Below are 69,770 nucleotides of genomic sequence, written 5' to 3'. Positions count from 1 at the left end.
GAGTCCCTCATCATTTTGGAGGCTCTGCTCTGAAATCTGGACAGAGAAATGACTTCGACTGCTGGTAGCTGAGTGCCGAAGACGTTCTGAGCCGTCCCGATGACCCGTTGCAGAGCCTTCTCGTCTTCTCTTGTGTAGTTGGTGTACCATGCTGTAATGCAGTACATCGGTATAGTCTCGACTGTACATCGGTATAAATTCACAAAAAACCCTGGGGCTATCTTGGTGTCCTCAGTCTTCTTAAGAAATAGAGGCATTGTTGTGCCTTTCCAATTTAAGATAAGTACATTGCTCAAGGGTACTACAGCTGGAGGTGGGGAGTTGAACCTACGACCTTTGGATTCCAAGGCAGTAGCGTTGATCACTACACTATCAGCTGTCCCAATGTAACACACTCATGCATCTATACGGACACACATTAAGAGCAATTTAATCACCAGTTTAATTAAAACACATCTTTTGAGTGTGAGAGGAAACCAGAGCACCTGGAGGAACCCTCGTGAACACTGGGAGAAGATTCGAATTCTGCACAAACCTACATCCAGTCAGAAGGCGCAGGAGCTGTCAGGCACCAGTGCTACACACAGTGCCAGGTGACGTTAGACATGCGATATGACACTGTTTGTCAATTCCAGGGCTGTAATAAGACTAATAAGAGTCGAATGATTCCTGAAAGTAACTTTAACATGTCATGTTTGTGTTCTGATTTTTGACAAATAATCCGTTAGAAATTAATACACTTTTTGTCAAAGTCCATACAGGTCAATAGTTTATTGACAGTCTTACACACATTGTCTGAACCGCTTGTCCTATATGGAGTTGTGGGGAGCCGGAGCCTAACCCGGCAACACGGCATAAGGCCGGAGGGGGAGGGGACACACCCAGGACGGGACGCCAGTCCGTCGCAAGGCACCCCAAGCGGGACTCGAACCCCAGACCCACCGGAGAGCAGGACCGTGATTCAACCCACTGTGCCCCCCTGTTTATTGACAGTATATTTGTTTATTAGACTCTTGTCAAAATGAGGCCTGGTGACAGAAAAATTAGAATAATTAATCTTGGGGAAAAAAAACAACTAATTATTATACCTTCAACAAAATTAACCTTACAGCAGTAGAGTTCAAGGTAAAAAAAATTGCCAATAACATCTCATAATTATCCAAATGAAAAATGTTATTTAATGCTGGAAAACACAGTATGTTTTCCATAGAATAAAAGCTTGACACTGACAGAATGTCGATGATAACTTTAAACTCATATTTGCACAAAGCTGTTGTGATAACTTTTCAGTGGCACACCGGCAAGGTAAAATAACTGTTCAAAATATAACGTATCCTTATGTATAATAATGATGACACCGGTATATTTTATATTTGTAGCAAAAAAATAACTTTTTTCTGGCTTGTCTTTTGTTATATTTTCATTCATTCATTATCAGCAACCACTTGTGTACATTTTTGTGTTTTGAACATTATTTAAATACCAGCTGATGAAGCAACTCTAAAACTTCTACATGCGCTAAACCTCCTACGAAGTGTCTTTTAAAATCTTTTATCATCTTGTTACCTTTTTATTTATATCTTATTGCATTTTAAAGATAAGATACTTTATTGTCACTATACGCAATACAGTGAAATTCTGGAAGCTTTTTAATTTTAATAAAAATGTTGTGTTAACCTGTCCTGGACAGCTTGTTTTAAACTTTGAAGTTCTCCTTTTCAGGAAGTGCTTCACCATTGAGTGTTGTTTATTATAATAGTAATAATAATAATAATAATTTTTTATTATTATTATTATGGCTCCTTTTTCTGCACCATGTGTAAAGCACAATGTGTTTCATCTGATTTTCAAATGCTCTCTTTCACTCATTTTAAGCAGTTTTTGAACTCAGGGACATTATTACAATAACCGTCTGAGGTGAGTGTGGCATTTGTGAACTGAAGAGTTGGGAAAACACACTCATGAGAGGAAAGGTGCAGAAACGCTGAATGAAAGTTCAAGCACAGAGTGGCTTGTTTTCTCTAAAAGCCAGTGGTTTGAAATAGTGCATTGTGGACAACTGGCCTTCTTTTATTAGAAAATGAATCGTATCGTCTGCACTTGTATGACGTTTCTGTCGTCGAACCGCTACGTACCCATTGGAAGCCACACGCCAACTATGTTGCGCCGGAATGGAATTGTTCCTTTACAAAACTGAAATAACAGTTACACAAGAGCAAAGGGACTTTTGCTCTTACATCAAACTCTTTTGCCACAATTTATGGAAGTAAAATGACCGTGTAATAAGCAACTATGATGTTGCACTAAATGACAAGCACATTATATGAAAACAGGGTACATATTTTCATTGTAACTGTTTTTGTTGTACAGCATCCTGTTATGTGAGGGCTGCGTGTTCCAGGAGGTCAGGCCTTGTCTCAGCCTTACAGTGGTTTACCCACTTATACAACTGGTAATTTTTGCTTGATCAATTGAAGATAGGTACCTTGTTCAAAGTTACTACAGCGGGAAAGCTATTCAAACCAGAAATCTTTAGGTTACATGGTGACAGCTCTAACCATTATGGGACCTACTGTCCAAAAAAGTCGATTTACCCAGTGGGCGAGACAGTGAGTGAATGGAAAGGATTAAAAGCCATGTGTAAAGCAGGTTAAATCCTCTTAGGTCAGTTGGTTTAAGAGGTGCATCGAAATTCAGCTGTTGATCTGACTCCCTTTTATGCCCTTGACAGTGGCTGCCAACCAAAGTTTCCCCTGCTGCGAAAACACTGGATGCTTTTTGTCTAAAGTAATTCCAGACGTTTACAGTTGGAGGTGCATTACATATTTGTGTTATTTAAATGTCCCAGTGGGGGGTGCAGTGGCACAGCGGGTTTGGCCTGTACCTGCTCTCCGGTGGGTCTGGGGTTCGAGTCCCGCTTGGGATGCCTTGTGACGGACTGGCGTCCCGTCCTGGGTGCGTCCCTTCCCCCTCCAGCCTTGCGCCCTGTGTTGCCGGGTTAGGCTCCGGTTTGCTGCGACCCCACTTGGGACGAGAGGTTTCAGACTGTGTGTGTGTGTGTGTGTGTGTGTGTGTGTGTGTGTGAGAGAGTTTATGTTTTATTTACCAAAGGGAACAGCAGCAGCGCCCGACCAAGCACTGAAACTGAAGGGAGCGTTGAGTAGTGAGGACAGGCCCTAAACAGGCGGTTGTAGAGAAGATGAACTTCCATCACAGGTTTTAGTAAAAAAAAAAAAAAAAAATAGAGAAAACTTTATTGTTGGGGGCTATATATCTTGTAAATTAAAAGAGGAGGAAAAATCCCAACAAAAGTCAAACTGAAATAATGACGAAGGTGGCTGACGAAATCGAAACACAAATGAAAAGCGCTGTACTTGTACCATATTTCCTTTACGTCCACACTATACTGTGGGTATTGAAATGGAGATGAGAAACTTGACTGAATATGTACAGATCATTATGTAGTTCCCCAGCGTTTCGAGTGGGTGTGTTGTCGCCTTCCTTTGCTGCCGCAGTCACCTTTACAGGTACAGTTGTGATAGTGCTTTTTACCAGGGAATCTCTTGTGAGTATCAGCCAGGTGTTTGGCAAAGGCTACAAATGACCAGAGTGTTTCACTGACCCCCCCCTGCCAATAACCACCCACCCACACTGGCTGAAACCGCTTGTCCCGAGCACGGTAGTGGCGAACTGGAGCCTAGCCCGGCAACACAGGGCGCAGGGCCGGAGGGGGAAGGGACACACCCCGGATGGGACGCCAGTCCATCGCAAGGCACCCCCAGCGGGACTTGAACCCCAGACCCGCCACAGAGCAGGCCCCCGTCAAACCCGCTGCGCCCACCCCCCATAACCAACCAGATAGAGGGAAAACCCTGTGCATGACTTCCTGCCAGATTGTTTTCAGATGACCTCAATAGTAATAAAAGGTAAAGGTTCTGCTCTGTTATTGACGCTCGCATCCACGGATATCCCGTGCGCTCCGGACAAAGCGTGCAGATGGTGAGGTCAACGCGTGCCTCCTCTGTTTGCTTTGCAGAAACGGAATGGCCTCGCTGTTGACGGTGAAGACGGAAAAGCGGCCTGCCCCGGACGACGTCGAGTCCAACTGCAAAAAGCCCAGGTAGCACCGCCTCCACGTCGTCTGGAGGTTTTACCTCACCGATGGAGACTTTAGACCATTTGGAGGACCAAAAACTGAGTATTACTGACAGCACTATTCAATATAAAAGGTGATTTATGTCCAAGAAGTACAACGTCTAGATTTCCAAGTAAGATGTGAATTATCAAATGTCTTTGACATTATGATCCTTATCGCATCCGTTTTATTTATTCACCCAAACTTATTGAGCCAATCCAGACAAAATTCTCAAGAAACCTAATAAATCAAGATGGACTTGTATCAGATGCTCAAAATGACCTTTGGATGTAAGAGAAAATAATGTGGAACAAACCTGTAAGAGAGGAATGTATCATCAGTTATAGGTATCTTGTACATATTGAACACGTATGTATCGATGATGTGCGAGAGCACCCCGTCCGCTCTTGTGCCCCACAGGAAGCTACTGCCCAGCCTGAAGAACAAGCGGGCTTCAGAGCTGGTTCTGGTCATTGGCACCGGGGTGAGCTCAGCTGTGGCGCCCCAGGTGCCGGCGCTGCGCTCCTGGAAGGGGCTCATCCAGGCGCTGCTGGACGCCGCCAACGACTTCGACCTGCTGGAGGAAGAGGAGAGCTTCCGCTTCCAGCGCAGCCTGCGGGAGGACAAGAACTTGGTGCACGTGGCCCATGACCTCATCCAGAAGCTCTCCCCTGTAAGTCATCTGGGGGAAGGGCCACAGCACTGTTCAAAACTCTGGAGTCACTTCTACCAATAAATCCCTATCGATTAGAGTTATTAATGCAGATGAGCCTCGATTTCTAAATTGAACGTAGCTACTGTATAATAAATGCATGTATTATATAGTAACAATGACCTGTTAATAAGGTATATTTAAACTTTTTACTAACTTCAAGCTGTAAAAGTAATGCTAATTTAAAATGACCAAAAGTGTTATCTGCACAAACTCGTATCACCTCCAGTGATTGACTGATTCAACCCATAAACATGTGACATTTCTCCTCCTGACCTGAGACATAAACACCGTGGAAGTGAGTTGAATTAAGGTGGTCCCACTGCCCAATTCTGTCTGGCTGCTTTTTACTGACGCTTATCGGTTTGTGGGGTAAATACAGGTAGTGTGAGCTTTGAAACGAACATATTTCAGAGAACAGGTTAGTGGGGAAAATGCAGTTAATTGCAATTAAAAATAAGTGCGTAACCCTGAAAACATCTGAATGTTTGTAACACCCCGCAGCCCTTAAGGATGGAAGGTGCTCAGTCTGGGTCTCCGCACCTTTGTTCTCCCATCCTATGGTGACGTGTGCCAACGCACACGCAGCGCGCCACCAGCCGTTTGAACGAGCCCCGACAAGCACAAAGAGAACGTGTCGGCACCTTCTTGCCTTGTGCGCGTTCCTCGGGCACTTGCCCCGTGTAACCCAACGCGCAGAATGCCGTCTGAATGGGATGCTTTGTTAGCAAGAGGCGGAATTGATTCCTGCGATAGCACGTGTGCTCTGCGGTGGAGGAAGGTGCGAGCTTGTTGTCTTTGCCGTGTCCCCGAATGACCTTTACCGTCTGAATGTGGCACACAGAAATGCCAGTGACTGGTAGTTTGTCAGCTCAATCAATAAATCAGTCAACGAACGAACTAACCGACTGTTGTATATATACAGAATTAGTTTAGTTCTTTAGTGTCTTGGGGATGAAACAGCATGTGTCGAAGTCCTTATAATGTGTTTATAATCTGACACCAGAAATGAGCTGTAAACACCGGGTTGAACTGGAACCGAGTTGAATTAAGATGGTCCCACATTCCTATTCTGTGTGGGCGCTGTTTGTCGCCATCTGTCATTTCAAAGAGTACACGCAGATCAGGTTTCATCCTCAACAAAAAGATGTTTTGGAGTACTGTAGATAAATGAAGAAAATTCAAAAAAAAAAAGAGGTGTTTTTTTTTTTTTTCTCAGAAACTTGTAGCTCAATTCTTTGTACCACAAGTAGCCTGTGTAGTTGTGAAATATACTGCCTGTAGATGTATGCTGAAATTAGACACCCAGGGTCTAAAGTTTATTCTCTCTTGAAGGGTCCTATGTTGTCATCCTGCCAATAAATTTCAACAGGAAATATCAGAAAGGAAATCACAAATCCGAGCCACTCGCATTCTTGCCCAATGTCGTCTTGGCCTTTTGTATCATAAAACGTTTGAAACATTTTTAACCTTGAGTACATGGAAAAGATTCTACTTGTATAAAAGTAATAAAGAAGTTAAAGAGCTGAGAGGGAAGGACCAGTTGGTTATTCATCTGCGAGTGGAAGAAATTTCTCCAACTCGGCTAAAGACAAGTAATTTGACAAGCTTGGCACAGGTTCTGTCAGTTTCCAATCTGTTAGCCAGGGGAGCCTGTTTTTTTTTTTTTTATTTTAATTTTAAAAAATGAGGTTAATCTCTATTAATTATCCCCATCACACAACTCAGCATGCTTGAATTGCTCCTGAGAGAGTTGGCACGAGAAAAACAATGTGCATGACCTTAATCTCATTGAGCAGCTGATTAGAAACACAGCAAGAATTCCCCACACCAGACATAAAGGTCCCGGGGGAGAAAAATGGAAAGGTTGAGGATCACTAAATTTTAAGATCTCTCTGTCTGATATCTAATATATAAATTGTAATCTGCCTCTTGCTTTCTTCCCCCCAAGATGCATGGATCATACATCCATATTGTTTTCGCTCCAGCGTTTCTCCTGGCATTGACCCCTTGATTAGGAGGGTACATCCAGCATTGTCCTTGTTATATTGGTTATAATTTTTTGCACGTAAAAATATGAAAGGAATAACAAACTGAATTCCTCCTGGCCCCTTCCCACCCAACTGGCTATTTGGGATTTTTTTCAGGGAAATACTTCTCTCCTTTGGTCCTATCAAACCGTGTCACTCTTAATGCCAAAGACGGCAGGCAACTGTCCTTCGGCAACCTTCATGACAAATAATCCGAAGCTTGCTGGACGCATCCTCAGAGGTTCACAGGAACATCTCCATATCCTATTAACTTGTAGAGAAGATCTGATTATGGGCCTTTTTTTAATCTATCCAAAATTTGGAATGGACCCACAATACTTCCTCCTTATTAAAAGCGGAGGGATTGGGGGGGGGGTGCTGTAAAGGAAAGATTTGGACAGGAAGTTACTCCCTTCCTTCCATGAACTGGTTAGATCTAATCTTCAGGGATCTACAGTGCCTGTGGTGCTCAGGCCTGCGAGAGAATATCCTGAGCTATTTGGAGATACTGAATATCTGTTTCCAGTTCAACAGCTTGTTACGATATTCTCTAGCAGCCAAATGTAATTATGACAGCGATGCAAAACTTTCAGTAAGCAGCTCTGAATAGGACCCCTTTTAACATAGGAGGGCAACAGTCACACCTGCAGATAGGAAAAACTACATTTGCTGTGTTCTTTGGGTGTAAACTCATCCTCAGATTAATGGTTTTCCATGTATCCAGTGCACTGTCATACAATATCACTTACCATGAATTGGTCCAGATTTTCATTCATCTGGTCTGCATTGCCAAGCCCAGGCTGGTGACATTTGGGCCAGGGTGTTAAACCGAGACTGCGTTTGAAAGTTGCACAAAGCAGCTGTGTGAGAGACTGTGGGGCGGTGCATTATGGGAATGGGGCACCCACGCTGTCAGCCGCAGTTTACAGCGTGGCTTACGTTCACCTGTTCCTGTCTCCGTCCTCTTTTGTACCACTGTGGGTTCATTGTCCAATTATTCATTGATTGTAGTGCTTTATTTCTGAAAAAATGGCTATTACAGAAATAAAAAGTTCAAGAAAGTGTGGCCTTCCAAAGGTGGGGAAGAAGACGAAGTGCATTTGTCCCAAGCAGTTGCATTGTAGTGAATATGCAATATCAGAAAAATCCAGAAACACCGTTTCTCCTGCATCTCCTTTCACTCAACCAGTTTTTCCAGAATGCCTTGCTCGATTTTGCCCCTCTGTCCCCATCCACAGCGGACAGACAACGTACGTTCGACCTTCTTCAAGGACTGCCTCTACGAGGTGTTCGACAGCCTCGAGAGCAAGATGGAGAATGCCGGGAAGCACCTGCTGCGCTCCGTGCTGCAGCTCATGGAAAGCGGTGCCCTGGTGCTCACCACTAACTTTGACAGCCTGCTGGAGATCTACGCAGCCCACCAAGGCACCAAGCTAGAGTCGCTGGACCTCACTGATGAGAAGAAGGTTGAACTCCTTGGAACTTCAGTTCATTGCTTTCTAAGAGAAAAGCCTCCATTATATTGAACTGTTATGGATTATGGATTAGGACTGACGTCAGAGTTTTCATCCTTGCTTAGCAAACTAAAGGATAGTTTAGTAGAAGTTTCCAGAAGATCTAATTCGTTCCATGCATGTTTGATTGAACCCATTATATCAAGATGACAGCTGGTCTTCCCTGTATGTTTTCCCATGTTTCCATGTCCAGGTGTTGGAGTGGGCTCAGGAAAAGAGGTCTCTCAGTGTGCTCCACATCCACGGAGTCTACACAAACCCAAGCGGCATTGTGCTACACCCTGCCGGTTACCAGAATGTTCTGAGGAACACCGAGGTCATGGTAAGGCTTGTGGGCACAAACCGTCCAGGCTGCAGTGTTTCACTTATTACTCCTGCTGGAAAAATGACAGGCATTTGGCTTTTGTCTTCTTTGCTGAATTGCACATTAGATGGAATGAGCTTGAGGGAAAGGAAATATTGTTTTGTCAGCAAGTCTGCTTTTTGCAGTTGAGTGCTGTTGACTGAGCCAGTGGAGTGAGGATGTCCAATCAAACCAGACCAGCTGAAACCAGTGTTTAGTGGGAAAGTAATCTGTTACTGCTGTCATGTGTGTTGCTGAACTCTGCTGTCCTGCATGTCTGTCGGTGTTGCAGCGGGAGATCCAGAAGCTCTATGAAACCAAGTCTTTCCTGTTTCTGGGCTGTGGGCGCACAGTGGATGACACTACCTTCCAGGCTCTCTTCTTGGAGGCGGTCAAGCACAAGTCGGACCTGGAGCACTTCATGCTGGTACGCCGTGAGCATGTGGAGGAGTTCAAAAAGCTGCGTGACAACATGCTGGACAAGGGCATCAAAGTGATCTCCTACGGCAGCAACTACACCGACTTGCCTGAATACTTTGAGCGGCTGGCCAATGAGATCTGCTCCCGCGGCAGGGCCAAGAATGGCTACGCTGAGGGTAAGGGCATATCCAATCTCTCTCACAGACACACACACACACACACACACACACAGATTACATTTATTCATTCATCAGATGCTTTTCTCCAAAGTAGCATACAACTCAAGAATAAACAAAAGTGCATTAACAACAGATGAAGAGCTTTTGACAGACACAGGATTATCAAAGTCCAGCTTGTTTGTCTGATACCACCATGTTGCTGGTTCACATCACTCAAGTAGTTGCTTATAGAAGTGACATTCAAATAGCAGAGACATAGATAATCATAGCAGATGGTGTTGAATTCATTTATGTAGCTCTCAGCAGATCAGAAGATAAATAGCACTGAAAGAGATGTGTTTGAGACCCTTCTTGAATGCGGGAAGGGATTCAGCAGCTCTGAGAGAGAGAGGGACCTCAATAATGTTCAAAGCTGAATGGTGAAGCAATTTTTGATATCTTGGTTTTCCAGGGTTCCCAGAACAAGAAGTAGCAGAAAACCAAAATGGGTTTAATTGCCAGAAGAGCCTCCTTCAAGGTTAGGATCGCTTGCTTCTCATTAGTGATACTTAACTTGGCAAAGCAAGTTCAGAAAAACACGGTCTTCTGCACATCTATGAACGCATGTAAATTCTGTGAGTTCAGAGTATGGGAACTTTCAGTGAAACTCAGTATATTGTCCTTCCCTTTTTCCCTGCATCATTTTGTGGAAGTTGAAGCACAATACAGGTGCCATTGTCCTTTGCACTTCTCCACCCAGTTCTTCCTCCTGGTTCTGTCCGGCCTGCTATTCTTTGTAAAGCAGGGTATCTGTTCTTATGCCCGCAGTTGACTCATGTGTGGGACTGCAGCAGAACTCAGACCCTTACTTGGGCACAGTTACATGGCAGGACTCGAAGCGTGAGGCCAGCTGCTGACTGCCGGGAACACCCAGCCGGTATATGGTGCTCAGTCCTTTGACCTTATCAATAAGAGGAGAACAGGTTGAACAGACTAAAACCAAAGGTTACTGGAACGTTGTGAAAAGAAATCACGGGACTGGCTCTTCCAGAAACTCAGAAGTCCATTTCCGACTTGGCGGCAGACGCAAACAACTTCTGGATACAAAGTGATAAGGATCACAATTCCAGCGGGCGAGACGTTCGGTAATAATCACAGTGCTGCATAATGGAACCACCAGCAGCCAAGCAAAACTGTAATTACCTACATCTGCCTTCTTTTTTTCACCATATTTAAGTAATTTTACAGGTTTTTGTCCTCACAATGTCTCACAAGGAGAAATCAGGCACATAAAGCCAGTCAGAGCTTGAGATGCACGGTGAAACGAAGCTCTAAGATGTGGGGGACTTGCGCCATGTAAGATTATTGGCAGACATTGGACAGCAGCACAAAAGGCAATCAATGCAAAGTCAAGAAGGCAACCTATGAATATGTAATCAATACCATCTATGTCTGGGAACTTTATCAGCATGACCCAGCTGTTTATTTCATGAGGGGCTTCTGTTCTGGAACTCAAGTTTCAGTTAATGAAGTTGTCACTGGTATTTTGGGTTAAACAAAGCCTGTATTTATTGATGTCATACAGCAGTGGCCAGCATGTATATTTTTAAATGTAATTTAGCTTACTTGCTTGTTCAGGGTAAGTTAAATAACAGCTATGAGGAAAACAGTGTGTTAATATTGCTCTGAAGGTTGGAAAATGTCAATAAAAGAGTAACGTATTACATTTCGCCCTGTGATACAAGTCTGTAGATGGGAATTTTGGTTTGACGTGTCACTCTCTTTAGCTGTTACTATAACCAGCATTTTCCTCAATCGTACTACTGCGAGGTTTCTCCCAAGAAGTGTAACTTTTCTCCATGTGCTCCAAATACATCAAATTGTATTTGTGGAAGTTAACGGAAACACATTCCATTGCTGGGTGTACTAAAGCCAGGACTACTTTTAGTGGAAATCCAAACATTCATATTATAAAGAAATTTCGATTGCCCAAAGGAACCTGTAGCATCCTGAATGGTCTCAGTAAGGTGACTCATGTAAATATGTTAATACTGTACTGTCAGCAGAGGCCATTTTTGTCTGTTGGTTGCCACCTGCAGGTTTCACTTCAACCTGCGCCATCTAGTGCTTTGCCAGTGATGCTACATCTGTATGAATGTTTGATTTTGAATGTCTCGATCTGCATATGTGGTTTTCCTGTAGATACTGGTTCAGAGGCACAAAATAAACATTTCCTAAAAACAGCATGACTAAGAGCGCATTCATACAAACATAACAAAAACAAAACATGCAAATACAGATTTGTATGTCTTTCCATTATAAAGTACTACCAGGAGGGCTGTAGGTGGTGTAGCGGTTAAAGCAGTCAGGTTTGAATCTCCACTCCATTAACACACTTACCCAGAACTCATACAGGAAAAATTCTATCCATCCATTATAAAGGTGTAAGAAGATTGTTAGAGGAAAAGCTTGCATTTTTAGAGGCATCAACTAAATGAATAAATCGAAATGAGAGATAATGAAAAGAAGAACACAAAATAAGGTTTTCTGTAATACTTAAAAGTGGCACATTTTAAATGCGAACTCTGAAATATGTCCTTTCAGGCTTAATCCCACTGATACAATGACAATATGGTGAGTATAACCAGGTAACGTTAATTTAATATGCAGTATATCAATGTCAGTTGAAAATAAAGATGACTTTTTAACTAGATACACAGGTTTAATAGTATAATAAACTACTGAGAGGTTTGTTACTAAACCTAGATCATTACTTAACATTAATTACAATATTATTTGATCCGAACACAAGTTCATGTCTTTTACTGCACTGTCTCTGGCCAGTTTACAAGCTGAATCTTTAAAATCAACACACTGGAATCGCCTAACGGAAAGAATTTATGTAAATTGTATTATACAGCTATTAACTTTTACCAAGAAAAAACGCGGAAATCCGTTTCATCCTCTCTTGTCTGTGAGACACAGAGAGAGAGAGACTACAATCCTGGGGGAATTTTGGACCCCGGGTGTTTCTCGCATTCCGGGACGAAACTGCTTCACGGTTTTTTTTTTCTTTGCTTTTCTTTCTTTCTTTCTTCTTTTTTTTTTTTTTTTTGGTTCTCACGACGCACACTGTCAGTATTTTGAGTTTTTCCAAGATAGCGTATTTCTTCAAACTCTACTACACAAATATATCCGTGTCGTGTGGTTTCATCCACCCAGGCCCTGGGCCTGGCCTGGCAGGGTTTGTTTTCCATGATTGTGAGAAATATTCGAAAATGGTGGACTCTCGACATCAACAGTTGCATGAATGAGTTATGAAAACCCCCAAGAAAGCGATGAATGGGTGAAATATGCCATATATGGACAGTAGTGAGTAAATATGTGTACAGGTTATCCCGGCGTCAGACAGACTGTTTGCGTCTGTGTCTGTATTTCTCTCTGTTGTTCTCCGGTATAATAACACTGCTTTCCCAACGTTAAAGTCCGTTCATTGTCTTTCTCAACTCTTACAATCTACATTTCGTGACATTTGGCGAAACTGTCGTTCTTCCCAGGAAAATACGCATTTCATTTGTCGTCATATAAGTTCACTGTCTGTTACTTAACTGTCTTCACTTTTCGTCACTGCCGCGCGCCGCAGTCACTTTCGTGCCGTTCTTTGCCATTTTGTTCTCGTCACAGTTCGTGTAAAACTATTATTTTTCGTGTCCTTCTGAAATGCTATTTCAAATACGTGTTTGAAATATAAAGGTGTGTGTTGCTTTTTTCTACATTAATGACGGCGACCCGGACCTCAGGTGTCGCCACGTCTTTTCGTCGTGTCATGTCGAACGGCTGTCGCGTGCTACATAAAACTTCTAATATATGTGTTTTGTGAGAAAAAAATGCAGCAAATCCCTGAAATCGAACTGCTTCATTGTGTGGCTGCGCACCGACCGACGTCATAAAAGTTTTACGACCACGGGGACCTGCAGCTAGTAGCTGTCCCCGAGAATTGAGTTCCTGGCGAAAACTGACTGAAAATGTCTGGAACCGATATGTTCGAACTCATGTCAGATTTTTTTTATGCTTTCTTTACGACATGCTCTGTCGTTCCAAGATCTATTCTTGATTTTTTCTGCCTTCTGTGGATAGGTGTAAAATAAAACATGTAGTGCATGCATGTGCCTTCACCTGGTTTGCTCAAAACACTCTGAAAACATCACTCTACAAGACATATGAATTTGAAAACAGCGCGCGCACAGAAATATGTTTATAATTCTATTTTTATGAACTTCTATACAGTATGTCTAGTTATCCTGCACATTCACATTGTTAGATGTTTGTATTTCTATATAATTTTACATGTTTATAGTTCCATCAAGACATAATCATGGTTTTCTGTAAATGTTTACTTTTAAGATAAGAACCTTTATTGATTCCGGGAAGGAAATTCAGTTGCTTATAGCAACCGATACACATACACACTACAGAAATACATGGAACAAAGACTACGCAAATAGTTGCAATATAAGGATATATGTATGTATTATGTATATAACAAGGGATCATGTTTTATCCACATTTAAAGGGTGAAATTGAAATTGAAAGCATTTCTTTTACAACCCTCATTCTCATTGGCTACATTAAACTACATTCTGCTCTAATTGGCCACTTCACATGCACGTCAAAATACCAATGGCCCTGATTGGCTTTTTCAAAGACCGGCCCAGGGTTGATACGGGGTGTGAGGTTGGTCAGGGTTGCCAGATGAGTAACATCATACAAATCCCAGTTTGATGACAATCGGGTTGAAGTTACAAAAGAAATAGTGTGGAAAAACTATTCTCTAGGATAGATGAAGAATAATAAAAACGATTTAATGAACAAATTAGTAAAGCAATTTTTCATAATTTAATCAAGTGTGCATTCATATGTGGATAACGGTACTGAGGAAAATATTTCAAACAGCAAGAACAATCACTCCATGCAATACAGATGATGTAACAAGCGCAGTTACATAAAATGTATAGATATTCCGATTAAATGTGGAATTTTGGTTATTTATTTCAACTACAATTTTAGCTATAGTCAAAATGTCTGTTCTTTTGTATTTAAATCTATCCGACTAGCTTCATACTGTAATTATACTTTATTCTCTCCTCTACTCATTTTACAGAACCTCGAACTGATTTTACATTACAGATCGTAGCTTTCGAACGAGCGAACGGGTTGGATTTGTTGCCGTCACAGGGGAAGTTCAGGAGCAACATGGCAACCCACTGCGAGCTCGTTCTAAGGACGTCTTTAAGGCACTGATCCGGCGCTCTTTTCACTCTCACCGAAACATTAACCAAGATGTGTCTTTAACGGTCCCACCGGCCACAGCCATCAGATTCCCTACAGTTTCGTGACGCTGTGTGGACTCCGACTCACATCTCTCCCTCCCTGGCCTTCTGGTTTTGAGAACACGCGCGGCTATGTGGAGGGCGTGGAAGGGGCTGACCGGGACGATCCCGTCTTTGATCACTGGACTGAACCCCTCGCGCCTGTCGCTGCAGCCCCGTGTCGTGCGCGTGGTTCATAAAACGCGGGCTTACAGCTCCTTCTTCCGAGGTAAGCGTTGCATTTGGAAAAGATCATCATGCTCACGTGTGATAAACACGTGATCTGTAGCACGCGCGTATTTCCCTCCCCCAGAACTAGAGGCGCAGCTGGCGGCCATGCGGAAGCATGCCGTACGCGCCATGCCGGGTAGCGATTGGCAGCCGCTGGAGATCACGCCTGGTCTGCCTCCGGAGCGCGCGGACGTCGTCATCGTGGGCGGGGGCGTGGTCGGCTGGTCGGTCGCCTATTGGCTGAAGAGGAAGGAGCGGATAAGGGACGGAGTGCGAGTGCTTGTCGTGGAGAAGGACCCCACAGTGAGTGGAAAAAAACTTGGATGATTCCCCTTGTTCTAAGATGATAAACTCAGAGTAGTTCATTGCTTGAAATCATTAATGTGGGACAGCTGGCAAAATAGTGGTTAGAGTGGCTGCCTTTTGGACCAGAAGGTCACAGGTTTGAATCCCACAAGCTGTAGTATACTTGAGGAAGATACTTACCCTATTGCTTCAGTAAAATTCCTCAGATGTATAACTGGGTAAGCAATTGTAAAGTAGCTTAACGGTGTAGGTTGCATTGGAGAAAAGTGTCAACTAAATGAATTACTGACATTTTTTCAGATGTAGCTTCTATCCAAGGGGGCTTACAGCCTTACCTGTGCAACTTTACAACTTATCTACTAATGTATACAAGTGGGTATTTTTTACTGTATAAATTCAGGAGTACCTTGATCAAGGGTACTACAGCAGCAGGAGGAGGGATTTGAACCTGGGACTTTGTGAATTGAAGGCCACAGTTCTAAACACTATACCACCTGCTGGTCCCTGCTTCAGACTGCATCCTGCATTTGCCGTGGCAGTGATGACTGTGGTGTCCTGCTCTTCCTCAGTATTCCCAGGCCTCCACGGTCCTGTCTGTAGGGGGGATACGACAGCAGTTTTCTCTGCCGGAGAACATCCACTTGTCCCTGGCCTCAGCTGAATTCTTGAGGAGCATCAATGTAAGGAGATGTTCGTCCTCAGCTGCTTGGCCTGGCTGCACGAGAGAGGCGCTTTTGTGGTCTTAATGGTTCTACGGGTTTAATGGACACTCGGATGAACGTAAACGTCTGGTCGCTGTACAGTGGTCAGAACTTGTACAGGTGGTCCTCAGTTCATGACGGGTTCTGATCCGCAATGACTCCATCATATGTCAGCGATGTCGTTAGTCAAAATCAGCTTGTAACTCTATTATATGAAGCATAAAGATATATAAATGGTTAATATGCATGAATTCTAAGTCATGTGGGATATATATTTATACGTTAAAATAATGCTAATGTATAATAACAGTAATATAAATACAGTATTATATTTTCATGCTGCACTATTATCTGCACCAGTGTTTTCACTTTAATTTCTAAATCTATTGGCTTTCACTTTTTCTATTCCGCACCAGCAGAACGCTCACTTTTTCACTTGCTAGCCATTTTAAATAAAAGTAACTTGAAGGCAATCGCAACGAATCAAAGAGAATAGTTGTGCATATAAAACACTATTGCCGCTACACTCTGAAACACTGACTAAGACCCAGACAATAACAAATATGTGGGTACAATGTTATCGTTCCACTGACGGAGCAGTCATTGTTAGATATTCCAACAAAATCTTGGTACTCGAAAATAATATAGAAAGTTAATGGGAGCGCTGTCGTAAATCCGAGTGATTTTAATTTGCATATTTTGTAACTTGAGGACCACTTGTACTTGTTTCAGTTCCCAACTGTAAATATGACCTGTGGAATAAGTTGTTTAATTATATGCATGTAAGTAGGAGGAATCTCTCCTTCCACTGGCTGGGAGACATATTTTTCCCCCTTTTGACTTTTGTTCATGTGTCAATCCACCATCGCAGGAGCACCTGGGCGTGCTGAATGAGGACCCCGTGGACCTTCAGTTCAACCACTCGGGGTACCTCTTCATTGCCAGTGAGAAGGGAGCTGGCATCATGGAAGAGAACTATAGAACGCAGCGGTAAGTTGGTCGCTTTCTGGGGAGTGACCAGAACGGGACCATTGATTGTCTTGATGGACCCGAGGCGGACATCATGGGGTTGACACTTTTGCATTGCCTTTTTATTTTACTTTTTTACATCTTAGGTATGCGGGTGCAAAAGTTACACTTTTGTCCCCAGCACAAGTGAAGGAGAAGTTTCCCTGGCTGAACACTGAGGGGGTGGCGCTCGCTTCTTACGGTATTGAACTGTCCTATTTAACGATATTGTCTTATTGCTTTAAAATGGAAAAACCTTTCAAATGACTCAAGTTAAAAAAAAAAAAAAAAAAAAAAAAAAAAAAAATAGTAGGCTCTACTAGTTCCACCATTTATTTATAGGTTTTGTATAAATCTCAGCTGTAGTTATAAATAAATAATTGATAAGTACTTTGTAAGACTTATTTTAATACTTTTATTGGCTTAATTTTTTTTTGAATTAACATGACTGAAATTAAAATTACATCACTCACACAAATTCCTATTCAGTGCTGATTTTTTACTGATTCATCCCGTAAATATGTGTAACATTCCCCATCATGTTTTTAACCGCAAATAAACTGGAAAATGTGTTCTTCCAAGAAAATTCCCATCCCCACATTTTGTAACACAAGGAGCCAGTGAATTAGTAATTTCAAAGCAAACACAATATTATGAACCTTGTTTTAAAAAATCGAGCGATAGGTTGCTGCCTCAAATGTAGTAGTGGCAGTGTTATTGTTACGCCACCTGTTTTGGATTAGTGTGCAGAATTATGAATTTTTTTGCAAATGCTTGTTTTTCAGGACTGGAGAACGAAGGGTGGTTTGATCCCTGGTCCCTGCTGAACGCTTTACGTCGCAAGGCCATATCCATGGGAGTTTATCAATGTTTCGGCGAGGTCACAGGTCGGGTAACTTCAGATTGCCTACTTGATGCTTTTGAAGCCCTCAGATATCCTCCAAGAAATGCCTGATGAAAATAAGTTGTCTGCTCAGTAATGTAGTTTGACTGAATGCAGTTTCACATGACATAAAGGCAAGCATATTTATTTAACTGTTCATTTAAGTGGTCATTCACTCATTGTAGAAATGTGATACATTTTCAGAGTGCTAATTTGCTAGTGTGCTGAAGTTTAATTTGTATATCTTTCCTGATACTAAACATTTTAAAATCAGTTGCATGCAGTAATATATTTACAGTACATTATTTGAAAATAACTAAATATGTGTAAATTGACACAACAAGACTTCTAATTAAAAACATTGGCAGGATGGTGCCATAAAAGAGTAAGTATGTAGACAAAGTGGTGAAAAGACATATTAAAATGACAATGAGTTCTTCCACTTTACGTTTCCTCAGGTTTTAGATATTCCACACATTCCATGCCAACTGATGACAGCCACCAGATGAGCTTTAAGAGAATTCGATATGTCAATGTGAGTATAACAAGTGGGAAATTCATGCAGTTGATTAATTGGCTTTTCTTGGAGTATAAGACTTCTCAGAAGGAGTTGGGTAGTAACTGGTTAAAATTTTACACCTTTCATTGGGTACAAACACATTCATCAGTTGCCTAATAATATAGATTTCATTATACATTAATTTTCCGCTGTCTGGCTCTGTAAGTTAATCCTTGACATGAGTAGAAATCTTGAAATGACAGTGTTTGTAAAAAATGCTGAGATAACATCAAGCAGTAAAATCTTAGTACTGTATCTCGTTTATCAGTTTATTATTTTTCAGTATTTTTCAGGTTGTACATTTGTTGTGATGAGTCTGAAGCACTTGATGGCAGCTTGACAGCATCTGTTTCCCTCACCTCTTCATAGGTGAGGATGCCTAACAGCCTGGAGTACCAGCCAGTGGAGTGTGCCATTGTGGTGAATGCAGCTGGGGCTCATTCCGGTAAGGTGGCTGATCTGGCAGGTATTGGTTCGGGCCCCAAGGACACCCTGGCTGCCGTTCCTGTCCCTGTGGAGCCCAGGAAGAGGTACACACCTTGCTGCTTTCCATGTCCAAGTTATTTTATGCACTATTTGTATGACATCACTTCAGCTCATGTGTCATGGTCAACTTGTGGGAGGACAAAGGGTTGCGCTGTTGTTTTACACCTGGGGTACAGTAAACACATGTTGACTGCTTCAGATGAACTGCATATGCTAATCTTCCCCACTCTTCAAGTCAAATATTGTGATAAGTAAAATTTGGTCTTTTCCATTTCTATGCTGTTCCATTTGGTCTCCACAAAGGTACGTATATGTCCTCCACTGCCCGGATGGACCGGGTTTGGACACACCCTTCTTGATTGACTACTCGGGGGTTTACTGCAGACGCGAAGGACTTGGAGGAAACTACATTGCAGGTCTATCACCTGAAGAGGTGGGAAACAATACTCAAAAAATTGCTTACCATTTAACCTTGGATTGTTCATGTTCATGCTGCTTGTCGGCACGACTAATTTATAGCACCGTTTCTTGAGATTAGAGCCTGCAGCCTGGTTTTGTAACCTTCTGAGATCCAGCCACAGACTTTTTTCCCCCACTGTAAAGTATGTACAGTATATTTTTAAGTACATGCAATTAAATGTACTTGCAATCATGTTCTGTCCTAGTGCACCTTACAGTGGTCATTTTGTGCTTATCACATTTTGGGGTGAGGCTTGGACAGCTTTATATAAATACTAGGAATATATCCAGAAGCCTGTTTTTCTCCATTTGCTTGGTGGGTAAAGCTAGTTTCTTAACCACTGCACTGCTTCCTGCTCTTTAGTATGTCTCCCGTCTGATTTAGGAAGAAGAGCCAGACACCAGAGATTTGGAGGTGGACTACAACTTTTTCCAGGATCGAATTTGGCCACTCTTAGCCCATCGCGTTCCTGCCTTTGAATGCACTAAGGTTGCTGTTGTTCTTCGTCTTCTCATTATTATTTTTTAATTAACATTCTGGGTGGGATGGCAGTCCATGGCAGGGCAGCTACACATGCAAACATTCGCTCACCCGCTAACACACTGGGCAATTTAATATCTGGGCTTTTTGGGCGTAGGTTTAAATCCGGTTTGGTCTTTTGTGGAATTTGCACATTCTTCCAAGTGTGTGTTTGGGTTTCTTCCAGCGTATGGGTGGCTACCCTGCAATAAACTGCTGCCCCATCTAGGGGGTACCCACATCAGCCTCATGCCACATGATTCCTAGATAGGCTCAGGACTGCTATGACCTTAACCGGGACAAACTGTTAATGTAGCGAGAAAGAGTAAGATAATATAAAAAAATATAAAACAGAAACCTGGAAAATGTGTAATTAACTATGTCTGTAATACAGGGAGCCAGTATATTTTCATTTTTTAGAGAAACTCAGTCTCATCCATGCCACGGTTGGGATTCTGAGCCTAGGCTGTGCTGTTTGTCTCTGCCAGGTGGCCAGCGCTTGGGCCGGTTACTACGACTACAACACCTTTGACCAGAACTGCATCCTGGGTCTCCACCCACTGGTCAACAACATGTACTTTGCCACCGGCTTCAGCGGGCATGGGCTGCAGCAGTCTCCGGCCGCTGGCCGCGCACTGGCCGAGCTCATCCTGGATGGGGGCTTCCGGACGCTTGACCTCAGCGCGCTCGGCTTCGAGCGCATCTTCCACCAGGAGCCAGTGCTGGAGAGAAGCATTGTGTGATGGTGGGAGTTCTGCTGAAGGCTTGATGAAGAAAGCATGGCGATTCAGCAGCCAGCACTAGAGAGTGATGGCTGAACACCCCTCATTTGAGGAACAGGACATGTAATTTCTCTGAACTAAGTCCTTTTCAAGGGCTTATGGAGTCACAGTGCAGCGCTGCTACATTTTGGGTTGCTATGCAAAACCCTTTTATTATAATGCATCATCCTTGGGTGCTGTACATTATCACCTTTCAAAAGGTGCAGTGTGCTTCATGGTGGTAAACAGTTTTGACACAGTTCTTTTCTGTAAGTGAAATATATATTTGGATTTCGTTTTTGAATGCACGGTGCATCTGAAGTAATTTTTATTTCTCGTTTTGTTAAATACTCTATTTTCTCCATTAATGCCATATGATGCTTATCGATGCAGATTTTTTTTTTGTGATCACGTGGTATTCCATAAAATGAAAATAGAGCTATAACTTTAGTAGCACAGTTCTTATACTGTATACACAATTTCATATCAAAGGAGCAGTGAGCTATGGAGGAAAGGGTTAATTTACTTCATAGTCACAAAAAAAAAGTTTAAAACCAAAAATTATTTTAATAATTGTTATTTTGTGTAGAAAAATAAGTGTACAAAGTAATGCTAAAAAAAAATGTGTTATATGCAAAACTCACATTTCAGTGTAAACATCTTTAATCTAATTTGGTATTTTTCTTTGTCAGCATGTCCAGAACGGAGCCAACTTTCCGTTTTTCACCTAGAAATAAAATAAAAATACACATTAGTGTGTTCATCATACATTGTAGGCTATGTGTATTTGCTAAAATGTGAATGTCCCACATTGCTGACATGCAAAAAGACATAAAACACAATTCACATTTTTTAGATTTACATTTTCCACAGCATTGGTCCTGGCCCTTGAGGTGATCAGCTACTTTCAACATTTAGCGCTTGATACAGTTATAGCGTGTCTTAATGCACTAATATTGTGCTTAACGACACGGGTCCATTATGACAATACTGTAATGATGATGATGATAGCATTGGATTTTGTTTCTGTCTTGGCAGCAGCATGTGGCATAGTGGTTACACCATAAACTAACTCTAAAAATACCTGCATTTAAATCCCCATTCCTGCTGTAGGAACCTTAATGAAGGCACTTACCCTTAAGTGGTACAGTAAAAATTATAAAGCTGTATAAATGGGGAAAAAAAAAAAAATCAGTGTACGTAGCTTAGTGTCCCCACCTAAGACTGTAAATCACCATAGACAAAAGTATCAGATAAATGAATAATCTCACCCTTGGATTTCCCACTAGATTCACTGGAGGAACCAGAGTGCTTGGCGTAGGCCATCTTCATCCTCTGAATGTTCTTCTTGCTAATGACCTCATGTTCCACAATTGGCTTGGGATAGTCTTTTCCCACAATGCATCCTGCTCGCTCCTGAAGGCTACGTGGCGACTTCCACGGCTCGTATATGTATTCCGCAGGGAACTTCTTCAGGATGGGGAGGTATTTTCTGCAATAAATGCACAACAGCCCGACATGATTACAGTCTTGACTTTGCATGTAACATGGCAATGGAAGTGTATTGTTCTAGTCTCAGTACTATTCAGTATGAATCATAAGAGCAGCAACATCTATGTTTAATTTTGCCCCATCATATCTATTAATTACACTCCTCAAAGTACTGAAGGTCAAGTTACACATTTTCAGAGACAGGAATATCTTGCAGTTCATTTTAAAAAAGTTTTGTGTTTACCCTGCAAGCCAACAAATGGGACTAAAGAGCACCCAAACCTAACCGGAGTGTGGCACTGTCACAATTCAGCTCACTTCCACAATGCTTCCAGCTCATGTATGGGGTTTCTCAATACCGGTGATCAATAACAAGATGAAGAACACTGCATGTGTTTATGTGATCTATCAGTCAATATCTGGGATTGAACAGAAGTTTGAGGAAACAGCATATTTATACTTTCAGTGGTTTTAGTGCAAGTTGTATAATTTATAACTTGGAATTAATATAAGTATTTATTTTTTAATTCTTTTTAAATTTATTACAATCTATATTGGAGGTTTTTACAGAAAATTACCTGTGAATAAACTGAAGGTCATCTGTATTATTAAGCTTGTCTGCATTGTGACAGGAGTAGATGTGACTTTGGAGTATAAAAGCTTTAGTCGCAAAACTGTCTGTAAGTTATGGAGCTGGTATATCATTAAATTGCTGCATGCCTGACACTTTTAGTATATAGAGAAACTTGAAAAGTATTTGACCAGTTCATACAAATGTTTACTGGAGCATTTTAGGGTTTAATACCTTGATGAAGAGTTCTCAGTAAAGCAAGGAATGGGTCTTGAACCAGCAGCATTGAGGTAATGAATTAAAGTCCTTAACTACTGCGCCATCTGCTGACTGGGGATTGTTTCCTGTAGTGATTGTGACAGTTGGCTACAGAGAGTCAGCCTTACCTTATATAGTCCCCATTTTTGTCGGTCTTCTTCCCAAAGGCCACAGGGGAGTAGACTCTGAAATACTGCTGGAAAAACGCACTTGCGGACAGCCATTGCCAGTTCCCAGCATTCAGGGCCCAGTCGGCATCGAGTAGCAGCTCCTCAAACACCTGCATGGATGGCACGCTGCTACGGCATTCTTATTACACACTTGTGCTGGTTTTCCCATCTACCATAACTTTTAAATGCACATGGTGTTTAAGGTAAGAATAAATCCCCAGTTCGTATATTTTTCTAATGGGACACAAGGTGTAAACACTGATTCTGGTTGATACCAGGCCAGGTCCTCCTCCAGAACTGGTGCGGGCCCTCAATGTTGTCAAGCTGTGTTTACAGTTCGCCACCCACCTTCATGCCCTCCTCCCAGCTGATCCAGAGGTCCCCCCGGGTCAAGAAGCAGGCAACAGCATGTCGGGCCAGGTGGTGGATCCAGCCTTCCTGGCGCAGCTGGGTCATAATAGCATCTATGAAGGGGAAACCGGTCCGACCCTGGAGAGATGGGCAAATGTACAGTCATCCTTGTGGTAGATCCAGGGTGGCACTGCACCTTTTAGAGCGAGATTACAAAAGCATTCTAAAAGAGGTGTTTCTAAATATGAAACAGATTACTGAGTTTCATTTATGTTCAACCATATTCGGATGGACTAGGTCTCACATCCCCTTATTGTTAACCACAGCAAGTTTAAGATTCACATTTTTAAAGCAATGTTAAGATGATGAAAATGTCAAGATCAAACAGAGTTGGCAGGCTTAGAACATATATTGGCTGCAACTGTTTGTCCCAAGTGGGTTTACGGCAAATCGGAGCTTAACTCGGCAACACGGCACAAGGCTGAAGGGAGAGGGGACACACCCAGGACGGGACGCCAGTCAATCGCAAGGCACCCCAAGCAGGGCTAGAACCCCAGACCCACCACAGAGCAGGCCCTGGCAGCTGTGCCACTGCACCCCCCAGGTAGAAAACAGGATTACATTTTTGAACTGATGATTAAGACTGAGAATGGGACTAAGGAGCTACAATTAAGATGTAGAAAAGATCAACACACTTGTACCTATAGGTCCTGATCAGTTGCTACGCCCCAGCAGGAGTGATGTGCTCCTACACAGCTGGCGACTCACTGGTCCCACTAACAAGGGGTGCAAAATCAAAAGCTCACTAGTTCTCTGTTTTGTCCATGATATGCTGGAATAAGCTCCCACTGTCCCTCATAGCTGCTGACCTCCTTTCTGCATTCAAGAAGGGTCTCAAAATCCATCTCTGTGAGACCAGTTTCTCTCCTGATAGCTTCATAAATGAGTGCAACACCATTTGTTATGATCAGAGGTGTTGAGCTTTTTACTACAGAAGTAAAAGTACTGTTCCTTTAAAAAAAAAGAAAAAAGTCATCATGTAAAAATGATTTTCAAAAATTTTTCTTGAAGTAAAAAAAAATCTGGTCAAAAAAACAAGGATTGAACTTTGATTCAAATGTAGCTTTCAGATGTTCTGAATCACTAGTGGTATTAATAGCAAAAATATAATTTCTATATACAGTTTTAACTAAATTTGTACAATAAATTAAATCTGCTGTGCAAAAAAATAGATATTCTCAACTGTACTAATCAAAAGTAGAACAAATAAAATGCCATAGTTTGGTATTATTAACTATTATTTATTATTATTTATATGTGACACCTTTGTCAGTTATAATTTATCTGTATTCAGTGTATCTGTGCTTTGATTGTCTATGTCTGAAGCTCTTTATCTGTTGCTGATGCACTTCTGTTGACTCTAAGTTGCTTTGGGGAGAAGCATCTAATAATGAATGTAAATTTAAACCCAAGACGACGATTAAAAGAGGTACCTCTCTCCATGCTGCCAGGTACTCAGGGTTGGTTTCCCAGTCCACCTGCACACACACAGGGTTGCCCACCATGCAGTCAAAGTTGGGGATGCCCACACTGGTTGTGTAGAAGAACTCCCTCCAGAGTAGTTGGCCATGCAAGGAGACCGGGGGCTCTGAGTGCTTCCTCTACAAATGGGTTGATGGCAAACGGTTAACAGATGATCGGGCTGGTGCCTAGTCCTCAGAAAAATGAGTGAAGCTGGGAAAGGACAGGCGGTGCAACGACACTCACCCCTCGATACACATCATCTAGCCTCCACCAGAAGGTGCGTGCAGAGAGACAGCCGAATTTGAGGTAGGGGCTGAGCACCGTGGTACTGGGAGTGAGCGCGTTGGGTGATGTCTGGGGCTTTTCAAAGGCACAAACCCATCCCTGACAAAGGCCACCGAGCCAAAGAACACACATGAATTTACATTTAAAGAAATAGCATTTGTTGTGTAATTTCAATTATGGTACCATAATTTCACCCAGGAATCAATCATTGTTTCCATGACAAAGGGGTAATTCAAGCCCCTAATAACAAGATTTCACCTAATGGGGTGATTTCACTGACTGTATTAATCCCATCAAGTAAGGGATAGGTATATCAGCTCACGATAAGTACCTTTCTCAAGGGAACTACAGTCTGAACAAATCATGCATGTTCTTGTCATGAAGCGAGGAACCTCCACTGCCAACCCTGCTCACCGAGGCCAACGCATTCAAGAAGGCGGCAAAAGAGAAACGGGCACCGTTCGACTCATGTGCTCCTCCAGCCTGCGCAGAGCCTCCTGCTCCCCACCGGGGTACAGCTCTGGTCCAGCATTGAGGGAGTCGAAGCCCAGCTCCGCCAGGCTGGGGACCCCATAGGCCTCTTCATGGTCCTCTGAAGAAGGGGTGCAGATATCTGCATGAGCAAAATGGAAAAAAGATCCTGATGAGACACAACATAGGGACATAAAGACACATTTCTCACAGGATATTGCCAAGCAACTTTCTGTTGGGTCACAGAGCATCTGAGTTTCTTCAGTGAAATTTCCTATTACTTCGCTCATCATCAAGAATTGCAAGACTCAGATTACCTATCATATCCTGAAGGGTTGGTGGAGGGCAGGGTCTTTTTGGGGCTCCAACTGTGTTTATGAGGGTCTGCATTCTTTTGAAGGTCAGGGGGGCCTTCCCGTTGTTCTCCAGGATGATCCTGGCGAGGGAAGAGAAATATCTCAGGAAACTGTAAAAACCCTGCAGCTGTGGCCTCGTATCTCTGCTGGTTTCAGTGGGCTTTTGTGAACTGGGCCTGCAAATTAAACATCAACTGGTGTACTTATGAAACATAAAAATCTCACTGGTGAAACTTTTGATAGGAGAGAAAAACCTGATAATAGACACATTTCCAGGACTTTGTTGAATATCAGATTGCTGTTGAGGTCTCATAGTTTTCCCTGTATCAGCAATCTATTTTTTTTTAAATCCCCAGGAAAATAGGTAAAGCGCTTTGTGAAAACTTTCTTTACATAAAATGAAATTTTCTTGATTGATGCTTGAGCCATGCCTGGTTGCACTACCTCTCGGTGTCATAAAGAGTATGAGAGACCTCCTGAATGACTTCCACTTGGTGCTCTGCCGCCAGACTTGCTATATTCTTGTCCCGTTGCAGGGCATAGGGCTCCGTGTCCACTTCAAAGGTCAACCGGGTCACCTTCCACTTCTGGAAAAGTCTGGGAAACACCTCTTCGGGTTTTCCTCTCACCACAAAGAGCCTGGCACCACAAAACCAACCTTTAGCTTCCCTGACATCTTTTCAGGCTTCAGACATTTTCACAGCTGGATATTTAAATGAAACCATTCAGGTTTAGCAGACAAGCAAAGGGTATACAGTATAACCACCACACCACCTGGTGGTGACACTGGTACAAAATACAAATAATTTTGTAACAGAAAGAAATTTATGGTAACAGCAGTTTACTGCAAGAGTGTACACCATGCTACTTTGTCTTATAATATGTTTTTTTTTTTTCTCTTACCTGGAGTTGAGTCTCCTAAGGCTGCAGTCCAAGTCTGCAAGTGCCCCGATGAGAAAACGCCAGCGTGTGATGCCCACACGAGCATTCTTAGGGAACCAAGGGTCCAGGACAAACACTGGGTAGAGTTCAGCACAGTCCCTGAGCGCAGCCTGGAGGGCAGGGTTGTCGTGGAGCCGCAGGCCTTTGCGGAACCAGTGCACAGAGTTGTGCCTCATACCTGCAGCAACCTAAAAGAGATCAACGGACAGACAATATAGCCTGACCATATTAAAGCAGATTTTTTCATAGTCGATACAGACTGATCATGTCACTAGTAATCAATGAATAGTCAAAGCCCATTAAACTGCTGATGCAAACAAATCACGCTAATTGTGATATTGAACGGTCAATAGAAACACACACTGAAAATGCTTGTCTTGAGCGGGGTTGCGGTGAACCGGAGCCTAACCCGGCAATACAGGGTGCAAGGCTGGAGGAGGAGGGGGTCACACCCTGGAAAGGATGCCAGTCTGCCACATGGCACCACACTCAATAAAAACACTCCTCTCAAAACAATACAAAATTATTTTATTCTTATTATTCAGTCTATTAACAGTTAATAATTAATACATTTATTAATATTAAGAATAATCACACCAGTACTGTAACTATTTTAACAAGTCGAACATCATGCACATCTACATAACCAAATACCAAAGTTATAAACTTTTCAGTTATTCAAAGAGATGTAGTATCGGCACCACTACTGCATCAAATCTAATAGTATTTTTTTCTTCATTTAATTATTATTTGCCTGGAAATATTAACTGCTATTCTTTGTATTAGTTAGTATTATTAGTATTAATAATAATGCAATATGACAAACATATACAACAAGATTCTTACCTGCTTGTGCGGTTTGCTCTTCTTCCGTTTAGTTTAAGTAATGACCATGATAAGTTTTGTAATCTATTGCGTGACAAAACATTACGCAAGTGCACTTACAAAACGAAAGGAAGAAACAGGTCACATGACGTTCAGAAACCAATGACAATCAGCTGGCGTTTGGCCAATAGATCATAACTATTTTGTTTACTTTAGTCACATGATATCCAGAAACCAATGAAAATCAGATGAATTTTGGCCCAATAGGTGACTGTCGTTTATAGTTATCTTTTTCTTGTGTGTCCCGTTGAGAAATAGAAGTATTACGTCTATTAGACGTAAAAGTATTCTCACTTTTTTCTGTGCTTACTACACTCTAGTTCAAAAACGTCCTAGTGATATCTGAACTGGTTTCTGTTTATGTTACTGGTGATGTTTACTGATATCCAGTTAGTAACTGAGTTAGTCTCCACTGAGGTCTCTGTTGCCTCATCCTTATGGTACTATTATTTTAGCTTTGTGCCGGATTATTTTAAAGAAGCAGTAGTAAATAGCAGTCATGTACTGGAAATCTGGTTAATTACGGATATTATAGTGGATAATATCGCTTCTTAATTACTCTTGTGTCATACCCGCATCAAATCAAAACGGAGAGATGAAATATGACATTATAGCACATCGGTGTGAAAACGCCTACATCATGGTCTACTCATGGTTCTAGGTGTGCACCTTGGATAAAGGTGTCAGCTACATAATAAAATGCAAGGTCATGAAATAATTTCTTTGTTTGATTTAAAATTATTTGAATGATTTAACTGTTAACAGAATTTACACCGTTTAATAGACGTGAAAAATTAATGATTTGAAGTGTATTTAACTTTGAATTTTAATATAAAGATCCCTTAAGGACAGGGGCTATGCAGCATTACAAAGAGCCGTAAGAGGCACTCTCGGTAGTTTGGACGTCGATTTCACAGCACGCATGCGCAGTCCACATGACCCGGTCGCCTGCTGATGACGTGTACTATATCAAGTATGGCGGACTGCGCTAAACAAAGCGAAGTTGACACTGGAGACGGTAACGGGACAGACGTAGCGAAACACCCTGCTAAAAAACAGAAAATCGAGGCTGGGGATGGAGACGTGTGTGAAGTCTCGGGTTTCGAGGTCAAAAAGGTCCTGCGGGATTGCGCGAGGGAGAAAACGATGTTCCTCCAGGGGAAGGTGACGCGCTTTCTCGTTTGAATCATGAGAGAGACAGGCGCGGAAAAAAAAGCGCGCGCTTTAGTTTACACTGTAACCTGTAAACCTGTAAATTACAGGTTTACAAAATTTAAATTAACCGGCTTCGTTTTAATTAAAATATTTTTAGCTAAAGGCTTTTTTTTCAGGAAGAAAAGGAAATAATTTACCTGAGAATCCAAATGGTTTTGCTTGTTGAACCACTCTGACTCCGTTCATTTACTTACTCCCTGTGCTGTGCAAAGATGTTCTGAACTATTAATCATCATCATCATCATCATTATTATTATTATTATTATTATTATTATTACTGTGAGATACTATTCAGGACCCAAATGCTTTGAGGCAGAAATGTTAAAAAGATTGGCAAAGTGGACCACATAAAAACAATTTTTATTTCACTTTGACTTTTCTTGTTCACCTGCATGCAGAATTTAAAGTAACATTATTTATTATCTTATAAACAGATTGATGTGCTGTACCATGGCAGAGTGATCATTATTATTCTTTTAAGTGATATAAGTGGACAAAATAAAACCCAAACTGTAAAAAAAAAAAAAAAAAAAAAACACTTAATTTAAATATTTAAATTTATTTTCAAGTACACAGCTGCCAGTGCATGTTTTGCGGAAATTTAGAACAGGAAAGAATTGCTGTAATCTTAGTGCTGGGCTCCTCCCTCACTGACATCGCTGAAAGAAATATATTGTGTATGATACTTTGAAATGGTAAGAGCCTGTCCCCATCAGTCCAGCCATGTTAGGTGGAACCTTTCAATGATAAAATCCCATTTAAGATAAAGTAAAAATACAGAAGGAATTCGATTGGTCCTCGGGAGTTGGGTCTCGGAACCCTTTCCGTGTTGCTGATCTCTTGTGACCGTCTGTTACCCCTCTTCTCAGATAGCGGAGAAGGAGGCTGTGGTCATCCTGGAGAAGACGCCCATCCATGTGGACACGCTGAACGAGCTCTTCAGGGAGTCTCAGCTTACGATGGAGTCCAACAATGACATCTACACTACGTATTGCCTGCAGCCCCCAGCACATCTCAATGGTATGTACAGGAAGGACAAGGTCCAAAGGCCTTGCACATCGCAGCCCTGGTGCACGTGTGTGGACCGTCGCTGGTGGCCTGCCGCTTAGCTTTGTGCATTGGTGACGCCATGACTTTGACTGTAGATGGTACCCCTCTCACGTCAAACTGTTCGCCTGGAAGATTGTTCTGGGTTACCCAAGAATAGCCTGATATTAAAGGGTCTAAATGAAGCGGGAAAGAACCTGGCATAACGGTACTCACATTGCTGAGTGAGGACATCTAACTGCAAAGGATTCTGTTGTCCTAACAGGGATTCAGTCAGATTCCAAGGAACAAACCAGGAACATTAAGGCATTATAGGTGGTTTTCAACTCATGACTTATGCACCTTTTGACCAGCCAAACTTATGAGGACTACCCATTGAATCATATGTTATGTTTGGTCGTAATGTCAAACAATGACTGCTCCATCTGCTGTATGATAACGGTGGGTGGCTGCACTGCCACAAGACAGCCCTGTTTGTCTTTTACTCAGTGTATCTATCAGTGATAGCATTTTATTTACAAAAATCTTGTAATATTTACAGTTTTTTGTTTGTAATTGAAGTTACTTTTTATTTAAAAAGACTACTGAGTGACTCCTCCGTGAACCGCCACCTTATCGTGGTGGAGGGGTTTGAGTGCCTGAATGAGTCCAGGAGCTATGTTGTCTGGGGCTACATGCCCCTGGTAGGGTCTCCCATGGCAGACAGGTCCTGGATGACAGACGAGACAAAGCGCGGTTCAAAAACCCCTTATGACAAAAAAATCAAGGCGTCCGTTTACCCCGCCCGGTATGGGGTCACCGGGGCCCCACCCTGGAGCCAGGCCTGGGGGGGGGGCTCGCATGCGAGCGCCTGGTGGCCAGGTCTATGCCCACGGGGCCTGGCCGGGCTCAGCCCGAAGCCACAACGTGGAGCCGCTCTTCGGTGGGCTCACCACCTGCCGGAGAAACCATAGGGGGCCGGTGCGTTGTGATTTGGGCGGTGGTCGGGGCCGAGTGCCCGGCCGACCCAAACCTCGGGCGCCAACTCTGGTTTTTGGGACTTGGAATGTCACCTCACTGGCGGGGAAGGAGCCTGAGCTGGTGCGGGAAGTTGAGAGATACCGTCTAGATATAGTCGGGCTCACTTCCACTCACAGCTTGGGTTCTGGAACCACTCTACTCGACCGAGGGTGGACTCTCCACTATTCTGGCGTTGCCCAAGGTGGGAGGCGGCGGGCTGGTGTGGGCTTATTAATAGCCCCCCAGTTCAGCCGCCATGTGTTGGAGTCTACCCCGGTGAATGAGAGGGTCATCTCCCTACGCCTTCGGGTCAGGGAACGGTCTCTCACTGTCGTTTGTGCTTATGCGCCTAGCGGCAGTGTAGAGTACCCGGCCTTTTTAGAGTCCCTGGGGGGCGTGCTGGAAAGCGCTCCCACTGGGGACTCTGTCGTTCTACTGGGGGACTTTAACGCCCACGTGGGCAGCGACAGTGATACCTGGAGGGGCGTGATTGGGAGGAACGGCCTCCCTGATCTGAACCCGAGCGGTGAGTTGTTATTGGATTTCTGTGCTAGTCGCGGTTTATCCATAACGAACACCATGTTCATGCATAAGGGTGTCCACCAGTGCACTTGGCACCAGGACACCCTAGGTCGGAGGTCGATGATCGACTTTGTAGTCGTTTCTTCTGACCTTCGGCCATATGTCTTGGACACTCGGGTGAAGAGAGGGGCTGAGCTGTCAACTGATCACCACCTGGTGGTGAGTTGGATTCGATGGCGGGGGAAAAAGCTGGACAGACCTGGCAGGCCCAAACGCATAGTGAGGGTCTGTTGGGAACGTTTGGCGGAGGCCCCTGTCAGAGAGGTCTTCAACTCCCACCTCCGACAGAGCTTCAACCAGGTCCCGAGGGAGGTGGGGGACATTGAGTCTGAATGGACTATGTTCCGCTCCTCCATTGTCGGTGCGGCTGTTCGGAGCTGCGGCCATAAGGTCTCCGGTGCCTGTCGCGGCGGCAATCCCCGAACACGGTGGTGGACACCGGAAGTAAGGGATGCCGTCAAGCTGAAGAAGGAGTTCTATCGGGCCTGGCTGGCTCATGGGACTCCTGAAGCAGCTGACGGGTACCGACGGGCCAAACGGAGCGCGGCTCTGGCAGTCGCCGCGGCAAAAACTCGGGCTTGGGAGGAGTTCGGTGAGGCCATGGAGGAAGACTTTCGGTCGGCCTCAAAGAGATTCTGGCAAACCGTCCGGCGACTCAGAGGGGGGAAGCGGTGTTCCACGAACACTGTTTACAGTGGAAGTGGTGCGCTGCTGACCTCAGCTGAGGATGTTCTCGGGCGGTGGAAGGAGTACTTTGAGGATCTCCTCAATCCCTCCGACACGCCTTCCGTAGAGGAAGCTGAGGCTGGGGACTCGGAGGGGGACTCGTCCATTACCCTGGCTGAAGTTGCTGAGGTAGTCAAAAAACTCCTCGGTGGCAAGGCTCCGGGGGTGGATGAGATCCGCCCCGAGTTTCTCAAGTCTCTGGATGTTGTGGGGCTGTCTTGGCTGACACGCCTCTGCAGCATCGCGTGGAGTTCGGGAACGGTGCCTCTGGACTGGCAGACCGGGGTGGTGGTCCCTCTTTTTAAGAAGGGGGACCGGAGATTGTGTTCCAACTACAGGGGGATCACACTCCTTAGCCTCCCTGGGAAAGTCTATGCCAGGGTACTGGAAAGGAGAATCCGACCGATAGTCGAACCTCGGATTCAGGAGGAGCAATGCGGTTTTCGCCCTGGCCGTGGAACACTGGACCAGCTCTATACCCTCACTAGGGTGTTGGAGGGTTCGTGGGAGTTTGCCCAACCAGTCCATATGTGTTTTGTGGACCTGGAGAAGGCATTCGACCGTGTCCCTCGTGGCATCCTGTGGGGGGTGCTTCGGGATTATGGGGTTCGGGGCTCGTTGCTACGGGCTGTTCGTTCCCTGTATGACCGGAGCAGGAGCTTGGTTCGCATTGCCGGCAGTAAGTCAGACCTGTTCCCGGTGCATGTTGGACTCCGCCAGGGCTGCCCTTTGTCACCGATTCTGTTCATTATTTTTATGGACAGAATTTCTAGGCGCAGTCAGGGAACGGAGGGTGTCTGTTTTGGTGGCCGCGAGATCTCGTCTCTGCTTTTTGCGGACGATGTGGTCCTGTTGGCTTCATCAAGTCAAGACTTGCAGCGTGCACTGGGGAGGTTTGCAGCCGAGTGCGAAGCGGCGGGGATGAGAATCAGCACCTCCAAATCCGAGGCCATGGTTCTCAGTCGGAAAAAGGTGGATTGCTCCCTCCGGGTTAGGGGGGAGTTGCTCCCTCAAGTGGAGGAGTTTAAGTATCTTGGGGTCTTGTTCACGAGTGAGGGAAAAATGGAGCGGCAGGTCGACAGACGGATCGGTGCGGCGTCTGCAGTAATGCGGTCATTGTACCGGTCTGTTGTGGTGAAGAGGGAGCTGAGTCGTAAGGCGAAGCTCTCAATTTACCGGTCGATCTACGTTCCTACCCTCACCTATGGTCATGAACTCTGGATCATGACCGAAAGAATGAGATCGCGGATACAAGCGGCAGAAATGAGTTTCCTCCGCAGAGTGGCTGGGCGCACCCTTAGGGATAGGGTGAGGAGCTCAGTCACCCGGGAGGAGCTCGGAGTAGAGCCGCTGCTCCTCCGCATCGAGAGGAGCCAGTTGAGGTGGCTCGGGCATCTGTTCCGGATGCCTCCTGGACGCCTCCCTGGGGAGGTGCTCCGGGCTTGTCCCACTGGGAGGAGGCCTCGGGGCAGACCCAGGACACGTTGGAGAGACTATGTCTCCCGGCTGGCCTGGGAACGCCTTGGGGTTCCCCCAGAGGAACTGGAGGAGGTGTGCGGGGAGAGGGAGGTCTGGAGTACTCTGCTCGGACTGCTGCCCCCGCGACCCGGTCCCGGATAAAAGCGGAGGAAGATGGATGGATGGATGGACTACTGAGTGAAAACATGGCTATTTTCGAGGTGCAGAAAAGAAAAAATGAAAAAAACTTCACTCGTTTCTCTACACTGGCTTTCTGTAGCTGCCTGGATCAATTTAAGACCTTGGTTATTGTCTACAAATGCATCAGTAGAACTGCTCCTAGCTGTTTACAAGACTTGATCAACCATTACACCTAAACCAGAATGCTACACTCTTCTACTTCTGCCCGCTAGGTGGTCCTACGCACAGAATATAAAGCACGAAGGTTCTCGTTTCTGGCTCCGTTGTGGTGGAACGACCTCTCGCTCAGAACTGCTGAAACTCTGTCCTTATTTAAAAAGGGTCTGAAAACATACCTATTCCAGACTCACTTTGGCCATGATCGCTTAAGCTCATGTAAGGTGTGAATGTTTATGCGCCATAACTTTACGATCATGCCCGGATAAGCCTTTACACAGCCGCTACTTCTGTATTGTACGTAAATGTATCTCAAAAAAAAAAAAGAAATTAGGAAGGTGATCAGGATTTGTCCGTTCTGAGTTTTATGCAGCTACTCATGTGATGAGCATTTGTGCATATAGTGGAAAGAAACTAACTTAAGAATCACACGTCTGCAAGTATGTCTCTCTTTCTCCTAATGTTACGTACAAATTGTATTCTCTGAGATCTACTGTATGTCTCTTTGGACAAAAGCCTTTGATGAATGAATAAATGTAAATGTAAAAATAGTATTTCAGCTTGAAAATATAATTATACTATAATTTATATTGTATTAGTGTTATCTGAACATGAATAGTGTGTAAAACTAGTGAAAAATATAACAAAACAATGTAACATTCATGCCAGTTAATAGTTTATGTATCCTCACAGTTTGTCATATGGTATAAGGGGACGACTTGCAACGCAGCTGACACATGATGGGATCATTGAAGCAGAAATCTCATAATTTGAGGACCACCTGCAAATTCAGAGCATGAACAGACCTCAGTGATTGTTTAGGAAATCTCAGCAGTAGTTGGATTTCTTTTACGCTGGCATTGGAAATGTAGTTTGAATTCGTTCCAGCCCCTAAATGGCTGTTATGTGAAGAGTAAAAGTAGAACAGTGGTGGTTTCAAGGAACAACTGGCTTCCTGCTAAACCTCAGGCAATAGTCAATTTCAAGTTTTGTTTGTATTGCTGTTCAAGTTAGATGGCATCCATCACTGCGCAATGGCCATTTACTTACTTATTAGCGCAAAGGCAACAGTTTTAAGGAATTAGTTAAATATTTATTCCCTGTAGTTGCCTTTTGTTGTTTTGTTCTGCTCTTAGGAGCTCTTCAGCTTGTACCTGAAAGTATATGAAATTTCATATCTATAAGACACGTTTGGGTTATGGGAATTCTGTTGGATCTTTGGGGAATTGTTTGCCTTTCTCTGGGTTAAAGAAGAATATATTACAGTCATTATTGCAATAATTAGTGTTATTGCCATCATAATTTAGTTATTTGCAGCCTTTGTCCAAGGTGACTTGGTCGTGTTTCATTCTGATGTCACCTGTGCAATAACCCAAATATTTTCCCACCTCTTTGCTTTCTTCAGATTAATAATAAAATGTTAAAGAGCTGTTTATGTGCTTAAGTTTTAGCTTATTTTATTATTATTGTTATTTCTCAAAGTTCTGGTGCAAGTGTACAATGTTGCATGTAAAGGTGTCTAAAAGTGTCCATTACTTTGTGCTGATTGTTTTGTAGCACCTGATCTGATGTTTTGCGGAAGGTGACTCCCGGGATCCTTTAATGACCTTTTCTAATCTGTCTCTGAAAAAGGATTTGCAAGGGGACAGACACAGAGTTATGCTAAAGTCTGCATAAGTGGCCAATATGTGAAAGGAACACGGAAGCTACTCTTGAATGGTCTCTTCAGTTTTATTAAGTGAAGGAGCAGGGTGCTCTCCTTCTTAGCAGATTGGATTTCTGCTAGTTCCCATGTAATGATTTATGCATGTTATGTTTGTGCATGTCCAGTGTAAGATTATATCCTGTTCGTTGTCATTTGTTTGAATTGCTTCCAGGCAACATGCATTTTCTGTGTGCTGTTAAAACAAACTGCGTGACCCATCTTTAAACATTTACATTTATTCATTTAGCAGATGCTTTTCTCCAAAGTGATGTACATCTCATAGAAAATACAATTTGTAGATTACATTGGGAGAAAGAGACATAGTTGCAGACGTGTGATTCTTAAGTACAGTTAGTTTGCTTCTTTCCACCATATCCACCAGTGTTCATCACAAGAATAGCTGCATAAAACTCAGAAAATTGACGATTCCTGATCACCTTCCTAGTATTATTATTTTTATTATTATTATTCTTATTATTGTTTTTATTATTATAATACATGTGAAATGCTTAACATCAAGTAATCAGGTCAGATGCCTTAAGGACTAGACTACTTGGTAAAGTTTTGAGGGCAGAACAAAAAAGGTTGACATGGTACGACATAAGGCTTACAACAACAATTTATAGTGCTTAACTGGCTCTTGTTTGCTTTTGGTTTTTTTTTTTTTTTTTTGGGTTGGGACTTTCTTTCAAGAAATAGTTGTTTCAGCCCTGATAGGGTTTCTTCGGAAATCCTTTTTGTGATCTGCATTACTCAGATTGTAATATATTATCTATGTAATATAATACAAATGTAATATATTTGTAATATACATGTGCATGAATGCTGTACAGTTGATGTTGACTCTTACTGACAAGAAAGTTCTGTTCTCCACTTATCTTCTCCATTTATCTTCTTAGTGTGTCTGTAGTCACTATGATTCAGTCCAATCATCCGGTTGCTGCTCGTCGTCTTCTGTCTTCTCCAGATTTTCTGAGCAGGTTGAGCGGTTGGTGTAGTATTCTATTTATGTTCCTGGAAAAGACCTACAGTCATTCTGCATTTTTTTTCCATTTTCTCATAAAATTTGACACATCAACAGAGCTTGCCACATCAGCATCTTTTGTGTTCGACACACAAACTTTGTTTGGTTTTACTTGGAGGAGGGAATTTGCAATTGTGAGAACTGGGGCATAATATTGCAACCCTTGGTCCTTTTATAATTTTATAATAATTGCTATTTTATTAGTTAGGTAGCGTGTGGATGTGAATTATACGGTACTAAAGCAGACTGTCTACTAAGTTTTATCTGTATTTGACTGAGTAATATATTTATTTGTCTGGTAAACACAGACACATGATAGTCAACACATTGTTTGTCTGATTTCACCATGTTGCTGGTTCACATCACTCAGGTTCCTGCCTATAGAAGTGACATTTAAACAACAAATACATAAATAATGGTAGCAGATAGTGTTGGACTCATTTATGTAGCTGTCAGGAGATTGGCAGGGAAATCGCTCTGAAAGAGATGGGTTTGAGACAATTCATAAATACTGGAGGGACTCAGCAGCTCTGAGGTACAGAGCAAATTCAATCCACCACATTGGGGACAAAACTGAGCACTGTTGGACTTTTGATTTTGGACCCCTCATGGGTGGAGCTACCAAATGGGAAGAAGTACGGTGGTCTTACAGAGGTGTAGGGGCTGAAAGACAGGATGAGTCTTTTAGGTTTTATATTGTTACCAATATAAAAATTGTCAACCAATAAATGTGCCTTTCGAAGTTGACTAATGTGAGCTTTATAGCGGGCCAGCTGGACCTTCTTTCATAGTGAGCAGATGTGTTGAGGTCACTCAGGAACATGGCCAGCTATGAAGAGACCTCACACATGGATTGGAATTCCTTCCTGACCTCATTATGGCAGCGCCGTTAACACCATCCTGTGTTATTTTGTTAAACACATTTTTTGTCCTAGGGCAGAGATTTTATTTATTTTCTACCATGTGGGAGTTACAAAATAATTAGGAGCCTGGGCAGTAAAACAGTGGGTAAGCGGGAGGGTCCAGGAGGTATGCCGGTAGTCAGCGTGATGGCTGGGTTGACCCAGTGCAAACGTGGCTGTTCGTTGGAGGACCACCTAAACATGGAAAAAGCCTTTTTTTGCTAGTGCTGCGAGGGATTTTAACACCCAGGTGGACCTGAAACGATGTGATGCAGGACTCTGGCTTTGGGATATGCTGGTTGTGTTCAATCCTTTTGATTCCTCAAAAAGAAATGTGTTCAATTGTGTATTATTATAAATGCAAACTCAGTGTCCTGTTTGACATGCTGGTTATGAATAACCATAACTGGGTATGAGTCTGGAATGAAAAATGTCATGAGGAGCACTTAGAGCATAGCCATTTGGGAAAGAGAAAGTTGCCCATTCGCATCCCCTAAGAAAACTCTATTGATCCTAAAGGAAATTGCACTGGACTATATTCTTAGTCTATAGTCTTAGACCATACAATAAATTGGAACAGAAGACCCATAGATATCTCAGGAATAAATCCGTGGTTTCCCCTTAGTCGGGAATCACAGAAAAAGTAAGAAGCTGGCAGTATAGTAAATAATTATGTTCAGCAGCAACCTCCATCTGACTCCAGTTTGCTATTTGTATAATTATCTGGACTCATTCTTTCGAACTTAGACACACTGAGTCTACAAAAATTGGGGGAAAAAAGAGAGAGAGGTAATCATTTTCCCCCAGACTTATAGGACACCCTCCCCTCTAAATATCTTTTGTTTTATTAACTGCTTGTTTAATAATGTCATTTCCTCCTCTTCCGGTGGGAACGGTGCTCCAGTGATCAAGACCACTGTGGTTTGCCCGGCCACTGAGAAGCACGTGAGGAAGTACCAGGAACAGGAGACAGTGCTCGTGGAGGAGACGGCCGAGGACTACCGTACCATCACCCTGCCCTTCCTGGAAAGCCAGAGCTTCAGCCTGCAGGTGTGAGAGCTAACCGTGCAACTTGTGAGGAAGCGTGGAGCTGTGCTATCCACACGTCAAAGGCGTGGGTCCTGCTGTTGTACTCATGAGCCCGGTGTTTAACTAAGCAGGGCTCAGCATTGATTGCTGTCTGACTGTCTGGGACAGGTAATTCACTTAAATTTTTGTAGCCAGACAGATATAATAGTTTCAATACCTGTCTGATGGACAGCTGGATGGTAAAGTAAGATAAAATGTGAAGAAACCTGATGCTAAACAACAAATGCCAGTTTAATAAAGAAACCATGTGACGCCACTAATTGAGGTCGCTAATTTAAATAATTTTCTTGCTGGGAAATCAAAAATTTGTATAATATAAAGTCAGATTTCCCCAATATCTTGCTATTTTGGGAAATTTCTTTATCTCAGCCTTTTTGTAAGTATGTTTACTTTTATATGATGCCCTGATCGCATTGCTTTGATTGCACAATTTCAGGATATTTTAAACCCAGACATTTACTTATTTTTGTCTTCCAAACGTGTTGAAAATTAGGGATGTGCAACATTTGATGGGACAGCTGAAATGCACAATACATCTCTCCACTAGGTAACCACACACAAAATGTTAATATTGATCCCCACTAATCTGCAAGGTTATTGTCTGTGACTAGGGCGGTTCCTCCAAAGTCTCTCTGTGGAAGAAAATGAGGTTGCCGGCCTGTTCGAATAACCACTTTAGCGATTATCTTTCACTTTTTCAGCGGTACTTTCTTGATTTCACTCATTTTGACTCCTCCTGCAGTTTTGTACCTCCTTTACTTTTACCTTTGGTTTCTGCTGATTGGTACTCTTGGCTGATCTGTCACGCATGCAGTCATGGCCCTGTTATGAGTGTAAATGGAGAACCGGATGCTCAGCCATGTGTCAGTCATGCTTAGACAAATACTGTATGTCATTTTTTTTCTGTCTTTCTCAGGTGTCTTCTACAAACATTTCTTTTTCAATAGTTTCCACAAGTTGTTTGAATTCCTACCGTGGTGGAGTCTAGTTAGTCTGTTCATACATGAGTTGTCTGTAGTCATAACACAAGTTTTTAAATTTTCTTTATTGTTCTGACACGCACGCACACGTACATCTGTCCTTTCCCAGAGTTTGTTTAATTTTTCAATATATTAGGTTAGTTTGAATTGTCTTTCTGGAAGTGCAGAGCTGCTGTTTGTGTAAGGTATGAGATCTCAGTAAAATTAATTTTTATTATGGTTTTATAAGGACCTTTACAAAAAATGAATGCCACCCTGCTACTTATTGGCTGCAAGGTGGGTGAAGCTGAGAGAACTTTTGGTTCATCTCTGTACCTTTCTGCACTTGCATAATCAGAAACCTTAAAAAAATTTGACAAATTCCAATTAAAATGTTGCAGTACAAAATTAAATTACACATATATTACATAACCACTACATTAGCTTTGTGAAATTATTTCTTTAATTTCATTCTGTATTATTAAACTTATCTGGCATTTGCCTCCAAAGTGACTTACACTTTGAGGTTTATACACTAAGCTACTTTCATTGAGTTATCCGTTTAAACAACTGGGTAATTTTTACTGTATTGTAGAGAAAATCTTGCATGTCTTTGTATAATGTTGGTTTGTTGTTGAATGACTGGCTTTTAAAGACAGGAAATAAAACCCAACTGCCGTTTATGCATCCTGTGAGTGTGTCCCACCACCTTCTGAAGTACAGTGAGAAGTTTGTCAGCATAGTTTTAATGTTTTCCTGAAATATTTAGTGTGGGATTCTGACCTTTGGTCTGCATCTCAAAGGCTGTTTTGCTGATATTCTTGATAATTCGTCAGTTGGACCTTTGATCGTCAGGGGTTCTGCTGTTCTTTTCTCTTCAGTGGGTCTATAACATACTGGAGAAGAAGGCTGAAGTGGAGCAGGTTGTTTACGAGGATCCTGACCCGAAGCTCGGCTTCATCCTGCTCCCAGACTTCAAGTGGGACCAGAAGCAGGTGCAACCACTTTGTGTTGCTCTATATGTTTGTTTATTCCACTGGCATGGAGATAATTTATGACTGCTGCTAACTTATTAGTATGCAACCCGAACTGGCAAAACAAGAAAACTTGCCGCGGCCCTGCTTGGGACAAGCGGTTGTTGACAATGGGTGGATGGATGGATGTTCTCATAATAATAATAAAAATTAATAATAATAATAATAATAATAATAATAATAATATCTTATTTAATCACTTTATTTTGTTTTTATTTAATTAAATGCTTTTGAAAATAGCAGAACGGCACTGGGTCACAGCAACATAAAGTACACAAAGAAACAGTAAATGCATCCACCTACGTAAAACAAGGGCAAAAGGTTACAATATTTTAAAGGTATGACTAAGTAGCACTATCTCATTAGCTCCACACTTTTTTTTGAATTGTTATGCCGATGCTTATTTTCTAGCAGGGAAAAAGAAAATTAACACTTTGGTCATCCACACATTTACAGAGAGAACCTCTGCAGTAAAACACATTTCCTTGTTAAGTATATCAGAGTGATCAGCCTATGTTGGGTAACTTCCTCAAAAAAGGCTTGTAGTTTAATAAAGTAGAGGGTGACAAATCAAATGTTTTGTTGAAGGCTTTTAAATGCCATCCCCTTTCCTGTAAATGTGTCAACATCCTGTCAGATTTATAAAGACAGATGTACACCCCCCCAAAATTATTAATAGTAACACTTAGAAAAACAATGGTAAAAGATCTCTGTATTCTGCTTTATAATGAGTCTCATTGCCAAAGACATCAATCAGCCACCTGCTAGATCACCCAGTGAGTTGTCATTCATGGCAGAGACAGGAGGGGTATGTGTGTATTTTCTTTTTTCCTCTGCAGCTGGACGATTTATATCTGATCGCCATCGTGCACCGGCGGGACATCAAAAGTCTTAGAGACTTGACATCGGACCACCTCCCATTGCTACGCAACATTCAAAAAAAGGGAAAGGTGAGGTTACAGATCAGCTTCTGGTGGTCTCATTTATCGTATACAGTTTGTTGGGGGGGAAGGGTAAAGGCCAGACAAGCCTGTATTGCTTCCCAATTAGAGAAGGCTTTTTTGTTGTGACTTTGGCTATTTCTCATTAGTGACAGCACTGCATAAGATGCTGTTCCATGGCCTTCTCATGAGGCAAAAAATGTACAGATTGGAACGGATCTGTTGAAATTAAAAGGCAGCAAAGGAAGAAGTGTTGGTCTGGCGTGTCACATCCTCTACAGGAAGCAGTGCAGTTCCTCGGCTGTCTGGTTGAGTCCATGGCAAGCGATAACATCCGGGCAACTTGTTAGCACTCGGCTAACAGAACGTACCGCAGTCCTTCCTCAGGGTGGTGTTTGGGGGGGGTGTTCCACTTGTCCTCGGTTTGGGGCCCATTTGTTGTCAACCCCATCTCTATCAACTCCAAAACCCACAGAGACTGCCTGACAAAGCCCAACTCTGTAATGCCCCTCAACCGTGTTTCACCATGGCTTATGGGGTCACCATCCGGCTCTGGTTAAACGCTGCTAAAGAAATGTGTCCTCTTGGCTAATCTGTACGGTAGAACACAAATAGGACCGGATTATTGCATTTATAGATTCATGAATGTGAAGGAAGAAGGCTGTAAATGGGAGCAATACACTGTTTTACTTTAAAGCTTAGGATTTCCTTCTCACTCCTGTGTCAGTGTACTTGGTCGCTAATAACCATTGTGGACCTGTTCAGAAACTGACTTTGAAACATCTCTATTATTGTTTTCAGGACGCTGTCCGCGAGCGCTACGGAATTAAGGGTGACAAGCTGCGCATGTACGTGCATTACCAGCCGTCATACTACCACTTCCACATCCATCTCAATGCCTTGAAGTACAACGCCCCCGGCACTGGTGTGGACAGGGCCCATCTGCTCTCCAATGTCATCCAGAACTTGGAGTGCGACCCACAGTACTACAAAACTCGCACCCTCACCTTTCCCTTGAGGGAGCTCGACGGACTGCTGTCGCACTTCAGGGAGCCCAAGGATAGTGCCAAACTGTAGATCACAAGACTTGTGGCTATTTTTTCTAGACACTTCTGTAAACCTACTCTAGACAATGGCATCAATTTGCTTTTTAGTCCTTCCAGACACCTTTTTTAAGATTGGTTACGTTACTTGGTTACATCCTGTGTTTGTAATAAAATCCTTCAAGTGAGTGTCCTGCCTACTGTCCTGAACAAAAATGAACTGTTACAGCCGTCCATTTTTTTTAAGCGGGGTAGAAGGGACACTAAAACTGAAGCTACGAACACAATTTTACTCTCAAAGTATGGCAATGCGGTAAATTGTAATATTACCTTGCAATCATTAATTTTAGCGTTGTCAAAACATTTGTTAAAGTTTAGTGAAGATAACTGGCAAACACACAAAATCAGTACATGGAAAAACCCAAATGCAAACGCACCAAAGAGGAATTGAACTAATTACATAGGTACATGTAAATTCAACACAAGGGCAAAATGTAATATTTAGGAGACAGGGTGGTTGTGTTGTACTGTCTGAAGCTCCAAAGTGACCAAATTTTCCAGAATTTGTTACAGTTATGACCCAGGTTAAATGTAAAGTTTTCTAATGAAACAAAGTCATAAAAGGTGATGTTTATTTAGCATTGTGTGACGAACGTCACCATGGAGGACACCTACTCGGCGGTTCCTGGATTCATCAGTCTTTATTGTGGAACTCTTAGGCTGGGCAAGGGGTTGGGGAGTAGGGAATTGTTTCAAATGTTAATTTGAATTTTTTTAATTTTTATTTTGGTTCTTGTTTTGATTTTTAAAGCTTTTATTAGTAATAATGAGTGAAGGATGGGGGCCGCACAGCCTCACATAGATTAGCTCTGAGTGCGTGTGTATGTTTGTGTGCTGCTACCATTTCTTCAGGATGACTCACTTTTCAGTAAAGATATGATGCTGAAAAAAAAATGCCATTTTATGGAACATAATGTGGTCAATTTGGAAACTTCTCTAAAATGGAGAACCTCTATGAGGATGTGTTTGATGTGTGTTAAATGTGGAGAATCTTCACCCAGAACGCATTTCGGTTTGAGAAATGAGCTCTGCATTTGAGCTGCGTCCTGCTTCCTGGCAGCTTCTTGTGAGAACCACAACGACAAGGTTCTTTCCAAGTAACTCATCTGGTTATCCTGTAAATGATCAGGTAGAGTCATATCCTGGAGTGACTCTGTGGGAGGGGAGGTCTCTGCAAAGACACTGCCACTTCTGTGATGGACAGTTCACACCCACCTGTTTGAAAGGGAAAGAGAAGGACACCTAGAGAGTCTTTGTTAGGGTCAGGAGGCTCCAAGGGAGTCGTCATATGGAAATTTGGAGACCTGATGGGCAGAGAAGAGAGGCTTTGAAGGTGTTTTCTTTAGGGTAAGGGGACATGAGACTTCAGTCATTAAAGTCTTTGAGTCAAGTCATTAAAAGGAGTCATCAGTAGAAGGAGGTACAGACTGAGGGAGTTAAAGCCAGAAGCTTGAGATCGTGAGGTGTTAAGCTTTTGAAGGAGTCATCATGGAGGCTGAGGAGTACTGCTCGTGAGAGGCACTTTCCAGGTCTCTGGGTATGTTGGCTTCTCCATAAATACATTGTATATACACAAATACGCATGCAAGTATGCATGGAGAAGTGTGTGTGTACGTACGTGCGCGCGCATCTACACTCCTACACACTTATCTATAAATAAAGAAATCACGTGTGTCACTGATAACGCTACAATGAATCGTTCCGTAGAAAACGTACAAACAAAGTCGCAAACGCATTTCAAATATTAATTCATAAATTAAATACATGAAAATGCGGGAGTAGCCAAGCATCCACGATCACAAAGAAGAACCGAGAGTCAGTGTCGGTTGTGCCTTCATTGTCTCATACTGTGTTTTTACTGCGTCTTGATCATTGAAGTGCCGCCTTCACCGCCGTTTACCGCGTCGCGGCCCTTACTTTACCGTCTTTAATGTATCGTTACCGTACACCGAACGTTTGCAAACGAACCAGGTCTTTGCTGCATTTTGTGTATGGTATGCGCGTGTAAACAGTGCCACGCGCGCCCAGCCCACAGGCACAGCACCGCCGGAAGGAGGAGAAGCCTCCAGTTACTGTGGATAACAGAGTCACTCACTGCCGCCGCCGCCGACAGCCTTTCACTTTCAGTGAAATAAAAATGAACCGCGTCGAGGCGACCGGACAGGAAAGTGAGTCCTGCGCTGGACCGGGGCAATAAGCCCTTGGCTTGGGGCGCTTTACCATGGTGAGTACGGGCTACGGGCCGGTATGGACCCCAGGGTACAGAATTTAAAACGTAGCGCTACGTGCGGGGTTTATTGGTTTATTCGTTTATTACAAACCTGCTGCGGTCTCTTTAAAACCCCGTAGCGAGCGGTCACTTTAAAGCGGCCTTTTAAACTCCGCGACCGCAATCGGACCGTAGGGTATAGAGCTTTAAAACTTTCGTAAAAGGCCGTTTTATGTGTTTTGAAGGAAGGATGTATTATGATGATGACTTCGGTTGGGCTGCTACTGGGGGACGGTCCTTTTGGGTATGTTGGTGTGGGGAAGACATGGGTCAGTTATTTTTTGAAGCCAGGAAGGGATTGTTATGGGAAAGACTTTGTCTTGACAATGTGTTTTATGTAATGTATTGTTTTGGTTGTGTATTATTGATAACTTTATTTAATAAAGTTTGGGAGGGAAAAAAAAAAAAAAAACGGACCGCTCGCTAGCCTACGGGGTTTTAAAGTGAAAGCGAGGTAAATACTTCACTTTCTTATTTTTATTTATTTATTTTTTTTACCTTTCCGCAAGTGCAGATGTCTTTTTTTTTTTTTTTTTTTTTTTTTTACATTTGACTTAGTCGCGTTCTGTCATAAAATAGTGCGAAATCACGGCTGTTTCGCAGATTTTCATTGTGAGGTATATCTGTGTAGCGCCTAATCATGTACACCAGGCTGTTTACCCCATTATTACCCCTGAGGGGGCTGGTTAGCTGTAATACTCATCCATCCGACCGTGAACTATCCACCCACTCTGCTCCCTCAGTCTCGGTGCTTCCAGCTTCTCGGTGCGCAAGAGCCGCGCTTAATAATTAGCAATAAAAATTAAATTCGCAAGAAGTAGCGCCCGAAAAATAAATAAATCCCGCCGAGTTTTACTGTCCTGCTGCTTTTTGAAAAGTACCGAGTGACTCAAATTAACCTCTGAATAACTCGTGGAGATTCCAGCACGTTCGGTGAAGCCGCGCTGAGGGATTTCGTGCGGTTTGTTAAAGAAAAAAACCGAATGACTCAAAGTAATAAAAAAAAAAAAAAAAAAGTTTTTTTGAACATAGCTAATTCATGATTTGTTTTTCATTTTTAGAACAAAAAACGAATGAACGCGGACCCCACAAACAAAACGGAGAGTGCTGCGCTGCTGAAGAACTGTCTTAAAAAGCAATCATTTTTCTGTTGAAAAATAAAACGCGTTTTTTTTTCTTTGCGCAACTTTAACTTTTGAGTTTAACCCAGTAATTAATTTTAAGTCGCTTAACACTGCCAAGTCTATGGGCAGAAGGAGCCATTATAACTAAAAGGGCAGCTGGTAGTGTAGTGGTTAGAGCTGCTACCTTTAGGCCTGAAGGTTGTAGGGTCCACTCCCACCTTTGGCTATAGTACCCTGGAACAAGATCCTTACTCTAAAGTGCTTGGGTAAAAATTACCTACCTATATCAAAGGCAGCTAGAACACTGTTCTACAGTAGTGTGTTAGGCACTACATACATCATGCTGCATGTATTACATGCAGAACCATCACCCTGAACCTCAATCTTCAGGTGGCTCTGGATACAGAAAAATATTAACAGAATCTCAACATTGTGCCATAATATTTAATTTGTTAATGGCAGAGATGAACCAGACACTTTGTTCTGCTACAGGAAGATCTCACACTGTAATCAGAGCCACATGTCTTATTTTTGTCTTTTTCCAAAAGTTGAGTAATACAAACCGAAGTCTATAAATACGCAGGACCTGTTCTGTTAGTTCTCGGGATTGGAACCTGTGCATGGTTTAACTTGGTGATGCGGGTATGGGTATTTTATGTAACTGGGAGGGCACCGTGTTGACTTTCCTTGATCTCACGCACTGGGTAGCCATTGGTCCTCTAGTCAGAAAACAGTGTAGAACACTTTGGGTGAAAACCAGCAAAGGGCTGACTATAAGACGTCAATAAAATGCGAACCTTCACTATGCCAGTGCTCAAACAGACCTACTGGAAGCTTGTTTGAAAAGCAGCTTTCATATTCATACGTAGGCATTTCAGCATACGTTTTCGTCATACTTTTCCACTCGGGTCTTCGTCGGGTCCCTTCCTTACAGAACAATCAACAGTCCTTGTGCAGGACACGATGTTCTCTTGTACAGATTTGTTGCTCTCAAACATATCGCAACTCACTGTAGTTTACATTCCAAAACAATATATGTTTCCGTTTCTCAGGCATACAAAACAGCAGTTTATTGCATAGTACCAAATTTATATACCACAAGATACACAGGTCATGATGAAGAAAGAATTGAAAAGGGAGTTGCTAGCATAGTGGTTACTGCTCCTGCCTTTACATCCAAAGATCATAGGTTTGATCCCCACCTCTTGCTGTAGTACCCTTGAACAAGGTACTTACCCTCTATTGTTCCAGTACAATTACCCAGCTGTGTAAATGATTGTAAATACCCCCCATTGTAAGGTTGGAGAAAAGCATCAGCTAAATGAATAAATATACAGTAAATGGATGATTTTTTTTAGGTAATTATTTCTGATCACATATGTACTGCAGATATTGCATATGCACAGAATGCATATTTTTACTTGAGTATCTGAAAATGGACTGAAAAGCGAAGTTATTTTTAAGGATGACGTTTATGAGTGGAGTTAATATGTCGAAGATGTTTGCGCACGTCTCGGGTTCAATGCAGCTTCGCCTTTATTCTTGGGTGAGCACAATGGTGGCAGGCAGCGCGCTGGGAGACAACTCAGCAGAGTGATTCCCCGAACAGCATCGTCAGTGTTTCTTTAATACGAAAAGACAGGTGGCTTATCAGTCTACGCCATGTTTTGGGCTGTGGTTAGTAGGGCCTCAGACGTACGGGAGGTAATTCATCATGTTCTGGGCAGCACGGTGGCACAGCGAGTAGCGCTGCTGTCTCATAGCGCCTGGGTGGTGCGAGAGGACATGGGTTTCATCCCTGCTCAGACTGACTGGAGTTTGCATGTTCTCCCCGTGTCTAGGGGGTTTCCTCCAGGTGCTCTGGTTTCCTCCCGCAGTTCAAATACATGCTGTTCAGGTTCCCCCATAGTGTGTGAGTGACACAGAGAGTGTGTTCCACTGATGTATGGTTGAGTGACCCATTGTGAGTGGCGTATCTAGCAGTGTAAGTCACTTTGAATAAGGTGCGTGAGCTGATAACACTACATAGAGTTCATTGGAAGTCGCTTTGGAGAAAAGTGTTGGCTAAATATCTAAATGTAATATTCAATAGAATGCTCTATAGCATGACTCAGAACATTTCCACAAATATTTAGTAATTTGGTGCCGTCAAATTTCAGTGACCCTTGGAAATTGCCCATATGTGCCAAATTGTAAAACTGGCCCTATGGATATGTTTTCATTTGGTTGACTCTCTCATATTACATTTTTTGGGGACATGTAGGGTTGTGTCTGAGTGTGAAAATGTGAGTTTTTATTCCTTGGCCACTAGAAATGTGCAGACTGTAGCTTGTGGAGGTCAGCTGGAGGGTCAAACCTTTCTGTTGGGTTACCTTACCTGCTGAAAAATACCTAGAATAATTTGAGGAGGCAAAAAAATAGACACTTTACTGAGGCTTAATATGAAGTTTTTCATAATTCCGACATGACCATTACCGTTTCCTCTGGGGAGTCGCAATTCAACAGTTTGAGCTGTTGCTTTGTAGTTGATATACCCAGATTTCTTGAATCTCTATTCCTGCTGTAGAACCCTTGATCAAGGTACTTAACCTGAATTGATGTAATAAATATTATCCTGCTATACAGACAGGTAAATCACTGTAAGCATCGTAATGAACAATCTAACATTCTAAGCCCGTTTGGAAAAAGGTGTCATAATAATATGAATTCAGTAATAATTATGATTTCAAACAGTTCTTGTGATCAGTTCTTTTTTGTCCCTTTGATAGCGGCCGTGTGCGAACACTTATGTGCGCCGTCTTGGATTTATTGCAGCACAAACCTGGCCACCTCCCATCTCAGTGTAGTAAGTGTTGTCACACTTGTTTATGAAATGAAATATGTACATAAACTTGAATCTGTAATTTACTGAATAGCTTGTTATTAAAAAAAGATTCTTCTTCAAATGCACGCAATGCAGTGATATATTTATTCTACAGGAAGATGTGGAAAAACCCAGTTTAGCAGGAGAAGATCTTAACAGTTTGTTGGTGGCATAGTGGTTGGAACCCCTGCCTTATCTAAAAGTCCATGATTTAGCAGTGCATCTTCCTGCTGTTGTACCTTTGATCAAGGTACTCATCCAGGTTTACTACATTGAAAAGAAGTGAAGCAGTGTAGGTAGTTTTGTGTAAAAACCAAAAGTTTAGAGAATGCACCTGGGAGAGATGTGTCAGATCAATGTATGAATATACATTACTTTGGCAGGAAAAATATACAAGAAAGGAGTAACCCTTTTTAGCCTATAACAGAGGGACCTTATTAGAGAGATTAATAAAATCCAAGAAGAGATCTGAGGGAAAGGTCCTCAGTAGAGCAGCGGAGCAAAACAAGGGCACTGGTTTTCTGCCCTAGTTTTTTTTTTTCTTTTTTTTTTTTTTTTGTTTTTAAATTTAGTTAAAAGTATGACTTGATGTTTTTTATCTATGATTTTATTACACTGGCACCCAGTTGCTGTGCTCGAGTAGATACTCAGTGTGCCAGTTTCCAGAGGAGAATTTCTAATTCATTTCCAGTTTTGATGACTGACTAAATAGAATTTTTTATACTGGGACCTGAATGAACTCAGGAACGATGAATGATGATGACTCCTGAATGATGTCCCTCTGTCTCCCCTCTTAAGTCCTGTTTTCATGTAGTGAACTGGTTTGCACTCAATACAAAGTGAAGCAGGTGGCATCATGGTTAGGCCTGTCACACTGCAGGTTGTGGGTTTCAAAACCACTTGTGCAGCACCTTCGATCAAGGTGCCTACCCTGAGTTCATAAGCATTCCACGCTGTATAAATGAGTAAATCACTGTAAAATACTTGTTCACTTCTCTGTAACTGGACTCAGACGAATGATTGATTGATAAGTAAAATTAATCCAGCAGCCTGAGGACCTGAACTGTGACTCCACTTTTAGGAAGTTTAGGGTCTATAGTAAGTGCCATTGAGCAGTGCTGTGGAGTCGAACTCGGAGTCAGAAGCAATTATTGAGTTACTGGAGTCGGTAAAAATGTACCGATTCCGACTAAATGTACCATATATGCCAGCGTATAAATCGACCCCCCAAAATTAGAGGTGTAATATAGGTTTAGGCTTGTATTCACCAGATAAGTCGACCCCGAAATCCTGCATGGAGTCTGAATTGGAAGCAGTTATTGGGTTACTAGAGTCGGAGTCGAAGGGTTTGTGTACCGGCTCCGCAGCCCTGCCGTTGAGTTGAGGTCAGCTCACCGTGAGAGCTTGTGGCGGGGGGGGCAGCTGGTGGTAGAGTGGTTTAACCTGCTGCCTTTGGACCTGAATTTTACAGGTTTAAATCCCACCTCCAGCTGTAGTACCCTTGAGCAAGGTCTTTACTCTAAATTCCTCCTCCAGCTGTAAATGGGTAAGGAATCCAAAGCTGCTTTGGAGAAAGGCATCAACCAAATGTGTGATTCTTACAGTTGGGGGTGGGCGCAGAGATGATGCAGCATTTCCTGCTTCACGTCTTTGTATCGCAAATGCGGGGAGAACGTAGAAACTAAGCCGGGTTCGAGGCCACATTTCTGAACTCGCAGTGCAAGAGTTGTGAGGTACCACAACTGACCAGCTGTCCCCGTATTCCAGTTAAACTCACCTGCTTGGGTGACTGAGTATTACAACACTGGGGACACGCTTTCCGCTTCACTTCCTCGCTGCTTCACTTGCGCTTGCCGGAACTCCAAACCACACGGTCCTTTTTTGCGACGCGGTTCCTCATTAGATTGCACGTTCATTTGAGATAAGTAGCAAAGTTGGCTGGCACAACTGATGGTTTCTGTCTTTGTGTTTCAACACATCCTTTGTTTACATGGTTAAACATACCTATCTGTCGGTTGTTTCCTTCACAGTTTTACACACAGTCACACATTCGGTGTGTGTCGCTCCTCTTCCTCGCTGGCCCTGCTGCATGCATGTGTTAACGTGATTTTGTCATACACTGTATGTATGTACCCCGCAAGCCTGATCAGCACAAGTGGTTAATGAAAATGTATGTATACATGATAATAAGTGATGATAATGTAAATACTTCCACATGGCAGCCACTGGGTGCTTTCCGTTGTGTCACAGTATTGACTAAAGACAATTAAATCTGTATTAAAAAAAAAAAAAAGTCATTGCCCAAGCAGGATATTTGTGTCATGTCCTTGTAACAAATTGGCAGCCGAGATTCAGTGAAATGTATGCCTGTCTGGTTTTTGCTGGAATATAAATGCCGCAACTCGTGTTTCAATAATGCACCGGTATGGAAAATTAAGGGGAAACCCGACTCTGTCTTGTTTGATGGTGCAGATGCCAAAGAAGTTCACGTGGTCACTGCCACGCCTGGATTACAGTCGGTCTTTTCCACACCGTTTCGGTATGTTGCCCAATCTACAGTCAGTAATCTTTGTACCATTAGCCTCTGTTACGGATTCTGCAATAGTCAGGACTGAAGATGCTGTCTGTGGTTTGTCTAGACGTGGACGTGCATGTTTGAGGGATGAGGGTTCAGTTGAAGTTAGTGGTTCAGATGCAAATACTCAGGATTGTCTGTCTGAGAAGACGGTTGTTTACACCCAGTCTGCCACGAACACCAGGTTTTCATGCTTCCTTTTCCAGCACCTTTACTGCTCCACAAAGATGTTGACCGAAGGACGCAAAGGGCGCCAATGGAAATGTAGGAGGAAACAAAGCATTGTGGGTATATACAGTTCTGCTTGAAAGTATGTGAACCCCTTGTGTCCCTCAGTTTTACCGCAATATTTAATGAGAATCGGTCTTTCTCGTGTGACTGTGTAATGACCAATTCCATATGTTATTTTAGAGGGAATCACGTGGGTAGTAGAAACATGTAAGCAGTGCAGGTGCAAAAATAAGTGAATCCCAAGTGTCATTGGTTAAATTAAGTACGTAAGTACATTTACACGTATTCCTTTAGCAGACGCTTTTCTCCAAAGCGACGTACATCTCATAGAAAACCTAATGTGTTCATTACATTAGGAGAAAGAAACATAGCTGCAGATGTGTGGTTCTTAAGTAAATATACTTTTTCTTTCCACTTCACGCGCCACTGTTCATCGCACGAGTAGGTGCACAAAAGACAGGATAGACTAATCCTGATCACCTTCCTACAATTTTTTTTTTTTTTTTTTTTAAAAGGTACACAAATATTACAATTGGGTGTGTGTAAATTATAATAAATTACTAATTTAATAAGTTCATTCTAAGGTTTAGATTTTATGTGTATTTTTAATATTTAATACAAGAATAATGACCATTCCTATAGGGTTCACATACTTTCAAGTAGCTCTGTAGGAGGCTGGCAGCTGAGAGCACAGCATTTGACAGCTAAAAAGTGGAGGGTAGGAAGGGGCTTAGAGCTGCAGCCTTTGGTCTCAACGAACCAAGGTCTGAATTTCAACTTCTCTGCAGTACCTTTCATTGGGGTACATCACAAGGCACCCCAAGCAGGACTCAAACCCCAGACCCACCGGAGAGCAGGACCTGGTCAAACCCACTGCACCACCACAACCCCCATTAATAATGTTACGCTACCTAAAATTATTTTCCCTTTTATACAGCTTTTTTAATTTTACTGGAGCAATTTAGGTTAGTTTGGTCAAGGGTTCTACAGCAGTCGGTGAGATTTAAACCAGCATCCTTCAGATCTAAGGGCAGTAGCGCTAACCACTACACTTTCAGCTCTGTATTGTAATGCATTCCTTCGTTTAAGGGTTTCTTGTGATGGCCTGGTGTCCTGCCCTGGGTGTATCCCCCCCATCCTCCACGCTTACGCCCTGTGTTGCTGGGTTAGGCACTGGTTTGCTGCGACCCTGCTTGGGACAAGTGGTTTCAGACTGTGTGTCTGTGTGTGTGTGTGTGTGTGTGTGTGTGTGTACTGATTCTCAAGTTATTACAACCTATACACTGACTTGTGTTGCACAGACTCCCTTTGATTCATGCAAAAACAGGATGCAGTCTTTCCCTGCGAGAGGCCCTTTCAGGTTATGGGAATTTAACTTTACAAGGAGTTACATTTTATCCCCGTTTCGGCTAACAAGGTGTCATGGCTGCGGACAGGAGACGGGGCGTTGGTGTTTGGACCCAAGTGCGGGTGCTTTTATTCTGAATCCAAAGACACAGAAGCAGACGAAATCGAAGGTTAAGGACAGGTGTGGGTCTTCCGATGTGAAGACGTCGTTTCTGGGGCAAGACAATACTCGGTACGTGAAAAGACACGCAGAGGTTGAAAGCCAGGTGAACAGAAGGACTAGGAGCAGGGCGCCAGGAAGAATCGCTGAATCAGCAAGCCGGAGCATTGCAAGATTCTGCAACCTGATCCTGGCTTCATTCCTGGTCTTGATTAGCATCAGGTGCGACTGTTGAGCTTGTGGGCGTGCAACAAGGCATTTCTTTACATTTATGAGAAGTGAATTTCTATTAGTGGGGGGTGCGGTGGCGCAGTGGGTTGGACCGCAGTCCTACTCTCCGGTGGGTCTGGGGTTCGAGTCCCGCTTGGGGTGCCTTGTGACGGACTGGCGTCCCGTCCTGGGTGCATCCCCTTCCCCCTCCGGCCTTACGCCCTGTGTTGCCGGGTAGGCTCCGGTTCCCCGTGACCCCGTAAGGGACAAGCGGTTCTGAAAATGTGTGTGTGTGTGTGTGAATTTCTATTAAGCATTGTTGACAGCTGAGTTGCACAAGACCAGTTCTCATGACATGTGCTGCAAAAGTTCTCAACCTCCATTAACCCTTGTTTGCTAGTTTCACCTGCCATAGTCTTGGTTATCATGGCCATGTTTGGACTGTCCAAACCACGTAATCTAAATTTTATTCCTGCAAATTCATTTATGTATGTATCTCAAATCAAAAAAAAAAAAAAACTACTAGGAAGGTTATTAGGAATCGGTGATAATTCTGGTAAAGTTTTATACAGTGTGATGAACATTGGTGCATATGGTGAAGGAAGGAAACTAACTGTACTTGAGAATCACACGTCTGCAACTATGTCTCTTTCTCCTAATGTAATGAACACGTTGTATTTTCTACGAGATGTACGTCGCTTTGGAGAAAAGTGTCTGATGAATGAATACATGTAAATGCATCGTTTTCACTGATTTCTTTACTTCTTTCCTTTTTAATTTGGAGAAAAATGTCTTCTAGATGAAGAGCTGTAATTTGCTTTTTTTTTGCATGAAATGTTCACTTGAATAATATGTGTATCGATACTTATTGACTACACATTTGAGTTTTGGCTGCGCGTATGGTATGTAATAAATACAAAAGAACTGAGCAAAGACAGGTAGTCATATAGTATAAGTAATAAAGGGAAACCACCTTGTTATGGCAGTGGCATGGTTGTCTTGCTGCAACCCTGCTTGGGACAAGCAGTGTGTGCGCGCCTTATTATGACAATGTATACTAACTTGCCATGCATCCAAGGAGGCGACGGACCCAGTTGCGGGTGCACTGTTTATTATGCAACAGTTTTGGATAAGGGGCAGGCAAAATAGGGAAGTGAAAGAAAAAGCAGGGGTCACCGACGAGTGCTCGTCAGAACAGGAGGGATAATCCAAAGCTGTAATGCGCAGAACAAAGCTGAAAGTCAGGACATCAGGAAACCATATAGAGAAGGGCACAGGGACCAGGACTATGGGAGCGATTGCAGGACAACACAGGTGGAGATGTGGAGATGTGAAGATGTGGGGTGGGGCTCGTCAAGGTTCCACAATTTGGTCGATCCGGTGCCGTCCTTTTATGCGTCGTCTCCCTGGTCAGCCACAGGTGCGTCTGTTTGCGGTGAGGACGTGGGCGTGACAAACTATTGTAGTAATCGTGCCCGCTTTAATGCTATTTGTTGTTTTAGCGTGAATGGGTGACACTTTTGGGGCTCAGAAATGCATACAAATTTTGACCATTATAATTAAGCCTTTGATTTATGAAAGTCCACCTTACAAAGGGTTTTACTGGAACACGTTGCCTTCATAAAGACTCTTCTTCCTTACGACCACTGTGGAAGTGGTCCTTGAGCGAGTTATGGAGGGGCTTGCAGATGTTGAATGGGTAACCAAAAGAAGGAGGTACAAGACTGGCGTCTCCTTCACATTGTGTGGCACACACCTGCTTTACCTGCTTTCATTTTACACACACTTCAGGGTCACTCCAGGAATAATCTTATTACTGACCTGCAGCCTCAGGTGAGGCTTTGTTATGTCGTAGTTCAGCTGCTAGGTGGCACTGATCAAAATCATTTCTCACTCATTTCTCACTCACTGCTACTCAGCTTTATCGCTGTGCTTTTTGTATTGTTTCTTATATTTTTTTTTTTTTTTACAGTTGTCTGGGATGCTAGAGCGGGAATGTTGTCCAATTCCAGGGATGGGACAAGAATGACCAGAGGTGAAGGTAGGACGCTGTGTTCAAGCACACACTCTTGTTGCATCACCTGACCGCAGCAGATGGCTGGATTAACCCAGACTCCACGTGGGGTATGAGGGAAGAAGGTGTCATCTGCACAGTGGGGATCTGGATTACAGTCCCTATCCAGAATACCTTTCTGGGATGTCAGTCATGCACCGTCCTTTCAGTTTGCACCCAGAAGTGGCTTCCTGTATATCGCCAAGTCGGGATACCCAACCGTTCAACATCACTATTTGGCTCCATGTCCACAAAGCCCAACACTGGCAAAGAGCAGCACATCCAGCAGGGCCCTGAACCCACATTATCATTAAACAGTATCTGTTTGTAGAACCAAATGGGGGTTATTTTCTTCCTCGAAACATTTAGATGTTTCACTTCCGCAACTTTGTTTGCGAACAGTTACTCAGTCGGCTTTCTGGTTTCACTAGATGGTTTTTAAAGTGCCCAAGCCAACAGGTTTTCTTCCCTTCCTTTTTGCAATGATAGCAAACACAGCAGAATTATGCTTTGAAATGCCAGATGGACACCTCAGCTCTGTAGCTTGCAGGTTTCCTGAGAGAATATTGTTTTCAAATGTCACATGTTGTAGGGAATGTAAACACGTTTCAAACCTGTTCCTGTTCTACCTACAAGAATACCGTGACAGTGACTCTGAATCGCACAGTTCATCCTATTGCATAAACAACTAGGAGGGACGAAATCAGTCCCAGGGAGCTGGTGAAACATCTCTACCATGCAGGCTGTGGATGGTGGTGTGAAATCGCCAAAATCACCATATTTTTGTGATTTCAGTTCTCTAAAGTAAACCTGGGCCTTTTTTTTTGGCAAACAGACAGTGATGGTAACACACATTGTCCAACGCTCGATTCCAAAAAAAAGGGTATGCAAACTTCACGCACTCTGCTTTATCCGGAGCGTTGCAAGCTTTGTGCTTCTCCGATAAGCTGTCAGATCAATTTCAATTTAGTTCACCAATTCAGCTTAAATGCAGGTCTTTGCACTGTGGAAGGAGTGAAAGTCACGCACAAAGAGAACAAGGGGAAGACAAGCCGACTTTGCACTGATCGAGCCAGATTCAAGCCCGCTTTAAGAGTTATTAGACGCCAACATCGTATGTTGTGCCGCTATGCTGGAAGACCAAGCTTCAGTTTTGACTCCATTTGTTTAAGTAAGTTGTGTTATGAATTGGTCTGTAAAAGAGATGAGTCGGCTCGAATCTGGTGCTTTCCGCTTTTGGCTTTGATCAACCTAAATGAACATTCTTCACTACAACGCTGCAAGTGTGCATGTGGAGTTCTGTAACCATCCAGCGAGGAGTCCAATCTGTTGGATTTTCCAGGTCACACCTTTGAAATAGAAATTCTCTGGAACTCAGCCCAGCTGGCAGGGGTGCGTGCTGTTTGTCAATGTTGTTATCATGTTCTGGGAAATCTAGTCTGCCTAAATTCCTCCCGTACTGAAATTAGATCTCCCTTATGGCAGAGCACCAACAAGTCAGTGCTCGACTTGGACTGCCTTCGGATGGAATACACTTTATACCACAAGGCACAGGCAGGACATCACAGGACACCACAGCTTGCCACGTATGGAGCTGCGAAAGCGCCTACAATGGGCACGTGAGCATCAGAACTGGACCATGAAGCAGTGGGAGAAGGTAGCCTGGTCTGAATCGCGTTTTCTTTTAGATCATGTGGACGGCCAGGCGCGTGTGCGTCTTGTGATGTTCAAATTTATTAGTCATAGAAACTTTGAAGCATAGTAACTGGTAATATTTCTTCATAATATGGTCCTGCTTGCCAGGATGATATAATTAATGCAGGAATGTGCTCCTGCTTGCATACCACCACAGGCAGATGTTCCTGTCTTGTTTTCGAGCAAGGAAGGCCTACTTAAGAAAAACGGGAGTATTGGGTGTTTGCTGTTTCCACCCCCGCGAGTAGAGTACTGACACACTTGTTGTACTGCATACAGTTGCATTATGCATGAACCTTGTAAATTAAAAAGTGGCAACGGGGAACGATCGGGGAGAAACCCAGTTGTTCTGGCCTCTCCCATCGGCCAATGTTGTTGTGAAAAGTCTTTGTGTGTCTGATGTATGGATGAGTGACCCATTGTAAGTAGTATATCTGGCAGTGTAAGTCACCACGGTGAATAAGGTGTGTGGGCTGGTAACACTACATAGAGTTCATTGGAAGTCGCTCTGGAGAAATGCTAAATAAATAAATGTAAATGTGTTAAAGTGCGGCTGATGGGTTCTGGGTGGAGCGAGAAATTTCTTCCACACGCCTGGAGAAGAGATGGCAGCAGGAGGTACTGTAGGAAGAAGGCAAGCCGGCAGATGCCAGTGCTCTGTTGGGAAACCTTGGGTCCTGGCATTTATGGATGGGGATGCGGATGTTATTTTGACACGTACCCCCTGTCTAAAGTTTGTTGCAGACCGCATACACCCTTTCATGGCTGCTGCTAACGTCTTGGACCTGCGCAGTATGAGGCAGGTGGTTTTAATGTTGTGGCCGATCGATGTATACGTTGTGCTCCTTAAGTGTTATAGCGGAACATGAACTTGTATGCCTTTTATAGAGGCGTACTGCTAAGGTTTCCGAAAGAGCCTTGTCACCTTCAGCTTGCGGTTTGAGTGTTGAACATCTACGCATTGGCACCAACAACCAAGTTTTGTCACTGATTTTGGCGCAGGGTTTCAAATCCATGTCAGGGCTAGCCTCCAGTAAGAGTCCCCATACTTACACTGCTAATGCTATATGCAAGCCATCCGCAGAAGATGAGTGAGAAAAATATAGCTGAAGCTGTACTGGCTCGGACGTTGCCCGGATTAACAAGGTCCGTGTTGGGGAACCAGGACAACCTGATGACAAACGGGCTACCGGAACAAGACATTCATGGCCGTGGACTGAGAACATGGAACTGATGGAGTGCTGCTATAACAGCAGACCCAAGGAGAGGTGATTACATGCATTGCATGTGGGAACTATGGATGAGAAGAAGACCAACAACCACACGAACCAAGAAGCACCTGGTAACTCAATGCTCAAAATGTCAATAGAAGGAAGCCATTGTCACAGCTGGAGATTGAGAGGCTCCAACAGAAGGGTCATGGTGCTCAGCAGGATGGAAATGGGGCACCCCTGATGGAGGAGAGCAGTGCTGCTGTTCCCACCTGCATCTTGCACCTTGCCACCAGCTGTTGCATTGTCTCTGGTGTCTCTTTGCAGTTAAGTTCAAAGCTGAACTCCACAGCCACGTTCTCATTTTGGTCCAAGACAGCTGTCCGAGGAAAGAATGAATAATTTTCTCGTTGACGTAGGAAATGTGTCGTCTTTGGAGTTTGCATAAGGGTGGACTTCTGATGCAATGGTCTGTTTTCCCTCCCTCCTACAGGATATCGTCAAGCAATTCCGAAATGAAAAGCACCTTAAGAGTTGTAAAAAGTAAGTTCTCTCTCATTTTCTCAGTTTTAATTTATTTTTTTTCTTAAAATTTCTACATACCAGCTCTGCTATTGCAGTTACTGCTTCGTTGCTCCACTTTTGTTGAAGCATTGAGAATAATGCTGATCCTGATTTTTTTTTTATTTTTTATTAATGGAAGTTCTTTGAACATTTTCAGCAATGTAATAATCATTGACATTGTTACTTAGGTGCCTTTGTGGTCTAAGAGGGAAGGAATACTAGACAGGAATACATGTGGTTCGTAACGAAACCCGTATGGGGTTAGTTTTAACTTAAAATGCCACACGGACCCCATTGCGTAGAAATTTGAGACTTCCATGAGTGCTTACATACACAGCAGTTTCTTGAAGTCGGAATGGAACTGTGTTTTTAAGTGATATGTTGTCCAGACTTAAGAACCTGTTTCTCCTGTCTTCCACAGCATGGTTTGTTGCGGTGGCATTTGTAGTTCTGATCATCGTCTTCTGGTATTGCTCTTTTCTGTTCAGCAGGTAAGGCTCTGCTCTCTTCCTCATATTTCGAACCCGTGAATTTCCATTTTGAAATGGAAACCCCGTGAACTGGGTTCATAAGCAACGCTTCCATACGGAACAGGTTCAGAGATAAAGTGCTGTGAAGTCTGAGTAAGTGGACAGTAGACTATAAGCAAGGACTTAGATGGAATATTGGTAAGAGCCGTTGTCCTTTCATTAGTGAACCTGCATCAGAATCCCCACTCCAGCCATGGTACCCTTGATAAAGGTACTTACCCTGAATTGCTCCAATAAAAATGCAGCGCTCGCTATAAATGGGTCAAAAGGCATGTGAGACGACTTGTCAGATGTACATTGAGCATGGTTTTTTAATTAAGTCGTGTGATGAGCGTCGCTGCATATGGAAGGAAACAAACTAACTGTACTTAAGAGTCACGCGTCTGCAACTATGTCTCTTTCTCCTAATGTAATGAACACGTTGTATTTTCTGTGAGATGTACGGTGCTGGGGGGCGTGGTGGCGCAGTGGGTTGGACCGGGTCTTGCTCTCCGGGGGGTCTGGGGTTCGAGTCCCACTTGGGGTGCCTTGCGACGGACTGGAGTCCCGTCCTGGGTGTGTCCCCTCCCCCTCTGGCCTTATGGCCTGTGTTACCGGGTAGGCTCCAGTTCCCCGCGACCCTGTATGGGACAAGTGGTTCAAAAAATGTGTGTGTGTGTGTACATTGCTTTGGAGAAAAGCATCTGCTAAATGAATAAATGTAATGTAAATGTAAGTTTGCTGCAAGGTAATCTGAATTTTGCAAGTTTGAATGCCACGCTAGTATTTCCGTAGCCTCCGTCTGAACACTTACCTTGAACAGCTCTGGAAAAATGTGTAAATGCTGCTGTATAAATGGGTAAAAAGAACATTTTTAGGAGGAAAGCATCGGCTGAATTTTAAACGCAAACGTGGGCATGTGGGATTGAACGTCAGTCTGTCATATGTGTAAACTTGACGGCTTTACATGCGGCCACACAGTAAAGCCTGTCAGTGTGACCCTGCGGTCTCTTTGCACTCTTTATTTAACACATCTCTTTTCGATTTTTTTTGCTCATCTATTTCTCGATTTTGATATAAGCAGTTTCTGTTCTTCCAGGAAACACAAAATAACCATGCATTTCTCTTTCTGCTACAGATTAGGCTTGAGGGCTCCTGCCCTCAATCACAGTCTATGCCACAGCTCCTGGGAGTGGGAGAGTCTCAACTTCAAGTGAGTTCACACCGCGTAGGAAGCTAGTGCAGGGCGTTCAGAGTTTTGACGAGCAGCTCGATCAGAATCCCATCTCCCGTGTTATGAGCTCAAACCTTAGTCACCGACAGTGACATAGAATGCTAGATACTCTACTTACAATGAGTCGCTCATCTGCCTGCCAGGGAAACCCTTTCTCTCTGTCACTTACGTGCACAATGGATGACTTTTTAGAGTCCCCAATCCAGCTGAACAGCATGTATTTAAACTGTGGGAGGAAACCAGAGCACCCGGAGGAAACCCACCCAGACATGGGGGAAAAATGCAGACTGAGTGGGCATTGAACCCTCGTCCTATTGCGCCATCCAGGCGTTGTGAAACATCAGCACTACTCTCTCTGCCGCCTTTATACCTCACAAAGCTTTATTGTGCTTTATAAAATTGATCCGCTCTCTTTTTCCTCTGTGTGTTTGTGCCCTTTTGAACACCCAGCGTGAGCAGAAGAACAAAGCTCTTCCTGACACTGAAAGATTTCTTCTGGCATAAGAATACGGTCAATTTGAAATTGCCGTACGGGATTACGGACAGCGGTAGGTACATTCGCGTGGTTCGCAGTTGTCGGACAGACCTCCGGGGCTCAACGGCGTTCTCATGTTTTATTGTCCGCGAAAGGCTCTGCAGTGGCTCGTTAAAGGACCCATAGCGCTGAGCCACCTCTGGTTGTCTCCAGTGTGTCCTCCGCATTACATTTACATCTCTGCGCTTTCCAGAGGTAACCCTGCAGAAGACACTGGCCGGCCTGACCGATTATGACATGCTGGAGAGCACGGAGAGGTGAGCTCATTGAAGGTGGATAACAGAAACTGCCCTCAGCTCGGCTCAGGCGAGACTTGGCAAAAAACAGGCTCGTTTCTTAGTTTTGATGGAGAAAGACACAATATGAGAAGTCGTCCTTCAGTCAAACACTACATGTACTGACTTGTTTAAGAAAGCATCTTTAATGCAGGCCAAACATTACAATCGTGTTTACACTATAAACCAGCTGGTTGCTTATCACACACACATTGACTGAAACCACTTGTCCCAAGTGGGGTTGGGGTGAGCCAGAGCCTAATCCAGCACCACAGGGTGCAAGGCTGAATGAGGGCAGGGGTGGGGATGGGGACACACCCAGGACAGGATGCCAGTCCATCGCAAGGCACCCCAAGCAGGTCTCAAACCCCAGACCCACCACAGAGCAGGCAGAGGCCAAACTCGCTGTGCCACAGCACCCCCTTTGCTTATCACTCTTTTGGAAATTGCTTCATAGAAATATTTACATTTCTGCATTTAGCTGCTGCTTTTCTTCAGAGTGACTTGCAGCATTAAGCTTTTTACAATTATTTATCCGTCTGGGTAATTTGTACAAGAGAAATTTAGAGTATGTATATTGCACAAGGTTACTACAACTGGAGGTGGAACTTGAACCTCCAACATTTAGGGCCAGAGGCAACAGCTTTCATCACCATGTTTCTGTTGCTGTCAAATATGCGTTCGTTTTTTTGATGCTCTGATATGACTAATGTAAACTGCCATTGTTATTTTAGTCATACTTTTCATACTAGCTGGCGTCAGTGTGAATAATTGTCAAATGGAGCATTTAGTGAATTAAATACACATCGGAGAAAACACAAATATATATTACTTTTGTTATGATCGGCAAAATAAACTCTGAATTCGTGTTCATTTTACATTTTGTATGTATTTTTCTAGAGATTTCCTCCAACTGTGATAATATTAGAGAATTTTTACAATACGTCTGGCATTGGTAAATGGATCCCCGTGGTTAGATTTGTATTTACGTATTTAAACTATCATGGAATTTTAAAGGTTTTTTTTTTTTTTTTTTTTCTTCCCCCCCTCTAGCTTGAGCTGCCGAAGGTGCGTGGTTGTCGGGAACGGGCATTCCCTCAAGAACAGCTCCCTAGGGAGCGTTATCAACCAGTACGATGTGGTCATCAGGTAAGGATGTGGCCTGTTTGGTGCGCCCCTACCTGTATGGTGAATCGACCCGTTCCACAGATAGTTCTCTTGAGGGTATCAGCTAGATAACCCTGGTGTAACAACCCAGGACATCTCGACTGGTTAAAAATGAAATCTGTGTTCACATAGTCCTCTTTTTTTTTTTTTAAATTTCAGACTTGATTCGGCTCTCGCTAGAGAGCTCATAACACCTCGCGATCTGCGATGCTGTAGGATGATTACTGCAAGCAGTTTCGCCGTTAAATTTAAAGAAAAAAAATCTAATGGCAAAGAATAATACATGAAAATGCTGACTTGTGCACTAGGATCGCCGGTGGTGATCAGAGTTCGAAGGAGCTTCGCGCTCGACTGTGTTCTAAATCAGTTTGTCCTAAGGGGTAAACTGCCGGTTCAGAAGTTCATTTTACATTTATATTTATTCATTTAGCAGACGCTTTTCTCCAAAGCGACGTACATCTCGGAGGAAATACCATTTGTGCATTACATTAGCAGAAAGAGGCATAGTTGCAGATGTGTCTCTTAAGGACGCTCTTAAGTTACAGAAAAACGGTTGGTACAAGAAGTGCAGTGCCATGGGGATGACTGGGCGGGAGACCAAGGAGTCGGCGTGGACCCAGTCGCGGGTTCGTTTATTGGGGCATAGACACGGAGCAGTCGAGGATCGTAGTCGGGGACAGGCGTGGGTCGTTCGAGGCGCAGGGTTGTTCTTGGGCGAGACAGGAACCTAAGCTGATCTGGCGAGGTGGGAGATGTGAAACCGGGAAGGTAGCGAACAGGGAACGAAGGACAAAGAGGGACTGGAAGGACGAGGAGGTAAGTGGGGGGGGTTCTTTTGACTTTCACAGGAGAAGCAGTTTCGCTCCATTAGGTCCCGCAACCAGGTGAACCGGGGCGGCGTCTTGTTTACTCTGCGGCTCTGATTCGGGGCAGGTGCGATCATTTGGCTCGAGGGCACGACATACAGCGAACCAACTCCCATAAATGTGTTCATCAGCTTCCGGCCGTTTCGAGCTATATTGTCTACACAGTGAAAAGGCCAATAATACAGATGTCGCTTGATGTATTTATAGGTTAGGTTCTATAAAAGTCTCGGGTATAGTTACAAGACATAATGTAAGTTTTAACGCTAACTTAAGCGCGTTAAGATTAATTTAAAAAGACAAAATAAAAAAAATCTTATCTCCAGAAATTCCTGTGTAATGCCGTTTGACCAATTCATGGCAAAATCGTGCGCAACCTTCCCCGTCTTGTTATCGATCATTGATAGGACCACCAGAAGTGAGCTGTATTCACGGTGGATGTGAATTGCAGTACGGTGCTCCCACGCTCCTGCTCCCACGCTCTTTGCTCCCAACTAACACCTGACCGTGAAAACGCAGGTTGTTTTTGCTCTGCAGAATTTTGGAATGTGCATATGAGCGTTCATCGCGTGTGTGTGACTGTTTTAACTTATTGCTTGCGCGTGCTTTCTTACATCCTGCGTCTTGTGTCGGTGCTCGGCCCACGCAGGCTCAACAACGCCCCCACACGCGGGTACGAAGAGGACGTGGGTAACAAGACCACCATGCGCTTCTTCTACCCGGAGTCGGCCTCCCACAACCCTGGTACCCACAATCAGCCGGACACCCTCATGGTGCTAGTGCCCTTCAAACATCCAGACCTGTTGTGGCTTAAGTGGATCCTGTACAATGAGAAGAGGGTAATGCATGTGCACTGATTCCCCACCACTCCCTGGAACACATATCCGCCCAAGTGATGTTTTGAATCCAGGGGAAGGTGTCTAATGCAGCCACCTTCATGTGTGCCTCTTCAGGTGAAACATGGCTTTTGGAGACCTCCTCCGTTGATATGGATGGGCAAGACCAGTCAGCTGCGCGTTCTGGACCCTTTCTTCATGTACATGACGGCTAGCCGCCTACTTAATATTCCCACTTCCGTGGACCCCAGCATAAAAAAGGTGAAGGATCCAGAATGACTTATCGTTTTGCTTAGTCTTTTCATTGTTGTTGGCTCTAGAAGTTTCATGGTTAATCTTTGTAACTCCAAAATTACCTTTACCACAAAGTCACTGTCTGGAGTTTGCATTGTTCTCCCCGTGTCTGCATGGGTTTCCTCCCACATTCCGAAGACATGCTGTTCAGGTTCCCCCATAGTGCGTGAGTGACAGAGAGAGTGTGTTCCACTCATGTATGGATGAGTGACCTAGTGCAAGTAGTGTATCTACCAGTGTAAATCACTGCAGTGAATAAGGTGTGCGGGCTCATAACACTACATAGAGTTCATTGGAAGTCGCTTTGGAGAAAAGCGTCTGCTCAGTGAATAAATATAAATGTAAGTCACAGGCATTAAACTGTTAATACTACTGATATCCTTTACTTTAGTCACAGGTTAGGGTCTGTAAAAATGTCAGACATGGCTATAAAGTAGAAAATGTTTGTTTTAATTTAAAAAAAAATTTAAATAAAATTGAAGCCACATTAGAAGGAAAACAAATTTAAAATAATGAAAACGCTGGTGGCGCAGTGAGTTTGCCTGGGTCCTGCTCTTTGGTGTGGTGGGTCTGGGGTTTGAGTCCTGCTGGGGGTGCTTTGTGATGGACTGGTGACCTGTCCTGGGTGTGTCCCCTCCCCTTCCAGCCTTGCGCCCTGTGTTACCGGGTTAGGCTCTGGCTCCCTGCAATCCTGTATGGGACAAGCGGTTTCAGATAGTATGTGAGAGAGAAAATATTGTCAACTCCAAGGACTTCTGTTCAATGCCATTGACCGATTCATCCCATAACCATGTGCGGTGTTCTTCGTCTTGTTATTGGCCGTCAACACTCAGGAGCGCCAGACACGAGTTGTGAACTCTGCAAGTGAGTTCCGCAAAGGTGGTCCTGCACTTAATATTCTTCAGATGCTCTGTTGCCACCTGTCGCTTTGATGAGTAAACACAGATTGCTTTTGCTCCGTTACGGACATAAATGACAGAAAATAGATCATAAAGAAACCAGAAAGAAAATAAAGAAAAATGAACTGCATTTATGACTTCGTAAGAATTAGCCGCGTTCTCATTTCTCGTTTCGTTGTGCATTAATGAGCCTATGAACAATGGCTGCTCTGTAAAGAAACTCCCATGAGGGGGAACAGGCCCAGTGAGTCGGGCTGTTCATGCATGAGTTCAGCTGTACTGTATTTATTACTACATGTCAGCCTTCCCAACTGGTTATTTCCAGGCACAGACTAATACATAGAATACAGAGAGAAAGCACTTGGCGTTAACAATAGTGACACATAGTTTGAAACATCAAAAAGGTGACAACGGGGGGGGGCAAACGACAGCTGGTAGAGGAGAACACAAATCTGGCTGCCCACCCCTCAATAACAAAGTTTTTTTTATTCATTTACCACATGCTTTTCTGCAAGGTGATGTAGAACTCTTGATTAAGCGAAAGTAAACCCACAACAGATGAAGAGCTTTAGACACAGACGTAGGATTATCGACACACAGCTTGTTTGTCTGTTGCCACCTTGTGCTGGGGAATTGGAGTTGGTTCACAGCCCTCAAGTAGCTGCCTATAGAAGCGACATTCAAATAGCAAATATATTGATGCTCAAAGCAGATGGTGTTGAACTCATCGATGGGATAGATCTTTATGATCCATTTTCTATAATTTATGTCCGTAACAGAGCAAACGCAGCTGTCGGATCAGTAAAGGTACGGCCCTAAAAGAGACAGGTATGGGACCCTTCTCGAACGCTGGGGGGGATTCAGCAGGTCCGAGGGACAGGAGGGGTTTGTTCCACCACATCGGCGCCAAAATCGAGAACTGACTTTTACTAGAAAAAAATGCAGGGGACCTGAAAACTGGTTTGATGCGCTAATAATATGGTTTAATTAATTTTAACATGGCATAGGTTTTGTCTCAGCTTCCATCAAAGTCATTGACAGAGCAATAGGCAAATGGCAGCAGGGGGCACGGCAATTAGGGCCATCACTTTGTAGTTTGGTTTGAACCCCAGCTCCTTTTGTAGTACCGCTGATTAATACGCTTAACCTGGAATATACAACAAAAACTGCCCAGCTACGTAATTGTTTCTAGTGTAGAAACCCACACGCAGAGTGTCTGAAACTGCTTGTCCCAAGCGGGGTTGCGGCAAACCGGAGCCTAACCCGGCACCACAGGGCACAAGGCTGGAGGGGGGACACCCAGGATGGGATGCCAGTCCATTGCAAGGCACCCCACGCAGGACTTGAACCCCAGACCCACCGGAGAGCAGGCACAGGATAAACCCGCTGCGATAGTATAGAAACCTGACGCTGTAAATGACTTTCGAGAGGAATGTCAACTACTGTAAATGAATAATTACTCACTTTCCAGATATTTTTTACAGAGCTTCCTTCACACAAGAGCATGACTAAAATGTTTACCTTGATCTAGTACTCTAAAAAGAGAGATGCACAGTGGTGCAATGGTTCAGATTAGACACGATCAGGCTTGTTGGAGAAAAGTCTGCGTTGTCTTTTTTGTGCAAACCTCTACCAAGCTGGCCAATGGTGCAGCCACACGCGTTCCATCGTGTCCTCGTGTTTCCAGGTTGTGAATTATGTCCACCCCACCACTGGAATTCTGGCTGTTTACGTGGCTTTGAACTACTGCAATGTGGTCCACCTGGCGGGATTCGGGTACCCAAGAGCGGATGAGCGCGAGCAGCTGATCCACTATTATGGAGATGACACGATGATGTCCATGATGGTAAGGCTGGGGAAGTGGGACCGATGGCTGGATGTTACTTAGATAGCATTCACTCTTATGAATGAGCTGCTTCATTTCAAATTGTTTAGTTTCACGCACCAAAATGGATCAAACGTGGAACCCGCAATAAACAAAGAGGCAGCTATTAAGCAGGCGGCCCAAGATCCAGCCCCGAAACCTGACATTCTAGCCAGGCACACTGTTGTACTATTGTGCTATGAAACATGGTACAAGACCTCCACTGTGTTCTTGGGAAATATCTAGAGAAAACTGGGTCAAACTATCAGCTTTGCGGGGAAAAAAAAAACACATCCAAGAAGCAAGCATAATAAGGTCAACGTTGAGGGTATCATTGCATTATTTACTCATCAGGCAGGTGCTTATATTCAATTTGTGTGTCCTTTTTACATTGTTTATTGTACTACAGTCTTTTGTGTTTAAAGCCCTATTCAAAAGTACAGCAGAAGGGCTCCTGTAGGAACCTGACACTGCAGCCTTGTGTTTGCCTCCTTCCTTCCGCTCCAGGCTTCTATCCACAACATCTCAAAAGAGGCCCAGGCTCTCAAAAGTTTGGAGGACTCTGGTGCCATTCTCCATCTCCGTCCCCTTTCGGGATGAGGCCCCGCCCACCTTGCGCTTTCCATCCACGCATTGCTTTGAATACCCCTCAATGGGTATTTCAGCATAGCCGTGCTGAGCCGGAACATTCTGTACCAGACCTTCATTACTTCAGTTCCCCTTTTAAAGCCATGGTACATCTAAGTAGCTGCTGGGCTATTTTGATAATTTATTGTTTATTTATATATTTATTTCTGTTACTTTTAGTGTTACATTTCTGGTCTGCCAGGCAGGTAGTATAGTATTGAAGGAGTAGGAAGTGTTACCTGCTGGTTACTAATTTAAGCCCTACTGCTGCTGTACTACCCTTGGGCAAAATACACACACACACACACACACACACACACACACACACACACACACAGAGTCTGAAATCGCTTGTCCCAAGCGGGGTCACGGCGAGCCAGAGCCTAACCCGGCAACACAGCGCACAGGGCTGGAGGGGGAGGGGACACACCCAGGACGGGATGCCAGTCCATCACAAGGCACCTCAAGCCTGCTGCACTACCACGCCACTACACTCCCCTCTTAGGTGCTTGCTCTGAATTTCGCCACTAAAAATACCCCGGTGCATAACGGGTCAAATACAATAAATGACTTTTATAATAACCAGTTACAAGTCATAATAACTGGCCTCCAAGCCAATAATAATAATAATAATAATAATTACCCTTACATTAACATGTGTTCCCTTAACTGCCACTTTGCACCAAGACGACCTACACTGTTAAGCTACCTTCAGTTAGTTCCCCATTTATGCAACTGGGTAAATACAGTTTTTTTTTTTTTTTAACTGAAACAATATGTGGTCAGTACCTTGCTTAAGGGGGTGCAGTGACGCAGTGGGTTGGACCACAGGCCTGCTCTCTGGTGCGTCTGGGGTTCGAGTCCCGCTTGGGGTGCCTTGTGACGGACTGGCGTCCCGTCCTGGGTGTGTCCCCTCCCCCTCCGGCCTTACGCCCTGTGTTACCGGGTTGGCTCTGGTTCCCCGCGACCCTGTATGGGACAAGCGGTTCTGAAATGAAATGTGTACCTCGCTTAAGGGTGCTACAGCAGGAGGTGGGATTCTAGGCTACTACCTCCACATCTAAAGGGGGCAATTTTAACAACTGTGCTTCTGGCCTAATACTGAAGGCTCTGCAGTGTTAGTGAGGTACAGAGCAGGTCCTATGTGCAGGAGATGCAGGACTGGCAGGACATTGGGACAGGTTCATACAAGGACAAAGCCAAAGGATGCCTTTGGGCCACCAGACACCTTTGGGTTTGTAGCCAACAGATAAACAGGGTTGTGGATCTAGAGGTGCTGGTGTTCACTGGGTCCGGTGATTGCTCTGCCCAGTCTTACAGTAAAT

The 69,770-nt window shown here is 43.5% G+C and overlaps 5 protein-coding genes across 10 annotated transcripts in view; 4 read left to right on the top strand and 1 right to left on the bottom strand.

Annotated features, from left to right (window-relative positions):
• The window catches only part of LOC108921635 (protein FAM118B-like), a 13,234-nt gene extending 2,198 nt beyond the window's left edge, over window positions 1–11,036 (top strand). The window contains exons 3-9 of one of the 2 annotated variants that reach the window (XM_018731181.1): window positions 4,037–4,120; window positions 4,556–4,808; window positions 8,116–8,343; window positions 8,585–8,713; window positions 9,027–9,330; window positions 9,785–9,850; window positions 10,141–11,036. In XM_018731181.1, the coding sequence (XP_018586697.1) occupies window positions 4,044–4,120; window positions 4,556–4,808; window positions 8,116–8,343; window positions 8,585–8,713; window positions 9,027–9,330; window positions 9,785–9,850; window positions 10,141–10,229 (1,146 nt within the window). In that variant the 5' untranslated portion in view covers window positions 4,037–4,043 and the 3' untranslated portion in view covers window positions 10,230–11,036. The remainder of the gene's footprint in view (window positions 1–4,036; window positions 4,121–4,555; window positions 4,809–8,115; window positions 8,344–8,584; window positions 8,714–9,026; window positions 9,331–9,784; window positions 9,851–10,140) is intronic. The other variant, XM_018731182.1, reaches the window with a different exon arrangement.
• A 3,710-nt stretch (window positions 11,037–14,746) lies between these two features.
• Window positions 14,747–21,048, top strand: foxred1 (FAD-dependent oxidoreductase domain containing 1). The gene is made up of 11 exons (XM_018730956.2): window positions 14,747–14,910; window positions 14,995–15,215; window positions 15,788–15,898; window positions 16,791–16,909; window positions 17,035–17,129; window positions 17,713–17,814; window positions 18,269–18,345; window positions 18,739–18,899; window positions 19,159–19,288; window positions 19,700–19,804; window positions 20,323–21,048. Exons 1-11 carry the CDS (start codon window positions 14,775–14,777, stop codon window positions 20,575–20,577), a joined length of 1,512 nt encoding a protein of 503 aa, XP_018586472.2. The 5' UTR covers window positions 14,747–14,774; the 3' UTR covers window positions 20,578–21,048.
• Window positions 21,049–21,145: 97 nt separating this feature from the next.
• cry5 (cryptochrome circadian regulator 5) lies at window positions 21,146–27,967 on the bottom strand. The gene is made up of 11 exons (XM_018731179.2): window positions 27,861–27,967; window positions 26,976–27,202; window positions 26,517–26,711; window positions 26,034–26,152; window positions 25,704–25,858; window positions 25,204–25,344; window positions 24,930–25,097; window positions 23,434–23,574; window positions 23,044–23,195; window positions 21,867–22,087; window positions 21,146–21,322 (listed from the first exon to the last, which is right to left on the bottom strand). Exons 2-11 carry the CDS (start codon window positions 27,188–27,190, stop codon window positions 21,258–21,260), a joined length of 1,572 nt encoding a protein of 523 aa, XP_018586695.2. The 5' UTR covers window positions 27,191–27,202; window positions 27,861–27,967; the 3' UTR covers window positions 21,146–21,257.
• Window positions 27,968–28,869: 902 nt separating this feature from the next.
• On the top strand, window positions 28,870–43,166 carry dcps (decapping enzyme, scavenger). Its single transcript, XM_018730795.1, has 6 exons — window positions 28,870–29,063; window positions 29,984–30,134; window positions 38,819–38,964; window positions 40,844–40,957; window positions 41,836–41,946; window positions 42,739–43,166. The coding sequence occupies exons 1-6, from the start codon at window positions 28,875–28,877 to the stop codon at window positions 43,012–43,014; spliced, it is 987 nt and encodes a 328-aa protein (XP_018586311.1). The 5' UTR covers window positions 28,870–28,874; the 3' UTR covers window positions 43,015–43,166.
• A 1,280-nt stretch (window positions 43,167–44,446) lies between these two features.
• LOC108921348 (CMP-N-acetylneuraminate-beta-galactosamide-alpha-2,3-sialyltransferase 4-like) lies at window positions 44,447–68,760 on the top strand. 5 transcript variants are annotated; one of them, XM_018730801.2, is made up of 12 exons: window positions 44,447–44,577; window positions 55,792–55,860; window positions 59,272–59,321; window positions 59,764–59,833; window positions 60,990–61,064; window positions 61,536–61,633; window positions 61,814–61,877; window positions 62,949–63,044; window positions 64,575–64,764; window positions 64,879–65,022; window positions 67,642–67,800; window positions 68,326–68,760. In XM_018730801.2, the coding sequence occupies exons 3-12, from the start codon at window positions 59,294–59,296 to the stop codon at window positions 68,416–68,418; spliced, it is 1,017 nt and encodes a 338-aa protein (XP_018586317.1). In that variant the 5' UTR covers window positions 44,447–44,577; window positions 55,792–55,860; window positions 59,272–59,293; the 3' UTR covers window positions 68,419–68,760. The 5 variants fall into 5 exon arrangements, with proteins under 5 accessions (XP_018586317.1, XP_018586315.1, XP_018586314.1 ...); XM_018730799.2 differs by lacking the exon at window positions 44,447–44,577 and adding an exon at window positions 44,883–45,264; XM_018730798.2 differs by lacking the exons at window positions 44,447–44,577; window positions 55,792–55,860 and having other exon boundaries at window positions 59,176–59,321.
• Window positions 68,761–69,770: the final 1,010 nt, after the last annotated feature.

Source organism: Scleropages formosus, chromosome 25 (assembly GCF_900964775.1).
Source record: "Scleropages formosus chromosome 25, fSclFor1.1, whole genome shotgun sequence".
In the NCBI taxonomy this organism is placed as follows: domain Eukaryota; kingdom Metazoa; phylum Chordata; class Actinopteri; order Osteoglossiformes; family Osteoglossidae; genus Scleropages; species Scleropages formosus.
Note: the sequence above shows the minus strand (reverse complement) of the source record. Positions and strands in the feature narration are given on the sequence as shown.

Coding starts and splice junctions, on each gene's coding strand:
- foxred1 (XM_018730956.2), top strand. CDS start 14,775: ATGTGGAGGGCGTGGAAGGGGCTGACCGGGACGATCCCGTCTTTGATC. Junction 16,910..17,034: donor GAGAACTATAGAACGCAGCG/GTAAGTTGGTCG, acceptor TTTACATCTTAG/GTATGCGGGTGCAAAAGTTA. Junction 18,346..18,738: donor AGAGAATTCGATATGTCAAT/GTGAGTATAACA, acceptor ACCTCTTCATAG/GTGAGGATGCCTAACAGCCT.
- cry5 (XM_018731179.2), bottom strand. CDS start 27,190: ATGAGGCACAACTCTGTGCACTGGTTCCGCAAAGGCCTGCGGCTCCAC. Junction 25,345..25,703: donor AGGAGCACATGAGTCGAACG/GTGCCCGTTTCT, acceptor GGCCTTTGTCAG/GGATGGGTTTGTGCCTTTGA. Junction 25,098..25,203: donor TAGATGATGTGTATCGAGGG/GTGAGTGTCGTT, acceptor ACCCATTTGTAG/AGGAAGCACTCAGAGCCCCC.
- LOC108921348 (XM_018730797.2), top strand. CDS start 60,796: ATGTGTAAACTTGACGGCTTTACATGCGGCCACACAGTAAAGCCTGTC. Junction 61,878..62,948: donor ATGCTGGAGAGCACGGAGAG/GTGAGCTCATTG, acceptor CCCCCCCTCTAG/CTTGAGCTGCCGAAGGTGCG. Junction 64,765..64,878: donor TCCTGTACAATGAGAAGAGG/GTAATGCATGTG, acceptor GTGCCTCTTCAG/GTGAAACATGGCTTTTGGAG.
- dcps (XM_018730795.1), top strand. CDS start 28,875: ATGGCGGACTGCGCTAAACAAAGCGAAGTTGACACTGGAGACGGTAAC. Junction 30,135..38,818: donor GCCCCCAGCACATCTCAATG/GTATGTACAGGA, acceptor ACGGTGCTCCAG/TGATCAAGACCACTGTGGTT. Junction 38,965..40,843: donor GCCAGAGCTTCAGCCTGCAG/GTGTGAGAGCTA, acceptor TTTTCTCTTCAG/TGGGTCTATAACATACTGGA.